This window comes from Mytilus galloprovincialis, chromosome 10 (assembly GCF_965363235.1).
Source record: "Mytilus galloprovincialis chromosome 10, xbMytGall1.hap1.1, whole genome shotgun sequence".
Lineage (NCBI taxonomy): Eukaryota > Metazoa > Mollusca > Bivalvia > Mytilida > Mytilidae > Mytilus > Mytilus galloprovincialis.
Window position 1 is genome coordinate 15,778,768 of NC_134847.1, and position 72,089 is coordinate 15,850,856.

General features: G+C 32.1%; 1 protein-coding gene across 1 annotated transcript; it reads left to right on the plus strand.

Annotated features, from left to right (window-relative positions):
• Nucleotides 1-25,295: 25,295 nt before the first annotated feature.
• Nucleotides 25,296-55,005, plus strand: LOC143049001 (pyrokinin-1 receptor-like). Its single transcript, XM_076222825.1, has 4 exons — nt 25,296-25,885; nt 49,392-49,931; nt 51,200-51,325; nt 54,313-55,005. The coding sequence occupies exons 1-4, from the start codon at nt 25,489-25,491 to the stop codon at nt 54,897-54,899; spliced, it is 1,650 nt and encodes a 549-aa protein (XP_076078940.1). The 5' UTR covers nt 25,296-25,488; the 3' UTR covers nt 54,900-55,005.
• Nucleotides 55,006-72,089: the final 17,084 nt, after the last annotated feature.

Below are 72,089 nucleotides of genomic sequence, written 5' to 3' on the forward strand. Positions count from 1 at the left end.
TACGGATCCTTTTAACAATTGTTTTGATGGTTCTTTAAATAATTACTCTCCATGCATGGATGTTCCTAATTAAAGTGCCTACCAAGTAAGTGTTCCCCTTGAATTGTTTTACATTTTTCATTTCGGGACCTCTACTAGCTGACTTTGTGGAATGAACTTTGCTCACTGGTGAAGGCCGTACGATGATCTTTAATTGTTAATTTCAGTCTCATTAGGTTTATAATTAAGTGTTGTATCATTGGTCGGTCATCATTCTACATCTTCTTACTATTATAATGATATTTATTCAGATGGCTAAACAGGCAAACTGGACCACGACTACTATTTTTTGCCGAACAGGATATCAGGTAACTGTCGTTCACCCTTGCATTTTCCTTTTAAAGCAGTATATTCTGTATTGACTAACATCTATAAAAAAAAATAGAAAAAAAAAAACAATGAAAGAGTAATAAAGCGTTGTAACAAACAATTTCTTGAATATGGTATGACTGCCAATGACACAACTCTCCACAAGAGACCAAATGACATTAACATTGACAGCTATAGGTCAACATGTATAGTGGAGACATATACAGGAATAGCTAGTAAAAAAAACCATACAATACAAATAGTTTAGAATGTTAGTCCAATCCTTATATCAATAAACCAAATTCTTAGCTAGACTAATGTAATGTTACCCTATATTTATACAACTGAAAATAATTTTGTACTTTATCTGAACTTGATCTGCTTTCATTTCAGTTGGTCTACAGGTGATGAATGAACTTTAGGTAAAGTGAATGACGACATCTAAAAGGGTTGTTTATTCTCTACCCGCAACGTATAGATTGGCTTGTAATGTTGTCTTTTAATGTTATATTTAACATTGCCATTATTGCGGTAGGTTTGGCATGCCACTAAAACAAAATTCATCCCACCATTTTTTTTCTTAAAATGTCCTGTATCAAATCAGGAAAATGGATATAAATAATAGTTTGTTTCTGTTTGAGTTACATTTTAATGTTGGGTTTCTGTTGTTTCGTTGTTTTCCTCTTATATTTGATGCGTTTCTCTCAGTTTTAGTTTTGAACCCGGATTTTATTTTCTCAATCGATTTATGAATTTCAAACAGAGGTATACCACTGTTGCCTTTATCAACCTGTATGTGACACAATTTTCCTTATTTTTGTTATGCTTTAAAACTTTGTATTTGATATGCCCTTCAAACAGTTTTGTATTTAGCGCCGCTGATAATTCTAACTATTCTGTATGACTGTCATACAAATGAGAGATAAAACTATAGCTATAAAACCAGGTCATGAATATGACGGTTGTTTTCCATTCGTTTGATTGGTTTGAGCGTTTGAATTTGCCGTATGATAAGGGACTTTCCGATTTCATTTTTTTATTTTTGGATTTCGGTATTTTTTTCTTTTTTTTTTTACGTCTACAAAAACGTACAACATGCATTTCAATGTTATAAATGTGAGTCACCTTTCCAGATGATTAATCTTAATTTTACATTTTAAACATGTTGTTGATTCTATTGATTGCATTGGTAAAATCCATTCATATTCTTACGTTAAGGTTACGATTCACAAACTCATGAAACATAATTTTACACTTTCCTAATGACAGCCAATTATGATGGAAGGGAATAGAGTATTATCTCTAAAAAGTATATTGTTTGTCTATGAATAGCGTCTGCTTCCAAACAGATTACGTTGTAGTTGTCGTTCGGAAGTCGTAATCAAATCTATTATGTATATAATCAGGTTCGACAATCAATTTGCCAACAGTCTATCTAATGACCAGGCACTATCACGATTCATTATCAGGTGCAAAAAGCTTTCATTAAAGTTCGCCTTTCTTTAAGATTCAATTACCCTTTCAAGAATTTTGAAACGTCTATCGTAGCACAAATTATTGTACAAATATATAAACATATCAATACTTATTTGCAAAACTTACTAACTTTTCTAAAGTGGAAACTATGCCACGATTAATATAGTGTCCCGACAAGTACAACTACTGCCTAAAAGATGAAAAACAATCATCCCTGTCTAAAATAAACTTTCATCGTGTTGGCCGTGAAAAAAAAATGCGCAAATAACCACCAGTACGTTAGATTTGTCGTTGCATCAAAATGACTTACTGTTTCAGAAAAGGTAACGGTGATTGCTCAATGTCATTTTTAACCCGCCAGAATCAGCTAGTGACTGTCTCAAGTACGTAACATTTTATTTGGTGTCTATTGCTGAGGTTTGACATGCAAATGGGGCGGTCCTCATATTTACAAAATGGGCTTTGAGCAAACATTTAGACAGTAAACTTTGAACAGAAAAGTAGGTTGAACAAATAAAAAAAATACATCTGCCTTTTTGACTGTCCAAAACTGTTGACATTTTGTATCATACTCGACTTGTTGGCATCCTTTTAAATTGTGGTTAGTTTTGTATGATTCTGTGACAAATTTGGAACAAAAAGGTAATTTGAGCACAAGAAGTCACTTGAACGAATTGTTTGATGTTTGTATTCATCGGTATTGTGACATTTTCTTTTTATCAAACAGCTGTAACTGTACGTTGCTTTGAGTTTTTCAATTTTGCATCATATTGAATTTTATAGTATGAAGATACTAAAACTTTATCAGAATATCATACACTGGCTGTGATAGCTAGAGTAGGCAAACGGCTATTAATAAAATATAGAACTTCAAGGTTAATGCATAAGGTCATTCTACAAAGACTGACAAAATAAACGTCAAATGGCATAAATTGAAAACAACAGCCATGCTCCCGACAGGCATTATAGAGGTCGATGAACGACGATCAGTCTTCCAATTTGGCAAATATAGACAAAAAACAAGAATAGCCTTTATCATTATTAATTCGGCTTTACTGAAAATTGCAGTACTACACCCGAGCTTCTTGTTTCATACATGTAAATTAGATGTTATGTTCATTATTAAGTTCAGTAACGTGTTGCTGCAAATTCCCTGGCCTGTCTTTTGTAGTGAGGCTTCAAATTGAAAAAATAAAAAAAAAAATCCCATTTATTTTACTGGCATAAAACCGCATAGAAACCTTTTTTTTTTTTTTTTGGTTTTTTTTTTTAGCCATATCATTTTCGACTTTAAATGTGCTCATTATGCATGTATATACTCACATGGTTTGATTTTAAAATTACATCAAAACCTATTGCAATATAAATATACTGAAAATTCAAATTTACCGATTTTACATTCAACTTCATGATGTAAAGTAATTTACTAGATGCGTTCCTTGACTTGATTGTCGTGTGTCATCTGTTAAATATTGCATGATGTTTTGATCTGGTAGAATGATTTTTTGAATTGATCACTGAGTGTGTACAGCAAATCATTAATAGTAGCTCAATTGAAAACATATTATCTTTAAAGCCATTAAGAGTGAAATTATAGCTTGGAAATTATAAAATATTCGATAGCCTATCTGAAATGATTGGTTCATGAATTTAAAGTCTATACGTACCAACAATGATTAAGGAATTTTGTGGACGAATAAATACAAATGATTAAAAAAGACAATAAGCAGTTTAAACAACGTTAATATGTAAAGAAAAGTCAAAAGATAGAATTACAAAAAATCGCTTTTATTTTTAAATTGAACAAAACATGTGTCTGGTTAAATCATTGGATATACACAGATGATTTTCTTGTATCCCACTTAAATAAGAATATTATCCCCAGAGAAATTATCCTCATTTTTTTTTAGAAATATATTAATTGCAATAAATATGAAATTGTCAGGAACAGGTCATAACACAATGTGAAAAAAATTAAAACAATAAACTAATAAACGATACTTAATAAAAATCCATGTCCAAAATCAATTTTTTTTATTAACACTATAAACTGTAAACAGTTTTGTATTTTGTTCATGATATGATTTTGTCTTTAAGTTTATACTTTTTTTCTATTGGCACTGCTCTGAAATAATCTTGTTTCAATTTTTTTTTACGTTCATGCCCGTTCAATTTAGTTCAAAATGATTCAATTGTCATTGTGTCAGAATGAAATTGCAGACTCCTTATATTTACATTTGGTAAAATAAATTTTAAGACTTACATTATAGGAGCGATGATATTGGATCAATAAAGTATCAAGAAAAATAGTTTTATCTGCAATGTTTATGTATGAATAAAACATTTTTTGTTCATAATGGTGTTTCTCACATCTTTCGGTATACTGTTGTGCTAACCGTCTTGGGGTTTAAACATTTTAGTTTTGATGTGAATCGGCTTCTTAATATTGTATGTAAAATGTTGTATGTACCAAATATATTGATTAATGCTATGTTTGACAATTACTATTTAAGGAGGTAGACCTAGGTTAAGGAAAATAACTCTAAAAATCATCAGTACGTTTGTGTCAGCCATTTTCATAAATATGTTCTAAGCTTCTTGGATACATAGATTATTTCCAATCTGTTTCAGGTAAATGCTTAAAATTCATTGACGAAACTTGACTTTTACAAACGCATAACTGATTTAAAGAGTTATCTCCCTGAACCAAGGTCTACCCCCTTAAACGTATTTATAAATAGAACACACATACAATGGCCGACACGTTCATGTTCATGTACATGTATATTCATTTTTATAGACATGTTGTAGACATTTGATAAGAGTAGCATCAAGAATCATTACACATATAAATAAAAAAATGAGACGAATTCCCTCCTTTTCGATTGTACAGGAGGTACATAAATAAGGAGAAAACTGACGAAAACATGTTGAGTTAAATACTAGTATAACAAAATTTGAATCAAAAGAGAAGTTGTTTTACTAGTATATCGTAGTCGCCTTCGTCCTGTAATTTTTTATAGACAGATCTAATATACCATACCAAATATCTTCCACAAACCTTGACGGAACTGAAAACATCAACACGAGGAAAAACACTAAGAAGGTTCCTGATTTCAACCAGGATTAATTATAAGACAATAACGTTGGTGGTTTTATTTTAACTTTGTCAACAGCCAACCGTTCCCAGCTCCTAGTTATTTTTTTTAATGTGAACAAATCATTTATGTACTAGTGAAAATGCAGTTCTTGCCTGTGACATCATTGTCTAATATAAGAAGCACGTCCTTTCCATGAAACAATAGTATTCACTTTGTACTTTTGTGTTAACTACTAAAAAGGAAGAGAACTCATTGGAACATTAGAAAGTCCCTTTTCAAATGGCAAAATCATAAGTGCAAATGAATGTAAAACAACTGTAATATTCCGGACTGTAAATGTGCGTTTCCTTGTGTACATAACGTTGGAATAAACATGATTTTATAGCTAGCTTAATCTCTCACTTGTATGAAAGTTGCATAAGATTCCATAATATGAACAACAAAATGTGAACAAAAAAATAAGCAAGCCATCAATCGTAGTGCTATTACGACAGAAAAGGGAACACAATTCATATGTTCACTAATATAACAAGAAAATGTACATTGCCGTTAAAAATTTAGATACTGTGAAAGTACTTTTATTCGTGGGGTACCAATTTTCGTGGTTTTCGTGGATGACTTTATCCACGAATTTAAGTTTCCAACGATATAAAACAACCATTGTCCAAATCAAGACATGGAAAGATCCCCGTCGGTAGGTTTGACTACTGATATAATCTTGAGAATATATTGAATAACGCCAAATCTGAGAATACTTTAATAGCAGTCACAGAACTACAACCACATGCAGGATTATACTCATTTAATCTTTAATAGCCTAAACTGTACAACTTTTGATCTTTTAATTCTCATAAAAAATATTTTTGATCGATGAAAGTCAGATTTCTGGTATTGATATGCTAGTATGATAAAGTATTCATTTCATATCCTCATAGTGCTCGTACATATGGGAAATAATAATTTCATACTGGGCTTGATTTTGATAAGAATTATTTCAAAATTTAAGATACGTTTATATCATTTTTTATGTTACTATTTTCTTTAGGTGACATGTTTATGGCCTAATTTACACCTTTGATGATCACTTTATCATGGGTTCATTAGTGTTATCACTTCAATTTACAGGGGTCAATGCTTACTTTGCAATTTCCACCATTCAAAACATTTGTAACCTTCGTTTCTAAAGGCTTTATTTAATTTTCAATTTAAAAAAAATAAAATAAAATCCACGAATTAAAAAACCCACGAACATGTAAATATTGATCAATCCACGAAAATTGATACCTACGAATTAAAGTACTTTCACAGTAGTTGAAACCTTGCTGCACATTGAATCGTCATGTGGCGAGTTTATCATACAGAAGAACTTTACATCAATACAGTATTATGTATCGTATTAATAGAATCATTGATGATTACTGTAAAGATGTTGTTTCTTTTGTTTTTTGAAGATTATTTCTTTCTACATTTCACTTAAGTTATCCAATGAATGTCTATTGTATTAATAATATCATTAAATTAACGTGCAACTAAGAAATATAGTTTCTCGATAGGGGCTCTCGATAGTTATATTGAATAAATTAGTTTATGATTTTTCATTTTGCTCTAACCCCACGTTGTGTTTCGTTTTATATCTGTCATAGGCTTGTCTTATTAATAACAATAACCCAAACAGTACCAATTTTGAAGCACTTGATGGAGATTTTGACAATGAATGTATTTTCAGTGATGCTCGAGGCCAAAACATCTAAAAATCCAAACCTGATGCATTATTAAAAGGATGAAGAGCTATAAACCAAAAAGGACGAACAAGTACAGCCAAGGACTAATTAATGACAATAAAGATTTGCATTAAAATTTGCATTTGTATTATTGCAGTTTCATAATTCTGTTTGAACATGAGATCCGATAACTGTGTAAGAATTCGTACTGTGATCGTCCAATTGATTATTTGGTGTCGTAATTGAGAGTTGATTGATATAATGTTTTGCAAACTGGTGCATTCATTATTTTTACGTTTCTATACTAGCATTATAAAGAGTTGTTGAAGCATGTATTTTATTTCAATTTTAACACTGATGCTGGTTTGTTTAATTTAAATTATTCATTATTCATATGAGCCAAGTTTTAGCTTCAGAAGAGATGAGACTCCTCTGTTACGAAACAAAAACCTTGACACAAATCAATTAAACTTGCAGAAGTTTCAATAATAAACTAATTAACAGGCCATATAAAACTATGAAGAAGAACGGCTGCACGCCCAGTTTTCGTGCAGAATAATGTTTAAATGTTAAATTCAATCATACTAAAACTAAAGGATGTTTTGTATCACTTATAGTTTCCTAATAGGACGTTAATGTGGCAGTTATACATTCCAAATGTTTTTCAATACCAAAGGACATTTTTTGGCATCATTATAACTGTATGTCTGTTTTTTCATGACAAAGGTTTGTGCTAACACATTCACAGTTGATTAAAACTTGAAATATATTCATACCAGTAACGCTTTAAAGACACACATTCCTCTGTAACTTCCATTTATATGTCATGTATGTCTTCGTTGGTTTATTCGTTAGTTGTTAAAGATGTGGAAACGGGTATAATTCAGTTACGTGTTTAAAAAATTGAAAACAAAACGTTTAATGATTTCCTGCGTCCGATGTGCTTTTCTAACATCCATTATACATATATCTCCTGTACAATTATCATTATTTCTATTCTAAGTAAAATATTAAAGATACTAGGCTTATAAGCGATTTGTTCTTGTATACATCAGACGTATGCTTAGTCTTAATAAGACTGGTTTGATAACAAAAATCCTCAAAGATGATCAAATACATATAAGAAATTCTATACGTTGGATAGAACAACCCATACTGTTTCGAATAAAGTGATAACTAAAACACAGAAATTTACACAAACGTGTTCACTATTGGGCCGTATTGAAATCCACCCATTGGTTAACATGGAGAAAGAATAACATAGATGAACACATTCTATGTGATTTGGTTAAACGACCTTTATTTTTATGTTTTATCTGCATAGAATGCAGCTTTAACTATGATCACAATTTAACTTTAAGATAAAATAGTTGTTAATAAAATAAGTAAGTTAGGTTCCACATCAAGAATCTTATGTTGCAAGCGTATTTATAACTTTACATGTACTTTAAATAATGATTTAAGACTAATCGATACAATGACATCATTCCTAAATATAATTTAACATGCAGCCATTCTATACGTTCAGGTATTTCACATCCAACTTGTTATTGTTATATTCTTTACAAAGCATGAAAATGTCGGCATTCACCTTAAAAAGCTAACAAACCTTTAAACAGACTTATTACGAAGGAATATAGTTACGATACTGTTGCCAAGTCATTAAGGATTGCATATTTGACTTTAATATTGATTCACTAATAGGGTCTTTGCATAAAAAATAAACACATTTATTCCTAAACCAGTAGTTGGAATGCTACAGGTTATGTTCTTCTCATATATTTTATGCTAATATAATACTAAACCGCTAACGGTAGGGATTGTGTTTGATATTCATTCATATGATGAAGTCATTATTTTTCAAACAGGTCTATAGCTGGCATGTAAGTAACTGCTAATAGTCCTATGTTAATGTATGTATCATTGTTATTTTGTTTAGTTTCTTTTGTTACCTATTCTAGCATCGGACTCGGACTTCTTTCATACTGAGTTTTACTGTGCCTATTGTTGTGTGTTTGTTTTTTCTACATTAGCTACAGGTAGGGAGACGGGGGCTCTAAAAACAAGCATCTTTGACCCCGCCGCATTGTTTGAGTCTGTTTCAATGCAGGAGCCTCTGTCCTTTGTTAGTCTTGTTTGATTTTTAATTTTATTCAATTAATGATATTCAACACTTTTTAGTGTTTTGTTTTCCATCTATTTATCGGTATTGTTACACAATCTTTCAGACTCATATATATATATATATATATATATATATATATATATATAAGTACGTCTGAGTCAGTGACAACCCTACAACAGATGTATCCATCGGATCGCCATCAATGATGGTGATACATGGCTGTGTACATAATGTATATACAACTCGTCTAAACATCAACCCAACAATGTTAGATCTGTAAATTTGCTTTCGCAAATTTTTGGTTCTTCCCTCGCCGGGATTCGAACCCATGCTACTGTGATATCGTGACACCAAATCGCCTGCACTGCAGCCGTCCCGCTAGACCACACGACCACCTGGGCTCTCAAAAAAAGAGCTTTCGCTGGCCATGTGTTACCTTTCCACGTCAGTTTTGATCTAGCGGCGTACTACAGTACATGATATATAAGGCATGAAGGTGTTATTGTTATAGATCAGCTAAATTATCTATAGTAAAGGATCCTACAAATTAATGTAAGATACAGTCACAGAAAATAATTATATTCATAAGTACGTCTGAGTCAGTGACAACCCTACAACAGATGTATCCATCGGATGGCGAGCCCAGGTGGTCGTGTGGTCTAGCGGGACGGCTGCAGTGCAGGCGATTTGGTGTCACGATATCACAGTAGCATGGGTTCGAATCCCGGCGAGGGAAGAACCAAAAATTTGCGAAAGCAAATTTACAGATCTAACATTGTTGGGTTGATGTTTAGACGAGTTGTATATATATATATATATATATACACATGGAAAAAAGTATTGCAACACCTTGATTTTTTAAAATTTGAAAAATTAGCCTCTTTTTTTGGATGAAATATAATAAAATATGTGTATAATATTATTGAAACATAGTTTATGATAACTTTGGCATTGAAACGAACAAAAAATGTTTGAAAACAAATAATTTATATAACCACAATTTTAATACCAAAATGGAGTGTTTTTTGTACAAAAAAAATGCATTTTACAACTTTTACTGTAGTCGAACTTTACAATGTCAGACATTTCAAAATTAATCCTTAGATGACTGTTCATATCATGGTTGATCGTTATACGCCAAAGAATTAGTACTTTGTGCGCAGCCTCCATTCAAACGGATAACCGCATCTAAACGTCTTCTGATTCCTGCCATAAATCGACTAATTTGTTGCTAAGGTAGCAGCAACCATTTCTGATGAAGGGCATTGTTTATTTCATGATGTGTTTGAACTGGGGTGTCCTTTCGCTCACTTTCCGCCCAATAGTGTCCCAAATATGCTCGATATGGTTGAAATCCGGGCTACGATCGTGCCAAGGAAGATGAACCGAATTCCATTTGAACATTGAATCTTCCTCCACGATGCTAATTTCCAACTTTGGCGAGCTCTGCACTACATTGGATACGGAAAACTGTGTGTCTGTTCGTTAGCAAAGGTCTCCGAAATGGTCTTATCGCACGATCACCAGTAGCGATGAGTCGATCTCGAACAGTTCTTGTTAAAAAGCTCCTGTATGGCCACCACTCTCTTTTTAGGATTGTCTTGTATGCAATGGGTTTCCTTCTGACCAACCTTCATTATGCTTGATTTTCCTTAGCAAATGGTATAGGGGGTCTTCATTATCTCGGAATGTCTTTAACAGCGTTTATTGCCTGATTTATTCTCAAAACGACTTATAGTGAAATGGTGATGACCAACAATACGTGCAGTTTTTACATCGACATCCCTGCTTCCCTTATCCTGATAATCTGCCATCTGGCTGCAGTTAAGAGTTGTCAAGGACCCATTATAAGGTGTCAATTACATAACTTTAAAAATTTTGTTACTTAAAGGGTTGAAAACAAAGAGGATAAAAACAACTGTTTTGCTGTTTACGGGTACAGTAGCTGCATGTGCAGATAAAAAATTATCGAGTCGATATTTATTGATTAAACTCAGGTGATACTTAAATAATGTTTAACTAGTTCTATTTTACCAAATTATATCCCAAAAAAATGAAAAGTGTTTTTTTAATTTCAATTTCAATTTGGTGTTGCAATACTTTTTTCCATGTGTATATACATATTTCGGAGTTTAGTATGACGTCCATTACAACTGACTTAGTATACATTTATATTTAGTGACCATCTAAAGCACGCCATTGGGTGAGGGATTTTCACGCTGCATTGAAGACCCATTGGTAGCCTTTGGCTGTTATTTGCTCTTTGGTCGGGTTGTTGTCTTTGACACATTTCCCATTTCCATTTCCCTTCTCAATTTTATTTATGTTAATTTTAGGTAATTAAACATGTATTGTATATTTATTTGATAACAATGTATCCAGTGATTCAGTAATAACTACAGTGTGAGATGTGTAATACTAATAAATCGATACTGAGATTTTGTATTCGAGTCCCGCATGTGGAAGGTGTGTTTGACCCAAATCAAATTGACTGGGATTGTCAGTTTTCCAGCCCAAGGTCGACACCACAATTCAATTAATTTTAAGTTCTATTATCTATTAAAAAAGAGTTATTATTTGATTTTAAACGAATAAAAGTAAACGGTATAATGAAACAAGAATATATATCTGGAAATCAAATTACATGTACATTTGTCAACATCTGCCAACAAAGCTATATTTCAAAGTCTTAATTGCGTCAATCATAGTAAAGTATTACATTAATATAACACACAAAGGATCTGTTAGAACTTCGAATTAAAAAAAAAACAATTCATGTCATAAAAAAAATTGGAGTCTACTTTATTATAAAGTTTTTTGGTTTTGTGTGCATTCATTTCGAACAACCAATGGAACCAATAAAAACAATGAGACAAAATGCAATCATTTGATTGGAATACAAATAAATATATCCACAATCATGGTTAAGGCCAGTTTATCAAATGTATATGATTAAAACAATTGCAAACCACACTTGTTCCTGGGTCACCTTCAGCAGGGTCCAGGTAATTGGAAAACAATGCCATACTTGTTTCAGCCAGATCTTTCTACCCGTCTAAGGTCAACATCATTATAAGTACAATTAGATAATCCATAAGATAAAAATTGACGTAATCACGTGTTTAATGAACTATCAATTTAAATACACTTGCACCAATCGATCACCATTTAGTAAATATCATAATGAAACATGTTAAACTTTTGTCCATTATAAGTTATATGGTTCGCTACTGACCCCATACGGATCCATAGAGGGTTAGTAAAATCCATAGGGGGTGAGGCCGGAGGCCGAGTCCCCTATGAATTTTATTCACCCTCTATGGATCCGTAGGGGGTCAGTAGTTAACCGTATAACGAATTTATCGGACGCTGGATTTTTTCTGCGGCGTTTTGTTGAAAAATAAACAATGAAACACAACAACATTAATAGATGACGTCGCCATTAACGCGTCATGAACCCCATATGAAACTTACTAACCCCATACGGTCTCATAGGGGGTCACCACGTGACGGCATTTAACCAATCACAACGTGATAATTCATCTGTGGTCCGATAATATCCTATATTGACCCAAGATGAAACAAACGAGACTCTTACTGAAAATATTTATCAAAACAAAGTTAACAAATAAACTTAAAATGTTATTAGTGATTTCTCTTTCCATTGCATAGCAGACTTCCTGAATCATTATTATAGTTTTATGGTGTTGAATGATTTATCTCTTATTTACGCGTTCTTTTTATTTATTTGTCTTACCATTTCCTTTGATTTTTTTCTAAATCATTTTTCTTTTATTACCAAGTAATTTACAAACAATGTTTTAACTATGAGACAAGACAGTAACACACATTTGCGTTTTGTTATTTGATTTTGCCATGTGATTATGGACTTTCCGAATTGATTTTCCTCTAAGTTCAGTATTTTTGTGATTTTACTTTTTGCATGACAATAATTTGCCGACAAATTGCACAATTACATCCTCATAAAAAAGTATAAACATTGTAATATGAGGACAAGTTGTGTTTACATCAAACTGTAGATTTTTTTTAAAATGCGATCAATTGTATTGTTTAAAACTGGGTATATTGAGTTCAGACGCAACATGTCGCCCAGCTCAATCGAGTCTCGAAAGACCGTAAAACTTGTTGATTTCAGTATATTTTCCTCATATTTTTGCTTCAGCATTTTTTTTTGTTTTTTGTAAAGAGCAACCCCTATTAATGAAGTCAATATAATGTGCAGGACATTCACGTATTGATTGAAAAATGTAAACTTCATACAACCTATGTGACTGCTGCGCAATGTGAAGTTGAAATATGAGATTGGATATCGTCTTATTCTACGTGATGATTGGATGACCGATACGATATTGCCTGTGTCGGAAATTACAAACTACATGTGTGTCGGTCTTAGATCTTTCGACGACATATTTTGCCTTTTGTCCTATTGTCTCATTCTGAATAGGCGAGGATTTGTATGGAGCATTATACATAAATAGCAGGCGACATTAATAGTTATCATAGGTACCAGGACTATAATTTAGTAGGTCAGACGCGCGTTTCGTCTACATAAGACTCATCAGTGACGTTCATATCAAAACAGTTATAAAGCCAAACAAGTACAAAGTTGAAGAGCATTGAGGATTCAAAATTCCAAAAAGTTGTGCCAAATACGGCTAAGGTAATCTATGTCTGGGATAAGAAACTCCTTAATTTTTCGAAAAATTCAAAGTTTTGTAAACAGGAAATTCATACAAATGACCACATCATTGATATTCATGTGTTAACCTAGTCGATAAATGCGGTTTCGATTCGTTAAACATTTTATTTTTCTGTCTTTTTTGTAACCTTGCATTGTATATTGTTAATGAATTGATGAGACTTGAACATCGTAATCTCCTATTACCGTTAATTAGATGGGTAATTATTATTTTACGAATTTGCCCCCGGAAAGCTGGAGAAACAGTACATTAACGGGTGTTACACGGACCCTTTTTAAACGATACGGACTCTTTTTAGTTGTTACACGGACACTTTTTGTGAATAGAATCACTCGTGCATGATCAGTGAGTTCATGGGCACTTTAACTTTCAACTAGATTTGAACTTTTAAGTTCACCGACGTATTTCCTGTCTTTTTTTTAAATAAAATATTTACGTTAGCATCAATATTTTTTTTAAACAATTCAAGTAAAATACTATTCATATTAGTACACCGAGTGATTCGACTTTTAACTTCATAAAGGGGGGTTCTGTTTTTTTCTTAATAAAAAAGATACTTTGATCCTACATTTTATTAGGAAAACTCCAGACCCTTTTGTTGTCAACATAATAAATATTGCCAATAAATAAATCAACAATTTCCGATACCGATACCAATATTATATTCACATGTTACCTTTTACCTTATATGTACGTTCCGCATCTTACACGGGCTAAAAGCACAGGGTTGACACTACTAAATTTAATAATTTTCACATTGTTACCTATTGTAGTATTTCAATCAGTATGACTTTCTATGATGACAATACGAATACTAAAAATCTTGACTTAAATTAAGGCGTTTAGGTATAGTTTTCAATTTGTTAGCCGCCATGACGTAAAACAGCGAATCAAATAATTCAACTTTATAACTAATATAGGACAATGCTGTTGAGTAAAAAATACTCCATTCCAGGCACTTTTGTTTTTCAAAAAAATAATATGAGGCAGGCATTACCTGTAAATGGGGACGAAGTCTGTATGAATTATTTTTTTGTAACTTAAATATTTGTTAAAAAAAAGAAACGGAAATACCGTAACGTTTCCGATTTTGGTTGTTATGGATTTTAGTTGTGACGTTATTTAAGTTATGACGTCATATGCAATGTAAACAAAGAAATGCTATCATCAGGTAACGTTTTTTCATATCAAGGAATTATTAAAAATGAAATTGATATTGCATTCCTTCTTATTTTAAACTAAACTAATAAATATATATTTACTCAAAGTTTCATACAAACGAGACCGTGAAAAGGAAGTACATTGTAGATTTCTGCGCAGATGCGGGAATTCAAAACATGACATCAAAAAAATTGAACGATTTTGAGTTCGTTAGTACAATGAAAATTTCGGGAAAATTAGTTATATACTTTAATAATAGGTCCCCCTTCTCCGCTTTCCGTTTCATCCATAAAAATCAAACGTTAGCTTACTTACCAGACTTTACCATTTAAATATTTCTTTAATATATAACTTTTCACGAAGTTGCATTTTAAAAAGTCTCAAAAGTGATAACATTGATCTTTTACTTGAAATGGTTCTTTTTTTTATTAAAAGATTCCTAATTTTTTTTTTCTAGAAAAAAAAATTCGGTTGAAGGGAAATAAAAAAAATGTGTTTATACTATATTTAACTGCTTTGAGGCCATTTAAGCTTCTGAAATGTTCAGTCTTGCAAAAAGCAATACTTCTTCCTTGAAAAGTCAGATACAAAACAAAGGTAACAAAAAAAAAAATAGGCCGGAAACAACCTGCAGTATAGTTTTTCTGCAGAAAAACTATCCGGCAACGGTTGTTACCCGCCTGTTTCTTTGTTACCCTTGTATTGTATCTTTGCATTTGGTTTAACTGTGTTGCTAGATAAATAACCGACCACTTATTATCCATCTCATAACATATTTTTTCATGAACAGTTATCGTTGCAAAAATTTAGTATTTTTGAACTATTTTAGAAGATAATTAGGTTGACTTCAAGAGAATTACACATGAATTTATCCCGAAGCTATGATACGATTTAAGTTGTTAAATTATTGTGGCTTTTTTATAGTTTAATTATTCAATAACTAAGTCATAGTAAAATTGATATAATTTTACTAATCTTAAAATTATTTGCATTTAAATACAAACAACAAAATCTATACTTGTATTTATTTTCTATAATATTATTTGTTTAAGAACCTTTCAAAGCATATCATTAACAACATGTCCTGATTAATTTCCTTGCCATGGCATTTTTTTGCCTCATTAAATATGTATGTCCTCAATTAAATGGCAGCCTACTTTTTAATTGCTGGAGTCAGTGCGTGACGTTACTGATGCTGAGAAAGGTTGTAACCTGAAGGGATTATTTTACCCTTATTGTTTTCTGCTTTGTTTGTTGTTCTGTCCCATTTTCATCTCCCTCTATGCAATATGTTCCAAGTTTATTGTTTTGTTTCCTCTAAGCATGTTTTCTGTTTGATATATATCAGCGATTTAATGACTTAGTTTGTCAATTGGAATAGCAACAATCGATTCCCTGAGCACCAATAGTGTCTTAAAGAGCAATAAAAATTATATTTTGTAAATAATTGTCTATATATAAAAACCACACATGGTCTTAAAGTACCAGTTACCCTTAATTTGCAGCAGCATATCATTCAATCAAAATATATTACATGTGCATGTTTGCGTACATTTGCATAACGTCGATTTCTATCTGACGTTACTCATATATGGCGTGATTGTTGAAATTATTCACAAATTTTACATATTCTTCTTATGTAGACGAAACGCGTCTGGCGTACCAAATTATAAGCCTGGTTCTTTTGATAACTATTTTAAAAATGTAACAACAGGGTCGAGGCCACTGCTTGTGGACATTTCGTCCACGCGGGTATCACCAGGCCAGTAGTTAGATTTCGGTGTTGACATGAATATCCATTATATTGTCATTTTCAAAAATTCCTGTTTGCAAAATTATGATTACTTCGAAATAATAAGGATTTACTCATCCCAGGCACAGATTACCTTAGCCGTATTTGGCACAACTTTTTTTGAAATTTTTGGGTCTCAATGTCTTTAACATTATACTTGTTTTGCTTTCTAACTATTTTGATCTGAGCATCACTGAGTTCGATGTAGGCAAACCGCTTGTCTGACGTATCAAATTATAAGCCAGGAATCTTTCGTTACTATTAACATCAATGGGTCGATGCCATTGCCCTTGAGGGTATCACCAGCATAGTAGTCAGCACGTCGTTGTTGACATGAATATCAATTGTACAGTATATATGTTTTTATAAATTTATGGTTTGTAAATGTATTAATTATTCGAAATATTAAGGATTTACTTATCCCAGGCATAGATTACCTTAGCCGTATATGGCACAACTTTTTGTTTGGCTTTCTAACTATTTTGATCTTGATTTTGAGTCTTATGAAGGCAAAACGCGCGTTTGGCTTATCAAATTATAAGCCTGGTACCTTTTAAAACTATTTTGACGATAAATAACTTTGTATGTTTTGTTAAACTGTTTGTTGGTCGAGGTGTAATTCAACCAAATTATAGTATGCCACATTCGGTTGCATATGAAAAAGGGTCGAAAAAATATTCTCACACAGCTGTAGGAAATTAATCCTTCATGTCATTGCAGTGCAGTAAAGGATGTCCCAGACTGGTTCCTTGAACATATATCTTAGGTGTTTCATTTTTTTATTTGGTGTTTCTGTAAAATATTTTGGAAAATTAAGGTAAAGCTTGATCACATGCACAAAAGAATGATTTGTTAACTTCAAGTGATTTTAATTTTCTATTATTAATTAACTACACTGTTATTGAACTTAATATGATGAAAACTGCCTATGCAATATAAGGTGTCAATTCTGTCAATACAATCTGTATTGGCCAAATTCTGATCCGGTTAATAGAGGATTTCGGAACGTCTCTAGCTTTTAGATCGGGAGTCACGATAAACACAAACTGAAAGTAAACAGTTGTTTGGAAGACGCAGTTTTCATTTACCCACCATAAACATGCTGAAACGTTCAGTTTGGCATATATTTTATGCTGAAGACCGTCACATTCATTTAATAAGCATTTTGAAAGCAGATGATGGATTTATTTCAGGGTTTGGAAACGAGTAGATTATCACAAAGTTCATTTCTTGAAGACCTCATTATTTCAATATTCACGATGGTACAAATCGTTTTACTGTTTACTTTTGCTTCTCATGTTTTATAAACTGCCACTTATTTTTAAACCCGAACCAGGCATATGCATTCTGAAATTGTGGAAATATTCGTTCTTTGGTCATTTCGCTTATGGATAGCTGTATCATTTTCAACTCGTACATTATTTTTGTTCTAATATATTCATTTTTTCTGCATTACACATGCAATGGCAGTACCTTTCCAATTTCTATTGATGTGTTGCGTCTAAATTTAAGTTTTAACACTTTAAAGTAAATGGAAATTGTAGAAAAATCATCCGATGAGAACATGCCGAAGACACCTGGAAACGGCACCAGATCATTAGATATTGAAACTGAGATTTGAGACCGGATGTCTTATAGTTAAATGTATCGTTATTTTGCTTTCTCGTTGTAATATATTTGTCTTTATTCATACATGCAATGAAAATTGTCAACAAAATGGCAATATATTGACATCTTTGGGTTGTGCTGTATCTACTGAAAAATCAAGGGGAAGTGGGATTCAATGTTCAACAATTCTACTTCAAAAATTATTATAAATTCTGTCGTTTTGGCAGGTATTATACAATATTATATAATTATTTTGTATTAGAGTTGATGAAGCTTGAACTTTATTTCCCTTTTAATCTGCTTGCTCTTTTTGAATTAATTATAGATGAAATACGTAGGCTAATCTGTCAAGAATCTTTAACTCGACATAATTTAAAATTACTTGATGAAACAACCGAAAGAAAATAATTGAATTAAGCAGACATCGTTTGATTAATACCTTAAATTATCCATTCGCTTTTAATTGGTGCAAAAAACTAACAAAACAATAAATGTCGTTTCATTCCCCTAAAATTGTCTTCAAAATGTAGTTTAATTAAGCCTCAATAAGCGTGTAGAGTGGTATCATAATCCAGACTGCTAGCTTGGTTGTAAATTTCCAATTTGTTTTAATAACGAACTTCCGTTAAATCATGCAAAAATGGGTGATGTTCTAAATTCCAATTTTATGGGATCGTGAACTAATTAACGGACAATATATTGAGATGATAATTTTATAACCTGTGCTCTTTTCCTTGAAACGAACCTTATGTGTGTTAGTAGTGCTACCACGATAGACGTCTTTCATTTCAGCTTGCTGAAGATATGCTGTATAAAATGGCAAAATTGTAAAATGTGTTTAATTTATTGGATATGGTTACACAGCTACTTTTGCATAGGTACTATTTCTGTACTAAAAAGATGCAGTACTGGCAATTTACTTTTGATAGTTAGTACTATTTCTTTACTTTTAAACTATTGTAATATTTAGGTACTTGTATTGTAGAGTACTTGATTTGTACTAAATATTTTGGTACAGAAATAATACAATATTCCATGTTTGAAAATCATAACTTTAAGAAATTTGAAATAGAAAAACTTTCAAAATGCTGAAAATATAACGGTAGTAACCAAAAATCTATAGTACCTAAATTTCAAGGAAAACATAAAGTACTGTAAAATACAGGTACTTAAATATTACAATAATCTTTATAATCTCAATAATTTAGTATTTATAGTATGTGACACAACATAACAAAATGAAAATAAAAAATAACAACAAGATCATTCATATTCACAATAAAAGTAAATATTTCAAGAGTCCCCTGTCCTCAGTTCAATAGACTATTTTAGAAAGGATCCTTAGCTAGCTTATTTACCTGAATGTGTCAAATTGGGTTGAGTATATTATGTTATTTTATCTATGTCAGTTAAATTTATAAAGTGGACATTCTCATTTATCAAAAAAATCAAAATAACACTTTTCTATTATTATGGTTTCTGTTACAGTATAAACAGAAATGAATTTCATCTTCAATTTGTTTGCAGTTTTTGCATAATCATTCTTCTCTTAGTATTTCGAGGTATCTTCCCTTTTCTATTAATGAATTATGGTCACTTAATCTAAATTTTGTTATCAGTTTTCTGAATTCAAGTTTTGAGAAAGTTAAATATTTTTCTTCTGTATTATTTATTTTTACATGTTTATAAATAGTGAGTTTGCTGTTATCCTTTATATCTGAAAATTTATCATTTACTAGTTTTTCAGGTTACAAACTAAAACCGCGTCAAACACATCAACTATTAGTTTTAGAGTAAAAACATCTGAACAACAGAAACCTTGACTTAAACATAAGAAAACGCTTACATGCATAGAAACAGACTATAGATTACAACTGCCATATTAATGGATTGAACAGGAAAGTTAAAGAAACAATGGTGGGTTGAACCTCCTTAAATTGCGAGCTAAACTTCCAGTTATTATATGGCAATGTTAAAAGTACCATTAAATGACAACACCACGTGATATGAGTACAGTACAAACAAACACAAGAATACTAAGCACAGAGAAACACATTAATGAATAATTTGATAGAGGGTTGCTGCTCACAAGGAAGCTATTAAACCAAGAGTTCCAAATGGTGAAGTTGAAATCATCCCTTCGTAAATTGTACGGACGCCATCACGAGTTGGTTGACCGTTATGGAATAACCGTTTCACAAATGATATCGGATATGTTCCTTACGTCGTAACTACAATTCCCTTGCCTTTCATGAATGTGACCTACCGAATTAGACCATTTACCGGATTTGTTATCACATGGAGCAGGATCTGCTTACCCTTCCGGAGCACCTGAGATCACCCCTAGTTTTTTGGTGGGGTTCCTATATATATATGTTTTTCTATGTTGTGTCGTGTGTGCTGTTGTTTGTTTGTCTTTTTCATTTTTAGCCATGGCGTTGTCAGTTTGTTTTAGATTTATGAGTTTGACTGTCCCTTTGGTATCTTTCGTCCCTCTTTGATAGTCATTACAACATGTAAATAGAAAATAACAACGGACACCACACACGAAATATAAACTGATCGTCAATGGTTTGCAAAAACCGTACGTTAAACATCATATCTTGAAACCGGTCGATCACTTTTGATGATGCTGACAACTGTTGAATTAAAAACTCACATTGATCGCTTAATGTCCAAATGTTAATATTACATACATATTCACGAAGATTGATAAGCCTTAGTACAAAATGTAATTTATAAAAGAAAACGTTTCATGTGACTAAGTAAGTGTGGTATCAATCTTCGTGATATATTATATATGTTATAACATACGGTGGACAATAAAGTATTTCCTTCGAAAATGATCGAAAACTTCGGCTGCTAATTAAATGTATTGATTTGTTGAATAAAAGTTCATCTAGTGTGGCCTTGGTGAACAATCAAAAACTCGGCACACGCGAAAACCTTATTTTTCTTTACACGGGTATTTGCATTTTCACTCCTCAAGATTTTCCAAATTACTCTTCGGCTGTGCACTGTTCGAATTTCTAGCTCAATGTGTAAGGGTGAGGTCAAAGCATACGAGGTAACTGTTTGTGAATTACATTACGGAAAGACAATAATTGTTAAAATATATTCCATGTGTACGAGTGTTTAAAAATTTAACTGAGTCATTCAAGTACATTAAACATATTCATGTGTTTGGTTGAATTTAAAACATCATATGACATCGACATGCTGGTTGAGCTTTATTACAGACTTGCCCACATTCAATAGGACATGGAAGTAATACCCTACTTGTACATTTGTACACATTATTCTGATTCCTATGTCGTATTTTTCTCTCTAAATGATGCAAGGTAAGTGACAAAACTGCAAATACAAGGTATTTAGGTCGTTAGTTTAACTATGCCGAGATTAAAACAAAATTTACGTGGTTTGTACTCATTGTGAAATTGCTACCACTATACTACATGTATATATACCGAATCCATTTGAAAGAATCATGCTTTGTAACTCATATTTATTTTCTGAATTTACATTTTTTTTTATGAAAAGTACATTGGAATCAGGATTTTCTTGATTCAAACAAGTCTTTGTGAATGATGTTCAGTTGTCGACTGTTTATGTAGTTTATAAGTGTTTCTCGTTTCTTTTTTTATATAGACTAGAACAAACCCGCGAAATCGCGGGCATATACAGCTTGTGAACTGTTGTAGGATGATTTTTTGTAAAAGATATTATGTATGGAGAATTTCATAAAAGGTATCTCCCTTTTTCCATGTCCGATATTTGTTTCATTTCTGTTAAATTCAATTATTTTCGTGTTTCTAGCCTTAGACCACAATTATTCTTCTCCTTTGCTACAATGCTTCTTTTGGTAAAAGTCAAATCAAATTAAAAATTTGCACCGTTTCAAACATGAAATAAATGTAACTGCTTATATATAGACCATTATTATTCTAATAAAATATGCTTCTAGGACAATCCATCAGTGCCTTTTCGTTTGAGAGCCTTATTAACATACCAATGGTAGGATATGAATCATGTATAAATGACTAAGACCGACTTAGGTTAATTTTAGGGGTGGTCGGAGGGGTCCTGATCCCCAAATCCCGGGCTTAAAATCATGAAATCCCGAGATGCAGAATTTAAAAAGAAGTTCCTATCACGAAATCCCGAAATCGAAAATTATATTCCCGGAATCCGTAAGGATCAATCCCCAAATCCCGAGCTTAAAAACACCCGATCCGTCGCCCCGAAAAAGGTTCTGCCTCCTTCTAATCTCTACCTTACTTTCATTTTTGCCAAATCACTATTTTCCCTTTCAACCATAAATTTTTATGCCCCATTTATGGACATTATGTTTTCTAGTCTGTGCATCCGTGCGTGCGTCCGTCCGTCCGTCTGCCCCGCTTTAGGTTAAAGTTTTTGGTCGAGGTAGTTTTAGATGAAGTTGAGCATGTTTTACTTATTAATATATATGCAAGTGGTATGACCCCTTAAATAGTAAACATTTCAAAGAAAACAGTAGACAGAATCAGGGACTTTCTATACTAACATAGAAAGTCCCTCACAGAATACAGAAAGTCTCTATATTTTAAAGTAGTATAATCGTAGTTTACATTTAGATAAACGCCGAAAAAATTCTCCTCTCTAAGGAGGTATAACAATTGTGGTTCTTGCGATCTAAACACCATGATATGAAACGCGAAAAAAATTGTCCTCGCTAAGGAGGTATAATAGTTGTGATTCTTGCGATCTAAACACAATGATATGGAGAACGCTCTGAATGGCTTATTTATTTTTCATTTTTATTTTATCTATCATACAATTGGTTATACTTGTGTCACATGTTTTACTTATTTTAATATATATGCCACTGGTATGATCCCTTAGATAGTAAACGTTAACATTGCAAAGAAAACAGTAGACATAATACAGAGAGTCTCTATATATTAAAGTAGTATAATCGTAGTTTACATGTAGATAAACGCGAGAAATAATTGTCATCTATAAGGAGGTATAATAGTTGTGGTTCTTGCGATCTAAACACCATGATTTTGAGAGCGCTCTGATTGGCTTATTCATTTTTCATTTTTGATATCTATCATACGATTGGTTGTATTTGTGTATGTTTCAAACCGGAAGTCTTATCTATGACTACAATTCAGTCTGATGACGGAATCATATCTGGACTCCTTTTTTGTCGTTTTTCTCCCAAAATAACTCAATCTTAATAATCATAAGAATGGATGACAAATGCGACTATGCATGTTACCTATAGGACACAGAGGCATTATGATTGATTTATTGTGGAAGGAAGAGAAGCGACACACAAAATGAGGTCTTCTCGTTTAATAGTATAGATTAGACCGTTGGTTATCCCATTTGAATGGTTTTACACTATTCATTTTAGGGCCCTTTATCCCTTGCTGTTCGGTGTGAGTCAAGGCTCCGTGTTGAAGGCCGTACCTTGACCTATAATGGTTTATTTGAATAAATTGTTACTTGGATGGAGAGTTGTGTCATTGCCACTCATACCCCATCTTCCTATATCTACTTAGTAAAAGTACATTGGAAACAGTAGGCTAAGCGTGTATTGAATTTGTGTCATAAGAAGCTGGCCATTTTATGGTTTTTACAATAAAAGTCCATCTGTCACTTATTTAGATACAATTAAACTCTAATTAATTTTACTACTAATTAAAAATCAATTGCATCCATTAGACCTCAAAGCTATGCATGTATTTGACTTTACATATGCATGTTGAATGATTGTTTGTACAATTTGTTTTATACTAGTGTAAACATCTATTATTTGATTTTCTAAGTACGTTTTCCTATTAAGTATTGAAAAGATTTTATTTTGTCTATCCTTTTGTTCAACTAAAAAAACATATGTTTAAAACTTATAATTTGGTTCGTAAGATGCGGGCTTCATCTACAAAAGACTCGCCATGGGAGTTTGGAAACAGTAATCATGATTATTAGATGAAAATCATTAAAATCTCAAATTGAAAAATATAAAATTAAAATTGCCAAATCTGATTCAGGCTATATACATGTACTTCTAGGGGCAATGTTACATATAGATAGTGATAAAAACTTTCCGAGTCGAAGAAGTAAAAATCACTTATAGAAGTATTAAGCTTACCAACTAACCTTCAAGCGGTACCGACCCAAATTGTCGACCTGGATACAGAACCATGGTCACCCAATCATTGCTCCCGTTCAAGCAGTTAAACCCTAGCTAAGAGAGTGTCCTGTTGACTGTGAGTGGGATACAAACGGGCAGCCATGTAGACGGAATGCAGACCTCTAATCCGATGTCTCGTGAATAGTTATCCCAATGTCTCCTGTGCATTAAAAGAACCTTGCAACAATACCCCAATGTGGTCTTCTGTGGTCTCCTGCAGGGTGAAATGTCTGCCACAATCTATAATATCAAAACTTTCCATAGGCAATATCCCGCTCTTTGACTCTTCAGACCGAAACTATTGTGTACTATTGTTAATTTGTTCTCGTCCTGTATTTAAATGACATAAACGCCTTAAAAGCTCGAACAAGCAAAACACAATTCATCACATAGCATTATACATATTAGATAGGGCACACAACTTGCAATGTATCTTATCTTTCTTTTTTTTGAGGGGGGGGGGGGGGGGGGAGGGGGCATTTACTTCTAATTGCATACGTAGCCAGGACCTAATTTATTTTAACGTTCACTATTTCGCCCTTCTAGTGCTGTTTTTCTTGCTCATTCGGAAATGTTGCTGAATAAATTTTGAGACTGACAATTGTTATAAATGTTTTTGTTTTGTTTGATAACCTTATTCGTTGATAATGTTTAATTCATAAAATAAAGATATATGTGACATTGATTTTTATGCATTAAATTCGAATAAGTGCTTAATTATAATACTTGTAATAATTATAATCGAATTACAAGTTCTTTGAAGCTTTCATTTTTTGTTTGTGTATTTCTATTTCACTTTTAATCTGTATTACTGTTGCATATTTATTATAAGTCAAACAACCATGAATGTTCTGTCTGAATTCCGTAAGTTTTGTATACTTTGCTAAGCATGGTATCCAGTAAAACAAACCGGATTAACCTTGTCATTGAATAACGAATCGCCTTGAAAGATGAAACCTTCCCGCAATCAATTATCAATGTTCAATAACATATTAAGATCTTATATTGTAGAAAGTTACAGTCAATCCTCATAGAGATTATTATTACAAAGAATCAGCGATCTCCCATCAAGTAGAAAATCAGTAAACTGACGACTTCAATGAATATATCAATTTACGTGTGTTCACGTCGGACCAATCATCGAGTTGAAAATCGTTATTGAAATATGTGAATAAAAGTTCCCGGGATAAACTAGAACGGATATATACATTTTTGTTAAATATGCTATAATGCCTCAAATTATAGGTTCTGAACATGGTAGATCGTTACCCTTTCGAAGGAAATTTAACTCGACTTTTAAGGAATGTTTCAGACAAGTTTAGTACCACTTCTAGTGATTTTCAAAATTCTTATAACAATTCTCCAAAAATTACGGAAAATTGGAATTCATATGGAAATAATTCTACTGGAATAAATGTAAACTTAGTAGAAAATTATACCTCTTTGAATGTTCAAGATTACTTAGGACCACAAAGGAATAAGTTTTTTATTGTGATTTGCTTAACTATTATTTATACAACTATTTTTGTGACTGGATTAATGGGGAACCTATTTACGTGTATTGTTATACTAAAGAATTTCTATATGAGAACAGTGACTAACTATTATCTCGCGTCTTTGGCACTGGCCGATTTACTCACCCTGACTTTCGGTAAGTTAAAACAAGATTATGTATTATGTATTATTTCATATTTAATGTATTATACTATTTTGGCTTTACTATTTTCTTTCATTCTCTGGAAGACTTTAGAGACTAGAAAATGAAGTTTTTAAGATTCTGAAGTTTTTAAGATTCTGCGGCATGTGTTAAATACCGAACGGAAAAAAACAACATATTTAGTAGTTATAAATAAACAGTGTGATGTAACTGTGTGGGACATATAACTACACAGAAACATCCATTCGGAATGATGACGTTATATCGAAGGCCTTATGTAGGGGGAGGTCCATGCATTTTTGCGTTTTTCTTTAGGAAGACTTGTTACAGTTACTAGTATTTGGTTGTTCAGTTAGCCACCTGTTGCAACCCAAAATTAGTTTTCTTAACTTTGAAAAACTTGCAAGAAGTAAATAATGATAATTTTAATATGTCTTTAATTGCATGACATATTTGCAACTGGACGTTTTGCAAAAGAACAACGATAAAGCAATCAATGAGACAATTTACTAGTTATAATCATTATTGTCATTAATGAGCACCAGTCTTGCTGAACTACACATTATATAATTTATTCTTAAGGACGCATACAAATGCAACACAATAAAACTTCCATGATATAAGTATAATAATACATAAATACCAAACAAACGAAGATTTCATAATATTTGAATGAATTTGATATACACTTGATCCAGCATAATCCTATTGTTTCATTTTGGAAACGATCTCTTAAAACAATTGCTCATTGTTGACGGCCGTACGGTGACCTATAGTTGTTAATGTCTGTGTCATTTTGGTCTCTTGTGGAGAGTTGTCTTATTGGCAATCATACCACAACTTCCTTTTTTATATACTAACTATTCGAAAAGTTACAAATGGAACGGTGGACTTATGTAGCTTTGATTTTGTACATGCTTTTGCAAATGGATGTTGTGTGCTAAATATAAAAAAAAGAAGATGTGGTATGATTGCCAATGAACTCCCCATAAGAGACCAAAATGACACAGAAATTAACAACTATAGGTCACCGTATGGCTTTCAACAATGAGCAAAGCCCATACTGCATAGTCAGCTATAAAAGGCCTCGAAATGACAATGTTTTACAATTAAAACGAGAAAACTAACGGCCTTATTTATATAAAAAAAAAAAAAATGAACAAAAAACAAATATGTAACACATTTATTTAAAAACAAACGACAACCACTGAATTACAGGCTCCTGACTTGGGACAGGCACATACATACATACATAATGTTGCGGGATTAAACATCTAAGCGGGATCCCCCCCCCCCCAACCTGGGACAGTGTTCACGATAACAGTACAACATAAGAACGAACTAGCAACATCAGATGGACAAAAATATAAGTGGACGTGGCTAGGTTGAAAATAATTATTCATTAAATCTTTCAAAAAAAAAATATAATTAAGCTTGTTAATTTTTATTTTAATTAAATTTATTCTGTATATTGGTAGAACATGCACTTTGCAGCATACATGTACTTTCCGTATAAATCATGAACATTTAAAATCTGTCGTTGCGCTCAAAGATAGAAGAATATTCAATAGCTTTCTTAAAACATACAAATAATCATATACCGAGAACGCTTACATAAAATGTATACGATACTTCAAATTCTAAAACAAACAAAAAGTCGACCATGTTTAATATGATAGAGTGGCTTAGTTTTACTGTACAAACATGTACATACCATTAGCCTTTCTTATAAAATGAATATTTTATTATATCAAATCTTCAGACATGTGCTGCTCTCCATTTTTCTGTACTATATTTGTCAGCAGCGCTTTTCCAGTTACATTAATCCCTTCGTAAATTTTACGGACGCCATCACGAGTTGGTTGACCGTTATGGAATAACCGTTTCACAAATGATATCGGATATGTTTCTTACGTCGTAACTACAATCCCCTTCCCTTTCATGATTTGACCTACCGAATTAGACTATTTACCGGATTTGTTATGATTTATCACATAAGCAACACGACGGGTGCCACATGTGGAGCAGGATCTGCCTACCATTCCGGAGCACCTGAGATCACCCCTAGTTTTTTGGTGGGGTTCGTATTGTTTATTCTTTAGTTTTCTATGTTGTGTCATATGTGCTGTTGTTTGTTTGTCTTTTTCATTTTTAGCCATGGCGTTGTCAGTTTGTTTTAGATTTATGAGTTTGACTGTCCCTTTGGTATCTTTCGTCCCTCTTTTTTAATCAAGACACCTTCTGTTTGAAATTTGACAACAGCATTGTGCAGCTTATTATTTAAGTGCAAATGAAAAACCATGACGAAGTAAAAAGTAAAGAAGATGTAAAGAAACATTTTGATGTGCAAACTCTTCAGTTATCAATAGGTAACAATCGATACACTTCGACACCAGAATCTGTACGTTAATTAACTGTTACAGTTCGCCATTTACAGTATGAAATATTTCTTGTCGATGATGTGTAATGAATTCGTAACAAATGTCAAAGTTATGACTTTTAGATTGATTGATTAGTGGTAGCTTGGCGTCCAGTGGCAAATATTTATTTCACGGTCAGGACAATGACTTTAAGATAGTAAAAAGAGACTGCTGATATCCCACTCTCGTTTCTACATGAGAAAAATAGATAACTGTACATAGCAATGTTCTCAGGAACAAACTAATTAGAAGTATCTGGGTTGCATTCTTTTATAAATTAAATTCTTAAAAAATTTCCTGAGAACATTTTCTATATTTAAAAAACGGTAAAATCCATGAGGTAAAATAATATAATAAAAATCTTCAATTAGATGAAAATAATTGAAAAAGCCACACAAATTAATTGCATTTCTATATGTTTGCATCAAAATTTGATTGTTTCAGAAAAAATCTATATCGATCATTCGTAAATCAAGAGGGCGGTATACATCCCATAATACTTCTAGTTACAAGACAATAATCTATAAAAGACTTGTAACATGTTTTGTTGAACAATAAACAACATTTGAAGTGTCTCGAGTAATAAAACTGTCAGTGAAAAAAGTTTCTGTAATTTGAACACATCATAGTAAGAGGAGGTAGCAACGATAATTTCTTTATTAAAAAGGCGCGTTACGCCCGCTATGTTGGAAACAATATGGCTTACAAACATACATATATAACAAACAATAACAATTACCAACACAGTGTGTCTTGTATCTGACAATAGTCATGCTTTATCTCTCTATATAGACAGGGAACGACTAATATCTCACAAGGACTCATTCCCCTGGCATCCTTAGTGACTTTAAAGAGCCTATTTTTAGACATTCTGTATTATTTCTGGATTAAGTATTTGTTTTCATTTATTTTCTGTATGGTTTAAGTTATAAGATCTATTTTCAATTAGAAATTTTTTCTTAATTTTTCATTAATTATAAAAAGAAATTGAATTCGGTTTAGTTTGTCACAATTTGTATATAATAGTTTAAAATTTACGGAAACTTTCTTGTATCAACCAGTCTTCTGGGTGGTCACTTATTCGAAATTTACATATCATTTGTCTATTTTTAAAGATTTTGGAAAGAAGATCGATGTTTCAAAGCTATAACTGTTAAATAAACAAATACGAACAGCAAGTACTAGTAGTGGAAACCAATGTTACAGTACTTGAGAACCCAACTCCTCCCTAAAGCTAAATAAATCTCTGTTGGTCTTAAACATAAAGTGGCAAATATTCTAAGAATTTAATGTATATATAAAAGAATTCATACGTACTATAAAAATTATTAATTAAACTTGACTGTACGCCAAGGAGACAACAAACCAACAACGAAACCTCTAAATAAATATACATATAAATGTCAACATAGACAGTCCTCTACAATAGGTGGCGGCACTTATACAAATAAAACTAATCGGAGATTTTTTTCAAGATATTCGCAGAATGATTGCTTTCGTCGCATTAATACGATTTTTTTACACAGAAACAAGTTCATTTTTTTCTACTCCTGATGAATTTCAGCTTGACATATTATACAGACAATTATCTATTATTAAGAACCATCTGAATGTTGACATACACATGTCTTTTGAATGTGTGTGTCATTGTGATTGTTTCCTTAAATTAATAAAAAAAAAACAAAAAAAAAAAAAAAACAGCATTTTTGTATCATAATTATTTTCCTAAGAAGTACGAACTGCACTACACATGTATGTATGATATACATGTACATGTCCAGTATGGTCGTTTTTGACTCATTTATTGGAATCTTTATTGTACTCCATTGACGACTAGTTTGTTGACATTACTGTATCTGTACCTATTTTTTATTGAAGACACATCTGTCGGACAACTTAACTTAGATCAAAGGAAAAAATGTAGGCTAGTTATCATTGAAATACAGTCAAGATACATTAATATCTTTTTAGAATAATGAATGAAATATGAATTCTTTTACATGGAATATGTAATTAAATAAGTATCGGGTTCAAATGAGGGATTTTAAAAGATCGAATTGCAGTTTGGAACTCAAATTGTAATTTTCTATTTCATTTCGATATTCTAATAGAAATATTCAAATGCACAAACAAGCAAAGTCGCATAGTAGTGCACTAAAAAGTGTGTACAATGTATGTGTAAGGGGCAGGACTTTTGAAAGTGACAAGCAAAAATTAATTCAATATAATTTAATAAGTTTATAGACGCAAACTAAATTAGCTTTTCAGTAAGTAGAAACATTTTGTTTCTCAATTTTAAAAACTGAAGACAAAAGTAAATGCATGGTATTATAAAATGAGTAGACTTATATGTCTTTGAAATTCATTTTATATGGATCGATATGATGCAATAATTACAGTAAACATATGTTTCATTATGATAAAGTTATTTTGATTGGTTAACATCTGAAATTAACTTTATTATGTAACGAAGATGACACGAGGACCAACAATAAAGTGCACAGGTATGTTAAAGGAAAACTTGGTAGAAATCGTGTTTTCATGATTCTAGCTAATAAAAATGTAATTATAAGTATTGAATACTTCTTTTTGTAATTTCATAGGGTTGTAAAAGCGTTGAGCGTGCGCACATTTTAGGATGAAGCGCTTCGGCGCTTCACACAAAATGTAATTCGATCAACACTTTTACACCCCCAATGAAGTTATAAAAAGACGCATACAATTCTTAAATGTGAATATAATCAACGTGTACCTTTGTCCTTTTTAAATATATCAATGTGGATTAGAAGGTTCATGTGGCACTTCATGCATCATGGAAAAATGCATGGAAATGTTTGTGATAAATCAATGATCAATTTATGAATATAACAGACATCAACAAGTTTCAACAACTGAAATACATGAGCCTGACTTCTGACAGTCACATACAGAATGTTGCAGAGTTAAATGTAACCATTTTGGTCAGTGGTCAGTATTCCACCAACTGCATGAAGCACCACAAGAAAAAAAAATCGGTCATAAATAACTTAACCTATCAGACTGGCACGAAACACAAAAATTCACAGTAACAACATAAAAACAAAAATGAAATTATAGTGAGCTCTTCTCTGGTGTGCCATATGAGATGCATAGTGTGTTGCATCAATTAGCTTGCGCTACAATTTGACTTTATTGTCTGATACAGTTTCAACGTGATGTAATTACTAAAGCTTCCATGTTGTTCGATTTAGAGAAAACAAGAAAGATAGATTAAATTTAGCTTGAAAAGTGCAAAGACAATCTTCTAACTATTCAATTTGTCACGTAAAGAATAATCGAAAATTGAAGAATTTTTTTTTTTTGCATGTTCGTATATCATTACGTTGATATGGTGCTTAAGCTTAAATCAGTCATACTTGTACTTAGAATTAATAAGAAAATGACCGACTTCATGAATGTTGTACAAAACTAATTTAAAACTACACGTGCGTCTGTTTCGGGGTCCTTTCTTTTTGTATTCTTTAATGTTTTGGGCATTTTTCTCTATTCTATCTATTTTGTCCATTTTAATCATTTCTTTCTATTCTACCACCCATTATTCTCTATTCTTTTAGGCCAATTTTTTTATTAAGAATAAACAAGAAAGATAAATTAAATCTCGTTTGAAAAGTGCAAAGACAATCATCTAACTATTCAATTTGTCACGTAAAGACTAATCGAAAATTGAAGAAAAACTAATTTGAAAACCTTTTTTTTTTTTTTTTTTTGTATTTTCTTATATTATTAGTTCGATAACTTGCCTTTGAAAATCGCATTTGGTTAAAAAAAAAAAATAAAAAAAAGAATGATCGAATTCATGGATTTTGTACAGAACAAAACTACTTATCGGACCACAGATGAATTATCACGTTGTGATTGGTTAAATGCCGTCACGTGGTGACCCCCTATGAGACCGTATGGGGTTAGTAAGTTTCATATGGGGTTCATGACGCGTTAATGGCGACGTCATCTATTAATGTTGTTGTGTTTCATTGTTTATTTTTCAATAAAACGCCGCAGAAAAAGTCCAGCGTCCGATAAATTCGTTATACGGTTAACTACTGACCCCCTACGGATCCATAGAGGGTGAATAAAATTCATAGGGGACTCGGCCTCCGGCCTCACCCCTATGGATTTTACTAACCCTCTATGGTCCGTATGGGGTCAGTAGCGAACCATATAACTTAAAATGTACATGAGTGTCTTGGTGAGGTATTTCAGTATTCTTCAATGTTTGGGGCATTTTTCTCTTTTCTGTTTATTTTTGTCTATCTTTTCTTTGTATTTAAGCACCCATTTTTTCTATTCTTTTTTAGTCAATTTTTCCAAGTTTCTCGATTAAGAATAAACAAGAAAGTCAAATCAAATTTAGCTTGAAAAGTACAAAGACCATCATCTCGCTATTCAATTTGTCACGTAAAGAATAATCGAAAATTGCATGTTGAACTTCGTTTAGCAATACTACGGTACGGTGCCTTTGAAAAATTCATATATATATGTTTTTAAAAAATAAGAAACTGATCGACTTTATGGATGTTGTACTGCAACAGTCACAGAACAAAACTACATGTGTGTGTGTGTGGGGGGGGGGGGGGGGGGGGTGTCCTTCATTTCTGTATTCTTTAATATTTTGGGCAATTTTCTTTATACTATTTATTTTGTCCATTTTAATCATTTCTTTATATTCTAGCACTCATTATTCTCTATTCTATTATGGTCAATTTTTCCAAGTTTCTCGATTAAGAATTAGACAAGAACGATAAATTGAATTTAACTTGAAAAGTGCAAAGACAATAATCTGTAGTGACTGATCAATTTGTCACGTAAAGAATAATCGAAAATCGAAGAATAATAATTTGAAACTTTTTTTTGCATGTTTTTCAATCATTCTGTCGATAAAGTGCCTTTGAAAAAATCATATTTGTTTAAAAAAAGAAATAAGAAAATGACCGACTTCATTCTCCATTATACAAACCTCTCTCAGACCCCCCCTACGTGTACACAAGATAAAATATTTCACGATTTTCCTTCACTGAAATTACGTTTGTTTTTTTCGTTGAATATTCTACTTTCTATAAATTTATAGTTTTCACACTAAGCTGACAGATCAGTACACGGAAGTCATTTATAATCAGCTATCCCTATACACGTTCTTTAATCATCGATAAATCTATTTCATTTTAAATGTAAATTGCAATTGAATTAAATCAACAGCGCATTTAATTATAACATACAGCAGCCGACATCAATTTCAATTAGTAGCGATATTAAATTAAAATCTAAAACAGCCATTCATTATAAATAAGTTTCTATCAAAGATAAGGCTCAAAAATTTGTTTATATTATTTATATAAACAATAACCATAAAAATTGACAACATTGAAAATTAAAGTAATACTTTTAACCAATCAGAAGACAGTAAATACACAAAATTTATTTATTTTATAATAAACTATAGATCTTTACGGATCATTAATCGCCGTAAAACGTAAGAAATTGACGTTACCATTTGAGACGCAATATCGTGCTTAACGTCTCGGTTATATTCCTAATTATATTAATTTTCACAAACGAAGTCTAAGTCTTGTCCAATCAAAATTTTCCAGTACATGCACATTGTTGAAAAATCAAGACATGTGTCATGTGTCATGTGTCATGTGTGCTTGTATTAAACATCAAATCGTTTATCGTATTTTGACTTTTTAGATATAGGAAGATGTGGTGTGAGTGCCAATGAGACAACTCTCAATCCAAATAACAATTTAGTAAACCATTATAGGTCAAGGTACGGCCTTCAACGCCATAAAAATAGTATGTAACAATGTTCGCTACAGTTTCAACATATTAATTCTAAAAGATTGTTATAAATTGATAAGCTGCATGCAAATAAAGAATTAAAAAAGCAGAAAAAAGGGTCCGTGATCTTATTTGGACTAGATTGTTTATAAAGTTAACATTGACATATTTTTTTCTTTCAAAAGCAATGAAAAAAGAACAAGGATTTTATTAGAATTGAAATAAAGCATATAAAACACTATTATAGTTAATAGAAAAATGAAAAGAAAAGTAATGGTTAACGGGCAAAGTTTTCATGGATAAAACCAGAGGATTCCGAATATCCAATAAAAATTGAAAATCAAGAGAAGCAAAGGATACGATTCAATATAATATACAAAAGTAACAGAAATTAGAACTTTCCAGTTGTACAGTGTATATAATATTTTTGTATATATACTTTGTTGCATTATCTGTCACTGCAATTTGAATTTGATTTAGTTTAAGCAATGGTGGCGAAAACTTGATTGAGATTTCAACAGTTTCCTATCTAATCAAATAATAAGAATAGTTTTACATTGACTACAAAAACAGGAGTAACAACATATTATGAAATAAGAATATGAGCAGCGAGGATCTTATAGCAATCGATCTTGAATTAGCAGGTTCATCAACTTATTAAAAAAGAATCATTTCCATATATGGTTCTAACATTGTGGTATCACGTCAGAGTAATGGTTCGTCGATATTTCACAAGTTTGTTCATCGGGAACGTACCATGATTTAGAACAAATATCAAATTATGAATGATATTACGTACTGACTTGTTGTTTTTTTTTTCTTTCGAAACGAAGAAAACTGGTAAAAGGAATAAATTTATATATACATGTTAAAAAGTATTAAAAAATACCCTATCCAAGGTTAATAAAAGAAAAAAAAGGTCCACAAAATCAGACGTTAGACTGTACAAACCATTAGAAAGTATGGCAAACAATTGTCATCATTCCTGACTCGGTCAGGGATTTCCCAAAGAAAACGATCGTGGGTGAAATCTGGTTTCATATACTATCAGATTTGGCATAGGACATATTACAATTTGTGTGCGTGATATATGTATGTTTGCCCTTAATGGATCTAGGACAAAACAGGGAATATAATCTATTAGATTCATTAGATATAAATCAAAATGTTCAGAAACCATCGATCAGTTTTAAAGGACATACCATTAGCACTGAGCACTTCGATAATGAATGCAAAATTAGCTTGTAATAGCGCTACGATATCCTTGATCCGTCAAATAGATAATTCAAAAAGACGAATAAGTTAATTTAGCTAAATCAGGAAAATTAGTCAGATTTTAAAAGTGCTAAACTAAGTGTTTTCAAATGTTGAATTTAATGATTAAATGCTTTATTGATTTAATTAGTCATCACGTATAATAGTACTACATGTAGTATAAAAATTATACATAACACATAGCTGAGAGGGTGATAGAGCAGATTGTTACCCCGAGAAAACATTGTCAACCGCGTCGAAGCCAATCGCACCGGTGTCATCGATAGATACACTTTTCACTATTAATTTATTATTCCCAATTCAACTGCAATTCCGATTCAATATACACAAATAAAATGATCATTAAAACAATTTCCCCTGAATTTATTCCTCACTTTTCCATGAGCCAATTTCTAAAAGTCCTTCATTCTGTTCTAAACTTCACAGCATATCACACATATTAGAATTAAATGTGTACCGCTAGGTTTTAATGAGATTTTTAATGTACTCTCTAATATGAAATAACTTGTAAATCATTTTGAATTTTAGTTCAGTAAAATTGTTGATAATTATGTTATAATACAACATATTAATATAGACTTTTTTTTAGATATTTGAATACTAGTACATGTAGTTTTGTCAATTGCAAATTTGATCATGTGATTGGAACAAATGCAGGTGAAATGCCCCTTAACCCTTTTCCTAATACGTTTATCATGTACAAGTCACCTACTATATTAAAAGGGACGTTCTATAAGCTAGAGAGGGAAAACAATGGAAAATGCTAGTACTATAGTACCTATGCATTTACATAAACCATTTGCAGTTGTATATTAAATTTGAGTATAATATTTACTTTGCTTAACCATTCTCCATGCCACGATAATTGCATAATCTTTCACTGGGATTTGAATTGGATTTTTTTTTTGCAGATTTCAAATCTAAAGTACAAATTTATAGCCCTTTTATTATTTGTTTGTTGGCAATCATGGCGTAAAATTGAGATTTTACAGTTCCCTATAGATTAAAAAGATATTTAATAATTCGCAAAGTAAATCGTGGTGTCGACGTTATCGTCTGCAAGATCTAAATTATAGATTTCATTGACCTAGCTGTAATCACTTTCCAATAATGATTATCTCGAATAAAAAACCTCCCACACAGAAGTCAGAGAGGGGTGAATGTAGTAATTATTAGGTTATCCATATCATTCAGATGGTTGATCACAAGGGCATGATACTAATGACGTTGTATAGTTTATTACTAGATTCCTGAAGCTCGTCGCAATCGAATTCGAAATAAAGCAATTTTGAAAACACTTGCAATAAAAAGCTAAATTTTTAGGAGATGGCGCGGCTTAACAACATTTGGTTTTCGAGGTTATCAAAATGGTTTCGGAAACATTTACACCCATATTATATACTATTGTTACGTAACTTAATAAATTTATGCTTGATATAGAATAAATGGATAAAACAAAAAAGAGGTAATGACTAATTTGAAATATTTCTAAACAAAAGTTAGGCAATAGTTTTCGTATTTTGCCAACTGCTTTTGAGAAATAATTATATCATTCTTGCCTCGAGTGCAGGAGTTCAGGGTTCGATCCGCGGCCGGGCCGGTCCGGAGGAGATGAGCTAATACAAACATTGGTATTTGCTTATTCTCAGCAAAGCTAACGTTGCATTGAGGATCCGGCGTAAGTTTGAATACTTGCTGGCTTAAATCAGGAAAGCGTGTAATGATACACAATAATTATAAGTAAGGGGCTGGAAGAGGCCTTCATTTCTGTATTATTTTATTTTCTAACCATTTTTCTACATTCTTTATACTTTTACCAACTCTTTTGACATAAGTTAACTCAAGTTAAATTTCAATTAATTACTGTGTTATGTCCATGCATGTTTCAAATGATTTTGTTGTGTATATAGATATATGGTTATGTTACTGTCGTATTGTTATATACCATATATCATACTCGATCTTTTAAGTTTATTTCTGTACGAGTAACTTGAATATTTGAAGAATGTATTTAAGATTATTTAAAGTTTAGAAGTAAATACAAAAATAATGGTTGATGCTCAATATTTGTTTTAGCGTAATATGCACACGAATATTATCCCATCGACTGTCGACTTTATCCCATAAAAATACTCATCAAAAGATTTTTGTACGCCAGACACGTGGTTTCGTCTGCACATGACTCATCAGTCGAATGCCAGCATTCAACTCCAAAAGTTTCGACATTTGATGCTAGACAACACTATGGAGACCTATTGTTGGAGGAAGGGTACTAGAATAATTGTAGTATTTAGAGTAATTTAAAATTTAAAACTGCGAATTTACAGAAAATGAACATAATATAAAAGCCTTTTTTGTCAATACAAAAGTACTGACGACTTGGCTGGTGATTAAGATTTTTTTAAATTAGTGTTTTTCAATGTCGACATTGAAATTCATTTTGGAATTATTCTTTGCTTTTACGCGTTGTCAGACTAACACGCAGCTCTCAGTGGACTTTGAAACCTAAATCACACTAAAACTACATGTTAAATGTCTTGTTTCTTTTTCAAACGAAATTAGCTTTTGACGTAAAATCTAATTTGCGACAATCTATTCCTTAATGTTTATACTTTTATGCTCCTTTGTTGATTTTAGCTTTGTTTTACGTTGGTATTATTAACGTGGTGGCGAGAGATGAAACGATAACTTTAACTAATTGACCATGTAATTGATGTTCGGTGTTAACAGAGAACAATGACAGTGGTTTATTGCTCTGTAATTGATTATCAAAGAGAAACAAGACTATTTTGCTGATAAAGTTTGTTGCACTTTAGGATTTTTACGTTTCACATATAAATGATTCGATGCATGCAATAATTACAGTCTAGAAATTCATATAATTTTGAAGAATTTCTGACGTGATGAATTATTTATTTTGAATAATTGACTGTTTCGGAATCTAATGGACTATGGAATTATTGACCGTCTTGGAATCTAAAGGACTAATGGGTAATTTTATTGTTCGTACACCATATTTCATAGTAATCCATGCAGACGTTGATCTTATGAAACGTCTGAATATATGGTTCGAATAATTTAAAACTGTCATACATTTTGTTTGACATACTTATTTCGGGAGTAAAATTGGGTTAAAAGGTTAGTATCAAGAAGATTGATCACGTTCAAGCTTAGTTTAAGACATTATTTTGGCTTTGGAATCCTTTTGCTAATACCATACATGAAATTCCTACTCACTCAAAACACATAAAGTGCTACCTCGTCTTCTATCACATATAATCAGGTAATATATCAATAGTTAATGCCTACTCAAAGAATGCTTTTAATTGATAAGACATAATTATTTGAAAACATAGAAATAACTCTATCAGTGGCGGATGCAGGTATTTTCGAAAGGGGGGGGGGGGTGCTAGCCCAGGGCAAAGGGGGGGGGGTGCAGGGGGGGTGCAAACATATGTCCCGATTCAAATGCATTGATCGGCCAAAATAAAGGGGGGGTGCGGACCCCCGGAACCCCCCCTCTGGATCCGCCACTGTCTATTATTGTGTCAGACAATCTTGAGGTCTGGTTATCCTATCTCGAGCTACAGATAATAAAAAAGATGAGGTTGACATCTTTGTTATAATAAAACATGCAATTATAGCCATCTTAAAATATTATAACGTCGAAATTACATTGTTCAAAATGAAAATAGGAAAGATGTGGTACGATTGCCACTTAGATAACCATATATTCACCATTCAGAGTATATGTCTTCTTGTGGCCTTCGCTAGTGAGCATACCGATTCGTGCTAGATAGTTACAAAGACCACAATGTGAAAAAATGAAGTTATTTTGATAAATTGGTGGTCGTATACTAGTCGAACTACCGATTACTATCCTGGGCCGGTGAGTTCGAATCCAGAATATGGCAAGTGTGCTACCCTCTAATCTTAATTGACTAAAATGGTCAGTTTGCCTATTAAAGGTCGGTGGCTTTCTCCGGGCAATCCGGTTTTTTCCACCAATAGAAATTGACACCCACGAAATGGCATACTAGTAATAGTGCTGAAAGTAGCGTTGAACACCAGTAAATGAATCGGTTAACTAGTAAGTAAGTAAGTAAGTAAGTAAGTAAGTAAGTAAGTAAGTAAGTAATGACTTTATTTAAAGAGGGTGACTCAATTAGCTTTCGCTAATCTACCTTGAGGCCCGTACTACTCAATTATTCAACCTGTTAACGAAGTCCGCATAATAAAACATGCACGTAATTACGCATCACCATCAACAATAAGAAAGCCAAATACCGTAAGATTATATATATAAAAGGTCCCCCGACGAAATGGGTTTTATAACCTGATGATTTTCAGAGATGGTTTCATACTGCGTGGAAGTCGTTTTGATTATATTCAATGATTAAACATAAAAGCAGAAATTACGAAATATTTTGAACAGTTCAAGAGACATCACCAACCATCAACAATTGACTTAGGAAACATAGACGTTCAAACAAAGATAAACAATAAATAACTCATGATCTTGAATAAAATACAAAGTCATTTGAATTTGATTAATGTTGGAAATATAGATATAAATGTCTTAACGCTTTATGACCCTTCTGTACTATATTATCCCATTGTGTTCTTTGTGTTATGGAGGCAATTAGTTTTTATTACTGATCTAGAACATATAAAAAAAGTCGTTTATTAACGATACAAATCTAACAATTGTCTAATATATCATTGGATTTCAAAGAATGCTTTTCTAAGATAAGGAATAATTTTCGAAAGAGGTAGACAGATAGCGATATCGCACAGTTCAATATTAAAAACAATTCCTCAAAGTATACAAGTTAGACTGTTAACTATACATAAGGTTGTCATATCTTAGTTTTTATTGAAAAATAATAGGATAAAGCAATGCTGTTCTTGGTAATTTTCAGTCATACTAAATGCACCCTTTAAATAGCTTTTTTTTCTTTTTAAAACTTTATTCCACGTTTGTGAAGAATCAACGATTCGCCACGTAAGCACTGCAAAGAATAAAAACATAAAAATTCTCCACGTTAGCCATGCAAAGAATGAAAACATAACAATTCACCATGATAGGAAAGCAAAGAATAAAAACTATAACAATTCGCCACGTAAGCAATGCAAAGAATAAAAACATAACAGTTCGCCACGCTAGCAATGTAAAGAATAAAAACATAAGTTCTCCACGTAAGCAATGCAAAGAATAAAACATAACAGTTCGCCACGTTAGCAATACAAAGAATAAAAAAACATAACAGTTTGCCTCGTAAGCAATGCAAAGAATAAAAACATAACAGTTCTCCATGATAGGAAAGCAAAGAATAAAAACTATAACATTTCGCCACGTAAGCAATGCAAAGAATTAAAACATAACAGTTCTCCACGTAAGCAATGCAAAGAATAAAAACATAACAGTTCGCCACGTTAGCAATACAAAGAATAAAAACATAACAGTTCGCCACGTAAGCAATGCAAAGAATAAAAACATAACAGTTCGCCACGTTAGCAATACAAAGAATAAAAACATAACAGTTCGCAACGTAAGCAATGCAAAGAATAAAAACATAACAATTCTCCACGTTAGCCATGCAAAGAATGAAAACATAACAATTCACCATGATAGGAAAGAAAGAATAAAAACTATAACAATTCGCCACGTAAGCAATGCTAAGAATAAAAACATAACAGTTCGCCACGTTAGCAATGCAAAGAATAAAAACATAAGTTCTCCACGTAAGCAATGCAAAGAATAAAAACATAACAGTTCGCCACGTTAGCAATACAAAGAATAAAAAACATAACAGTTCGACACGTAAGCAATGAAAAGAATAAAAACATAACAGTTTGCCACGTTAGCAATGCAAAGAATGAAAACATAACAATTCACCATGATAAGAAAGCAAAGAATAAAAACTATTACAGTTCTCCACGTAAGCAATGCAAAGAATAATAACATAACAGTTCGCAACGTTAGCAATGCAAAGAACAAAAACATAACAGTTCGCAACGTAAGCAATGCAAAGAATAAAAACATAACAGTTCGCAACGTAAACAATGAAAAGAATAAAAACATAACAGTTCGCCACATTAGCAATACAAAGAAAGAAAACATAACAATTAACCACGATAGGAAAGTAAAAAATAAAAACATAACAATTCTCCACGTAAGTAATGCATAGAATAAAAACATAACAGTTCGCCACGTAAGCAATGAAAAGAATAAAAACAGAACAGTTTGCCACGTAAGCAATGCAAAGAATAAAAACATAACAGTTCGCCACGTTAGCAATGCAAAGAATAAAAACATAACAATTCACCATGATAGGAAAGCAAAGAATATAACTATAACATTTTGCCACGTAAGCAATGAAAAGAATAAAAACAGAACAGTTTGCCACGTAAGCAATGCAAAGATTAAAAACATAACAGTTCGCCACGTTAGCAATTCGAAGAATAAAAACATAACAGTTCGCAACGTAAGCAATGCAAAGAATAAAAACATAACAGTTCGCAACGTAAGCAATGAAAAGAATAAAAACATAACAGTTTGCCACATTAGCAATGCAAAGAATGAAAACAGAACAATTAACCACGATAGGAAAGCAAAGAATAAAAACATAACAGTTCGCAACGTAAGCAATGCAAAGAATAAAAACATAACAATTCTCCACGTTAGCCATGCAAAGAATGAAAACATAACAATTCACCATGATAGGAAAGCAAAGAATAAAAACTATAACAATTCGCCACGTAAGCAATGCTAAGAATAAAAACATAACAGTTCGCCACGTTAGCAATGTAAAGAATAAAAACATAAGTTCTCCACGTAAGCAATGCAAAGAATAAAACATAACAGTTCGCCACGTTAGCAATACAAAGAATAAAAAAACATAACAGTTTGCCTCGTAAGCAATGCAAAGAATAAAAACATAACAGTTCTCCATGATAGGAAAGCAAAGAATAAAAACTATAACATTTCGCCACGTAAGCAATGCAAAGAATTAAAACATAACAGTTCTCCACGTAAGCAATGCAAAGAATAAAAACATAACAGTTCGCTACGTTAGCAATACAAAGAATAAAAACATAACAGTTCGCAACGTAAGCAATGCAAAGAATAAAAACATAACAGTTCGCCACGTTAGCAATACAAAGAATAAAAACATAACAGTTCGCAACGTAAGCAATGCAAAGAATAAAAACATAACAATTCTCCACGTTAGCCATGCAAAGAATGAAAACATAACAATTCACCATGATAGGAAAGCAAAGAATAAAAACTATAACAATTCGCCACGTAAGCAATGCTAAGAATAAAAACATAACAGTTCGCCACGTTAGCAATGCAAAGAATAAAAACATAAGTTCTCCACGTAAGCAATGCAAAGAATAAAAACATAACAGTTCGCCACGTTAGCAATACAAAGAATAAAAAACATAACAGTTCGACACGTAAGCAATGAAAAGAATAAAAACATAACAGTTTGCCACGTTAGCAATGCAAAGAATGAAAACATAACAATTCACCATGATAAGAAAGCAAAGAATAAAAACTATTACAGTTCTCCACGTAAGCAATGCAAAGAATAATAACATAACAGTTCGCAACGTTAGCAATGCAAAGAACAAAAACATAACAGTTCGCAACGTAAGCAATGCAAAGAATAAAAACATAACAGTTCGCAACGTAAACAATGAAAAGAATAAAAACATAACAGTTCGCCACATTAGCAATACAAAGAAAGAAAACATAACAATTAACCACGATAGGAAAGTAAAAAATAAAAACATAACAATTCTCCACGTAAGTAATGCATAGAATAAAAACATAACAGTTCGCCACGTAAGCAATGAAAAGAATAAAAACAGAACAGTTTGCCACGTAAGCAATGCAAAGAATAAAAACATAACAGTTCGCCACGTTAGCAATGCAAAGAATAAAAACATAACAATTCACCATGATAGGAAAGCAAAGAATATAACTATAACATTTTGCCACGTAAGCAATGAAAAGAATAAAAACAGAACAGTTTGCCACGTAAGCAATGCAAAGAATAAAAACATAACAGTTCGCCACGTTAGCAATTCGAAGAATAAAAACATAACAGTTCGCAACGTAAGCAATGCAAAGAATAAAAACATAACAGTTCGCAACGTAAGCAATGAAAAGAATAAAAACATAACAGTTTGCCACATTAGCAATGCAAAGAATGAAAACAGAACAATTAACCACGATAGGAAAGCAAAGAATAAAAACATAACAATTCTCCACGTAAGTAATGCATAGAATAAAAACATAACAGTTCGCCACGTAAGCAATGCAAAGAATAAAAACATAACAGTTCGCGACGTAAGGAATGTAAAGAATGAAAACATAACAATTCACCACGATAGGAAAGTAAAGAATAAAAACATAACAGTTCGCGACGTAAGCAATGCAAAGAATTAAAAAATAACAATTCACCAAGTCAGCAATGCAAAGAATAAAAAAAAAAAAAACGTAACAAATCACCAAGTTAGCAATACAAAGAATAAAAACATAACATTGGAAATGGACGTCGCACTCTAAAGCATATAAATGAACCAAAATTTAAAAACATGCAAGACCAACACAGGCTAGAGGCTCCTGATCTTTGACTGGAGCGAAAATACAGCGGGGTTAAACATGTTTTGAGAGATCTCAATCTTCTACCCTATACATTTTGTACCTCAAGCCAATGTAGATTAAAGAAACACATATAGCAATACACACAGTAAATCTCAGCTCAGTTAAAAATAAGTCCGAAAAATGAGTATGACTATCTATTATAGTTTAAGCAATAGGTTTAGATAACCACTACTAACCGTGTATGAAATAAGTCCCGCCTCCTTATTACCTTATATGGAATATAAAGGGACGTAACTCCACTACTAACCGTGTATGAAATAAGCCCCGCCTCCCAACTAACCTAATATCAAATATACACGGATTTCACGGGGACGCTTTTAACCAATCATATTCCTAGAAATGTATAGGAGGTAAGATAAATTTCTTTATTTCTTATGCAGCAAAAATACTTCAATCTGATTGGTTGACTACCCCGGTGTAAATAACACCCCACCCTTGTTCACCCGGGGATAAATAAAATTTTGCCAAAATTTAAAAAAAAAAATGAAATTTTGCCAAAAAAAGATTAAAAAATAAAATTTTCACAAAATAAAGAAAAAAAAAAAAAATAAGAAAAAAATTATTAAGAAGAAAATGCTAAAAAAAAAAAAAATGAAATTTTTAAAAAATATTTTTTTTTTTTTTTTTTTTTTTTTTTTTGTAAACTCAAAAGAACACAAAAATTTTCTGAATTTTTCCAAAAATAAAGTAAAAAAGTGTTTGACAATGTGCAGCAACATGGACATTGAAATAATATTACGCTGGAAATTTTTCATTACCATTTTTACAATTTTACGTCCTGGTTTCAAAATGAGTAAAGGTATTGTTCATAAGAAATAAATTCGTTATCTTGGTGTAATCAGGGGTGTACGGAATTTTACACCGTTGTTGAAATTCATACACCCATTCGGCTGCGCCTCAGGGTGTATGAATTTTCAACAACGGTAAAAAATTCTGTACACCCCTGATTACACCGTTGTTGAAATTCATACACCCATTCGGCTGCGCCTCAGGGTGTATGAATTTTCAACAACGGTGTAAAATTCTGTACACCCCTGATTACACCAAGATAACTAATAATATTACGCTTTATGACACGTCTGTACTATATATTATCCCATTGTGTACTTTCTGTTCTGCAGGCAATTAGTTTGTATTACTCATCTAGAATAACAAAAAAGTCGTTTATTAACGATACAAATCAAACGTTTGTCTAATATATCATTGGTTTCAAAGAATGCCTTTTAGAGATAAGGAATAATTGTTCGAAAGAGGTAGACAGATAGCGATATCACACAGTTTGAACTTAAAAAAACAATTCCTCAAAGTATACAAGTCAGATTGTTCACTATAAATACAGTTGTCATATCTTAGTTTTTATTGAAAAATAATGGGAAATAAAGAAAAGCTATTTTTGGAAGTTTTCAGTTTTCTTTTTGAAACTTTATTCAACGTCAATAGAATAGTGCATCACGTTAGCACTATACAGAATGAAAATATCACTTTATGAATTTCAAACGTATATATATATATGAAGTGCTTTTCTGGATTTATCAAGAATGTTAACTCTGAAATTTAAATTAACTATATATTGATTTTTTATCAATACAATCTCTCTAGTAGTAGTGTTTTAAAACCGGGAAATATAGACAGAGCAGAAGACAACAAGAATAATCCTGAGAATTATCATTTCCTTGATTTAAAAAATTTTAAGAAAATGCCTGAAAAGATGTTTCTTTATTTTATATGAAAAGAACTTAAAGAAATATGAAATTTATGTATAATAGAATTAATAAGCACTTCCGGTAATATCCTAAAACACCAACAGTGAAACAAACACTTTCAATTTTAGCATAGTGTCATACAATTAAAGATGTATTATCTCGAACGATTTAATAGACCACTTTCAAGTTCATCCTTCACCGGAAAAAAGTCGTCAATTATGCGCGCCTTTATGACGTAATTTACAAGATAGAGGGGATCGCCTGTATCCCTGTACTATTAACGTTCATCAAGTGTCTAAATGATTATCTTTGTGCAGGATAAACTAGAAATGAAGTTTGTTCTGAAGGCACAATTCCCTAATGACAGCAGTGCTGATTGTCAAATATAAGAATTTAATTTGCCGAATTATTCGTGCAATATAGTGTTGTAGTTTTCCAACCAATCGCTCAACATTGGAACGGAAGAGACGAACCCCCTAAACGCACGAATGATGTTCACTAAAACCAGAGTTTTTGAAGGAAATGCATCGAACTTGAAAGTTGTCTATTGTTTTTATTCAATTATCTTTCAATTGCTTATTATTCTCTGGATTATTCAATCTTCCCTTTTCCATCTTTCTAATGATTGAGTTAAATGTATCTATATCATAAACTATTAATTGATTTCAGTAACGGAATGGGGGTGTTTGATGCTTGACGATTAAAAATGCGACGATAAAGCAGTACGAAAAGTTGATGTACTTTTTAAACACACATTTATTACTAAAGTATGCAAGTGGGAATTATTTTAATTGATTTATTAGAAGGAAAATCGAAATTTTGCATATTTTTATGTTCGTTCTTCTTAATCAAGTATTATGGTATTCTTAAAAGCTTTACAAATTACCAAAAATACAACGTTGAAATACTTTCAAATACATTTTTAAAGTACTTTGTTAAAAAAAACTTCAAGGTCGATGCAATTGTTTTAGGATACAATCATATGGATTTTCAGAAATTTATAATTACATAACCGCATAGCTGCGTTTTGTTATACATTTACTAAATGATTTAGAGAGAGAGAAATGTATTTATAAGTAAAATGAATTTTAAAAGATCACATATAGTTCATATCAGTGAGGCTTTTTACATCGAAATGTTAACTGTTTAAAAAATCATAACCGCACTGCTGTGTTTTATTTATACATTTAGAGAGAGAAAAATGTATTTATAAGTACATGTAAATAAATTTAAAAAGATCACATATAGTTCAGAGTCGCATTTTGTATCGAAATATTAACTGTTCCAAAATTTCAAATTGCATAACCGTACTGCTGCGCTTTATTTACATATTTAGAGAGAGAGAAATGTTTTAATAAATGAAATAGATTTAAAAAGATCACATTTAGTTCAGAGTCGCGTTTTGCATGGAAATTTTAACTATGCATAATATATTGAATCAAGGTCTTCTGTTGACAACATACAGAAATAAGATATGATTTCAGAAAGCTCTCATTGACATTATAATGTTTATTTCTTTTAATTGATGTGTTAAGTTTTATCTATTGACAGCTTAAGAAAAGATTGAATAACTGTTCTTGTATTGCCTCATGTACTAAAGATAAAATAAATAAAACTTGATATGGAAAGACGTTTATTCATAGTTTCTGAAATCAGTAGCCATAAGAAACTTTATAAGCAATGCAAAAACGTTAAGAAAATATTAAGTTTCTATCTGTGGTATAAATTGGCGAAAGAAATATATTTCTGGCAATAAATAAATTTTTAGCGACCGATTGCAGGAACATTAAATGAAGCTTGAAATACAGAGTATGATATTATATTAAGGTGAAAGTTACAGAAATTACCATAATCTTTATTTTTTCAAACTTTGATGCATATTTCTGACTTGTTTTTAAAGACTTCTTCGTTATCAAACATCTAATTTATATATGTTTTACACATTCAGTCAGAATTTGAATTAAATAAGGTAAGAAAGCTTCATGGTGGGTAAAGAAAATACGCCTTCTTATTTTCAATAGGGAGAAGTAAAAAAAAACAACACAAAAGCAAAAAAAAAACAAAACAAAAACAACCCAAACGCACTAGTGTCCGCAATACCCACAGTATCTTGAATTCCAATGCAAGTCAAAGGAGAAAAAATATATAAAAAGGTTAACTTTATCTCCAGGGTACAATGCGAAAAACCTGTAATTATAATCTTGTTGATAAAACACTTCACAGACAGTTTGTAGTGCTGTTATTTAATTCGGTTACTGCATACTTTACGATGAATGGTGTGAAATACCGTTTTAATCAAATTCTCTACAGGAAGTTTCTATGTTTCTGATGGATCTTGTTTTGACTAATTATGATATGTTGAACAAGTTTTCATATTACAAATGTAATATATAACAGCACAAATATGTTTTTTTTTCTACGTGAAGCGTGACATTTTTGCACTCTTTTTACTATGATGCATGCGATGTTACAGTAGTAAATAAAGCGCGAAAATATAAGACTTGAACGGGTGCCACATGTGGAGCAGGATCTGCTTACCCTTCCGGATCAACTGAGATCACCCCTAGTTTTTGATGGGGTTCGTGTTGTTTATTCTTTAGTTTTTTATGTTGTGTCATGTGTACTATTGTCTGTTTGTTTGTCTTTTTCATTTTTAGCCATGGTGTTGTCAGTTTATTTTCTATTTATTAGTTTGACTGTCCCTTTGGTATCTTTCGTCCGTCTTTTTGAATTGTATATGGCATAACTACTGAATATATAAATACCAAAAGAGTGGTGAACTTTATTAACATCTTAATGTTTTCTCTATAACAAACCATGGACTTATAATATACCGACATTCATTATTGTTTTATAAATAGTTTTCGTTGCTTAATACAGCAGTTTTGCAGAAAATAGACAATTTACAGTTTAAAACTACTACAAAAGGAAGGTGGGCGAGGAGGATATCCGGAAAACGTCTTCGTTTTGTTAAATGATAACATTGTTGCGATGAGATCTGTTACAGTTCGTGTTCCATAGCCATTAATTAAATACTCTCTAACCAGTTATGATACTCTCTAACCATTAATGATACTCTCTAACAACAGTATCACCTGCCATTTTTCCGGATGTACTGTCTGAGTTAAATCAGAATGTGCTACTTCTCCGGATGCTTACATAAATATATACATTTTGTCAACTGTGCTTAAACATAGCTACAGATGCATTGAACTTAGTACGTGTTTGTATTTTGTACTTGCTTTTAGCATTGTCTTATGGTCTTTCTGTTTAATTCCCAATGGCGTTTATCAAAATATGTTCTTAAAAAGTGTAATGTTTTCCTGTTAACAACGTCATTAGCGTAGAATATAGTTAACCAAATTACATGAAAAATTCAGTAGCATAATTTTTTCAGTTAAGGATCACAGCTTTTTACTTTTATATGACAAAAAAAAAAAACAACATCAATAGTCATAACGACCAACAAGAGAAAAGATTTCTTTGTGGTTTTACTCGTTTGTTTAATAGAGATTCTAGTCTATAATGATTAAAATGATTATGAACAATTTTTGTTCACGAGAATACAAAATTGTCATATTTATTAAAAACATCTTTCTTTTTTTCAGCTTTGCCGCCCGAAGTTTACAATATCTGGGAATCGTATCCATGGAGATTTGGAGAGCCTTTCTGTATCTTTAAAGCTTTTCTTTTAGAATCAACTTCTTACGCATCTGTATTGACAATTACCGGATTTACGATAGAGAGGTACATTGCTATCTGTCATCCTATAGTAGGACAAAGGGTATCACGACAATCTCGAGCAATAAAATGTATAATTGTGATCTGGATTATATCCGGAATAGTTGCCTTACCATATCCGATCCACACAAGAACGTTTTACTATTTAAACGATCCACGAACATCTTTACCATTGGAAGATACACTCGTGTGCAATATTCCAATAAAATGGCATGAACGAATGATAATAATGTTTCAAGTGTCTACATTTGCTTTTTTCTTTTTACCAATGACTGTGATTACTGTTATGTACATTTTGATTGGTATAAGACTTAGAAATACTGAAATAGGTTCATCCAATGGGTTTCTTACTTCTAGTGCAAAGAACACCACAACACGTGCACGGAAGGCTGTTTTAAAAATGCTTGGTATGTATATTTAAAAATAAACTCACAATTTTTTAATAAAACAGAACGATTAATGAATAAAAAGAAGATATACAAACATACATGCAGGAGGAATTCAAACCTCATTAGTTGAAGATAATGAACACTGCTATAGCAAAACAATAATAATAATAAAAAAAAAATGGCGAAAAGAGAATCAAGCCTTAGAAACAAAAGACTGAGCATCACGAATACCACAAAAACTAGAGTAACCTTGTTTCGGAAGGTTATCTTATCCAGTTCTACATGTGGCACAAGTCATGTTGATCTTGGAAAGTTCAAATTCGGGAATGAGTCTTATCAAGTGATGTCACAATCGTAGAAAACAAATCATCTGTCATGCGGTTATATATGTACAATTAATTGAGAAAAACGCACAAACAGCATTATAATTTACACAAGTCGTTTCGAGAACAACTACATTTGACATTTACCTACAATATACGCATGCCCATTGTTCTATTTAGTGTGACATTTACGTTTCCTATCTTAACCTTGAGTTTTATTTACACGAAATTGACACGACTTTAAAATGAATCGCGAGGAAAACCCCAAGACTTACAAAGTTAATAAAAATCCGTTGTTTACTATTCCAATAAAGCAGACAATTATTACCCGTTCTTTAAACAATAGCTTACTGATTACAGGGAAAACACATAACTATATAAGAAAGTGAGATATCAATCAATTGGTATCCCGTGAATTGTAGATACTTAGGAGAACTTATTGTTAAGAGTTCAGTCCTTCCAGTTGAAATAGCACGAGGAAGTAAAATGAAATGGAATCAATTATTCAGCAAATGATTATTGTTTGTTATGATGATTTTACTCGGAAATGATGCAGTGCCATTCCGATTAACAAAAAGTTAACACCAACCACTAAAGCTTGCAAAGACGTTTTATATATTAAGCCTATAAATAAAGAAGCCATTAGGACAATACTGTTTGATCAATAGAACACAATAAACAAGCAATTTGTAGATGGTTTTATTCATTGAAAAATATATTAAACTGATACAATATTGTCACTAAACAACGAATGGGATTTCCAGATGTTATTTACAAAATTGCGCACTTATATTCTGTTTGCAACAATACTAGGGCAAACAGTTTCCCAGATATATGAATTTACTTGTAGAGAAAAATGAATAATTAAATGCATGTATAGAAAAATGGAATTTATATAAATAAACAATACTTTATTTAACTTTTGATTTTATATATATGTATATATTGTTTTCTTTAACATAGTTGCAGTTGTAGTGGCGTTTTTCCTGTGTTGGGCGCCTTTCCATGCACAACGTTTAATGACGTTGTATACAAAAAATTGGACTCCTGAAACTATGGAACTTCATAGCCATCTATTCTATATATCAGGTAAGTTATATTTGTAAGATATTCTTTTAAGGATGTACCTAACACTACAGGGAGATCACTTCGTAAAAAACAGCTAAACACGAATGACCGAATAACACCGTTATTATCCAAAAACACCTGTAATGACCGAATACCATATTTAATACGGGTGCCGGTTGGGTACCACCTTAAGTTAAAATTAAGAATAGAAATTAGGGATATATCAAAGATAACACAACCCACATAAAGAGCAGACAACAGCCGAAAGCCACTAATGAGTCTTCGAAGCAGCGAGAAAATCTCGTATTTTGAGGTGGGCATCAGTTGACCTCTAAATAAAAATGTTTTCAGGCGCCAAAAATGCGGCAATATTAAACATGTTTGTTTTTCTATCTCAACCCTCCCCATTACCTCTATCCAATGTAGAATAAACAAACACACAATAAAAGCACAGTAAAATTCAGTTTAAAAGAAGTCTGAGTTCGATGTCAGAATAGGTAACACAAGAAACTTAACTAAATGACAATGATACATAAAATAACTAAGGCAACTAGCAGTTACTGACATGCCAGCTCCAGGACCAATTTAAAATGATTGAAACAGTATGTCTTCATCATATAAAAATTAAGCACAATCCTTCCCGTTTGTGGTTTAGAATCCTACTATCATAAAATATACGAGAAGAACACATTAACTGGTATCATGCCAACAACTGGTTTTAGAATAAAAGTGTTTATTTCCGATGCAAAGACCCTATGAGTGAATTAATATCAATACCAACATATGCCATCATTAATGACCGGACAACAGTATCGTAACGTGTATTCAATTTGTATTTTTAACAAAACGTAATATTTTGAAGATGCACAGCACATCCATCTCTAATGGTGAACAAAACAAAAATAACAAATAAAAAAACCTTAAACAAAACTTTAGTAAAGGTCAGAAAAAGTCAGATCGACAATTCATGCATGTTTATCAAACAGACATTTTAACTCATATTAAAGCAATGAATCCGTACGGAAATAAATGTAGGGACAACAAAACAAAATACTTTAAAATTCTGTCAATTACTCTTCTACAAATATTTGTTTGTGATTGGCTCGTTAGAATTTTTTTCTTCGATTTACACTTCAATTAAACTTGTTACAGGAACCGCATAAAATTATACTTTTGTTACCTAAGTATTATTTAACACACTGTGTCAATTTCAATGGGATAATTCAATATGCGCATGTTTAGAATCCAAAAAGGTGAAAATTTAAGGAAAAAAACTACTAAGTATTGTAACAGGTTGAGAATGATAAGAATCAAATACATATGCTCTCAATATTATTGGTTTCTAAACTAAACTGCTGACTCACAGATTTTACATAAAAGTCGTTTTAACCTTTACTAGGTGTGACACGTGTTGACCTTAAATACGGCGTGTTACGTTTCCTTAAATGGCATTATTTTTCAGGGAAAAAAAGATGACGTTTCTGCAAAAAAACGTCTACGTTTCCGGAAATAAATACCTTACTTTTCCGCGAAAATACAATGTAGTTACGATTCGGAAAAAAAAATTATTACTTTTTCGAGAAAATAATTAAAGAGTACCTTGAACTTTGTCCTAAATGAAACCTGCAACAACCGTTGATTGTAGTAGCATGAAAGTTTTGTAACAGCTGTATGCATCGCATATTGAAAGTCTATATGATCTACTTCAGGCTTGAGATTTAGTTTTCGGGATGTGCACACATCAATAAGCAGATCCCACATTTTGATAAAAAGTGGAAGTAACGCAAACACAAGAGGAATGAAGTTACCTTTTTACACCCATGTATCGAATAATTAACTGTGCCATCTATGAAAACATCAGTTATTTTTATTACATAGACAATCATAGACATTTCAAGTTGGTGAAACATAAAAATATATCGATTCCGACATCATCATCTCTCACTAAGGTAAAACATAAGCATATATCGATCCCGACAGCATCATCTTTCATTAAGTTGAAACTTTCATATTTTTTTTTATTTCTAGAATTTTGTAGATATTGAATCAGAACCTTTTTTGTATAAAAATAGGAAATGAATAATTTATCTAACATATTTATTTAAATATTAACAATTAACTACCAGGTAAGTTTCCGGAAAAGTAAAAATATAATTTCTGGAAACGTATACTTTAAATTTGCGGAAACGTAGTATTGGAACTTTGGAAAATTAGCGGAAATGCAATACGCCTCTTAAATACATGTATGCCATGAAAATAAAGCAGCAAATCAAAAGACATGTTGAGGTCAGTTTATGGACTTTAACGTTATGTTGATAAGGCGTATATAGCATGCAGAAAATTAAACTTTTACACTCGTGAGTACCGGATATAATTTGTGAATTGCGTCTTCTAAGCTTTAGTTTCAGAAGACGAATTAGAAAGCAGAGATCGCATGCTTCTTTCTCTCCCCTTACAAATTACTCGAAGATTGCATCGTAAAAGGATTTGTTTGTCTGTCAATTATCCTAGTATTACAGACAGTGCTTCTTTGCGTGCTCTTCTTCTTTAAATTAACCATCAGAATATGACCTTGACTTATAGTTTGTAATTTTGTAATCGTTGATCGTCTTTAAACAAAGCAAGACATAAAATCACTAAAAAACTCCGAGGAAAATTCAAAACGGCAAGTCCCTAATCAAATGGCAAAATCAAAAGCTCAAACACATCAAACGAAGGGATAACAACTGTCGTATTCCTGGCTTGGTATAGGCAATACTACGTATAAAGCTAATATTGGATCATATGTTTAATGCTTACAATGCTAAAAGTGTATGTTTCATTAAGGCAAGTTTTGATATCATAAGTTTTCTTTATCTAATGCATACAATGGGAGGCAGTTATCATTGTACCTAACCATTGCCTCCCTTTTATTCTTTATCCGGGTTGTTATAAACATGTGGTTTTAAGCAAAAGAGCATGTTCCAGCCACTTTTCATTATGTAATTTTTTTTTCTTTCATTTTTCAGGTGTACTGTATTTCGTCAGCTCCACAGTCAATCCTATTCTGTATAATCTGTTATCAAGAAAGTTCAGATATGCCTTTAAAAGAACGTTTTGTAGATGTTGTATAGACCTTGATAAATTTCCAACTTTTTATAAATTAAAAGCAATATTCAGAAGTAAAAATGATCCCGGAACTACGACACCTAGCGGGATGCGATATATGTTTCCACAGAAACCAGTTAGGATGAACACAGTGTACGGTCCAAAGAATTGCACTTCATCACAACAGCGACTTCTTCCAAATAATAATGTGTCAACAAGAGATTCATTGCTGAAAATATCGAACGGATCCGGATCATCTTCCGACAGTGGTTCGCATGCGCACTCGGATGGACGCCTACATTATTTATGTCGTCATAAAAGTTGTTCAAGTAATAAGACGCGCCCAAGCATTGAAGGTCAAATGTTCTGTAAGCAAAATAATAACGCTTCTTGTCAGGATATAGATAAACTAAGAAAATTGAGTTACGTGAATAAAAATCCGCTGACGACATTTAACTCGATTGCTGTGGTGGCAGACGACATCAGATTGAACAGTAATTGTTTTTGAGGAAGCAATGCTCAAACTTTAAAAATCAATAATATGTGATATAGAAAAAATGGCTATATTGTATGTCTATAATGTTATCTTGTGAAATAAATATCTTATTTTTACAGTAAAATGTCACAATTGAATGTGTTAAGCAATTTGCCGTATCATAATGCTCAAGAAATATGGTCAATTACCTACCGAATTAGACTATTTACCGGCTTTGTTATCACATAAGCCACACGACGGGTGCCGCATGTGGAGCAGGATCTGCTTACCCTTCCGGAGCACCTGAGATCACCCCTAATTTTTTGGTGGGGTTCGTGTTGTTTATTCTTTAGTTTTCTATGTTGTGTCGTGTGTGCTGTTGTTTGTTTGTCTTTTTCATTTTTAGCCATGACGTTGTCAGTTTGTTTTAGATTTATGAGTTTGACTGTCCCTTTGGTATCTTTCGTCCCTCTTTTACGGAGTATGACTTTATAATTATAACAAAAACAATTTCACCTGTATGATATTTAAAATAAAAAAATAAGGAGATGGGATAGACTGTCCCTTTGGTATCTTTCGTCCCTCTTTTACGGAGTATGACTTTATAATTATAACAAAAACAATTTCACCTGTATGACATTTAAAATAAAAAATAAGGAGATGGGATATTATTGACAATATGTCAAGTATCCACTAATATTCAGAAGAAGTGGACGGAAACAATTATAGACAAACGCACGGTCTTCAGCAATGAGAAAAACACAAACCTTATAGTCAGCCAAAAAAGGCTCAATCATGAAAAATATGAAATAATTCAATTAAGAAAAAAATAACGGCCTAATTAGATTAAGAAAAAAACTAACGGCCTTAATCATAAAAACGGTCTAAACACCAATGATACATTCGATGCCTCGTGTAGGGCAAATGACACACGTTGTGAACGTTGAAAGACCATTCCAACAACATTTTATTTGGTTTAAAAGGTGCTATCTAATTTTGTTTGCTCTATCCACTGCAATATTCAATCATACATTTTCATAAATTAACCTTTAATTAAGACAGAAATCTAATTTGAATCATATAATAAAACTGAACGGAAAAAGTCATTCGAAAAAATATTTGAATGAGAATATAAAACGGTAGCGTTGTCACTATAAAATAGCAATATTTAATCAAAGAGAAAATTTGAAGACTGGTTTTCCAACAACAGTGTTACCGACCCGGTGACAGTAACAAAGCAAAGTTTGATTTCCAGTTTCGTAGTAAAAGATTGTGGTAAACTATGATTGCTTATGAGACAGCTATCGACAAATAACCAAAAAATTAGACAATATACGTATAGTGTCTTGAAATATGACATTTATTTGTATGAGGCTTAGAAACGGGGAAAATGCGAGGTTGTACCGAGCATTTTCCCGTTTCGTGCCGAATACAAATAAATTTCATATTTCAAGACACTATACGTATATTGTTTTTATACTGAAATCGATAAAAAAAAATTAAAAAAATAAAAAATATGTAACAAATATTGTTAAAAAAAAGTGTTTTGGAATTTTCCTCTTGGGGGTACCATTTTGGGGTATTTCCCTATGAGCGTAATCCAGGCGGTAAGACATTGAAATTTTAAGAAATAAGAAAAGGAAAATGAACTTAATTAATAACATTTGATACACATGGTATATAAATTAACAATTTGAAGATATAACAAGTTTAAGTATATAAAAGTTTGACCATTGTTACTACACGTTGTTATGGTTGTGACGTGACGTTGTTGATGAAATACAGTAGTTCCGGTTCGGAGGCAGGGCTTATAGGTTAGTTGAGGTCATTGACGTATAAAGCTAACGTTTATACGTATATAGCTTTATCTGTATAGTAGAATAGCTGATTGCAGTATAAACAAGATTAAAACAACAATAGGACACTGTTCACAGTTAGCAAAAGCCATACAGTTAACTTTTAAAAGTATGGACATGTCCAAAAAAGAAAACCAATGGCCGTATCTAAACTGAAAATTGACGGATAAGGTAGACAACAACCAACGACAACCATTGAATTGCAGGCTGCTTGAACTGTATATACTTCATCCGTTTTTGAGATTGGAACATAGGTAAATTTGTACTGTTACCTAAATTTTGAGCTGTCCCAATAAAAATAAAGCTGAATCAGATGCTTGTGAGCGCCCAAAACGTCCTCTAAACATTAACAGTACAACATTAAAGCAAACTTTAAAAGCCATACAGTTCGAAAAGACTTCACTTATCAGATCTGCACGTAGCATTACATATGAAGCATGAAAAACGGAAGCATGCATATACATTTAGCTGGCGGAAGTGATTTGATATGGACTTTAATCACAGCAATTTCATATACATCAAGATGCATGATTAACATGTCTTGTAATAAAACGCATCAGTATCGTCCCTCCTGCCATTCAAAATACATTACCGATTTATATTTGTCTAAGATGTGTGATAATATGACCATATAAACAACAGAAGACGAAAACACATTCCAACATTGAAACATTGACAATACGACTCTTATCAGATCTTATAATAATGCATGGGCGGCATTACATATTCTAATATGTGCAGTCACGACAAATTGTTGAATTGTTGATCATTGCGTTTCTCGTTGACCCAATTGTACTTCAACAGATATGTTTATAATTTAGTATCCCACAGGTGATTTTTCTTTAATCTAGTTTTCTTGTCGTTGTTTGCTTTACTTGGCTAGTCACGGCTGGCTAGTTACAACTAGCCGTTTCCGAATCTAAAGGACAGTTGATAATCCATGATGTGTACCTCAAAATGAAAATAGCACCACAAACGGTATTACCCGGTTGAATTTCTACATTCTTGGACGTTTTCATTCACTCTACGCTTTTGGAAGTATCAAAATCAACAATACATTAGAATTTTTAATGAAATCCAATTTGTAATTGTTAATGGGTAGGAGGTGAAAATGGCAGAATATATGAGGATACATGTACTTTTCTTTTTAGTTTTTGTTTTTATGCTTGAGCGCCATGCATGAAGTAATCTAGATAGATTCCTGATATATCGAGTACATTTTGTTTCTATTCATATAACTACGTACGCCAAACGTGCGTTTCGTCCATAAAAAGTAAAATCACAAAAATACTGAACTTAGAGGAAAATCTATTCGGAAAGTCCATAATCACATGGCAAAATCAAATAACAAAACGCATAAAAAACGAATGGACAAGAACTGTAGTATTCCTGACATAAAAGACTCATCAGTAAACCTCAAATGAAAAATATACCCCCTCCAAAGTACGAAGTTGAAGTGCATTAAGGACACTAAATACATAGTTACAACTAATTATATATATGATAACATATATCTGGGTGATAAAATCCTTAGAATTTCGAACATATCACTTTCAAATAAAATTTTTCAATTTTTCGGATATTATCATTGTGGAATAGGGTAGCCTATATTCAGCTGCAGTGAATAAACATAGTTCTGGTTTTTTTTTTTTTTGCATTTAATTCTGATCAGTATTTATGGCTTTACAATTATAGGCACAATAGAGACAAGTCTAAAAAAGTTGTTAACCACAGGAAATTCGTGTCAACATTACTGAATTAATCATAGTGGTTACTTATAACAACTGACTGATTAAATAAATTGTTCAGTCAATGCAGAGATAAAACGACTGCGCATTATATTATATACTGATAAAATCACAATGGTTGTAAAATTGGAAGATATATAATGATCCATAAAAGCCAGAGCAAATCAAGATATACAATATTGATCAACAGATTGATTGTTGTTTGTGAAACGTCCAGTGACAAACATTTCATGCGTTAGAATTGACAATTATATATCCATTATGTAGGTTCTGTAAAATCAATCAACTTAGATGAAGGATGCAATTTCTGAAATGTGTTAGATAATGGACATGTATGGATGGACAGTGTGTCATGAAACCGTGACAGGTCATCTAAAGAATTCCGATAGGGCTGTTTCAATCTATTTGAATACTTTCGGAGAGCTTGGCACTCTCTCTATCAGATTCATTTGATTTAGCTTCCTCGTAAAACATCTTCCGAATGGCTAACGGGCATTAATTCCAATATATATTAGACGAATGATTATTACCACTATCTAAGTAAGGTTTGCGTAAACAGGGAGATAACTCGAATTCAAATAATTGAAAAAAGGAGGGACCCGCCATTTTGAATTGCTTTGATTAACCAATGTTCGATAACTACAGTATTATCGAAAATAAAACAACACCTATATGTATACCTCAAAATCGCCGTTTTGATGTAATTTTATCAAAATTTGAATCGTACAAAAAACGTTATGACCTTCAGTTTGTTAGTTTTCATTTATATGACGTCATGTTTAGCCATAACGTCTTTGTGCAAAAACCATTCATGAAGTTTCGCCGAATTTTATTTTATTTCATAAATGTACATTTTGATGCCCCCGCCGTAGCAAAGGGGGCATTGAGTTTTATCCTTGTCTGTTTGTACGTCCATCCGAATGTACGTACCATAGTGTACATCTGTGTTTACAAAATTGGTTTCCGTTCTCTAACTTTAGTTAGCATCAACAAACTGATATAAAACTTATGCGCAATGCTTTTTCCACAAAACACAGAATAAATTTGAATTTTGATTTCGTCACTTTTACAGTTCTAGGTTTATGAGGGGTCGGACAGGGGATACATTTCTCCTGTCTTCCGTCCCCTTTCTCTTGTCTCCCGCCGTAAAACATTAAAAAAACAAATGTATGGGAAGCTCATTTCAACAGAAATTGATCTCCTTTTACAAGATAGAAGTGTTGTTTATTCTGCTTCAAGAACCCCTATAACTTTTCACTGACTGTTAGGCTGTCTCTTTCATTGAATTTGTAAGTCTGATGCACGCGTTTCCGATTTTTTATAAAGTATAAATACAAATTATTAAAACGCAGAATTGAGTGAAAAACGTCACTTTGTTGTGACACTTTTAGTCAATTTCATTTAAAATGGTTGGAATTTACATAATGCATCATGTGTTTTACTTACAGAGGATGCATATATATATTCTCAGTTATTTTTATTGCATAATTTTTACGAATAACAGAATGTTGAACTTGGTCTTTTCAAGTGTACAGTTAGCAAATTTGTCCCCAAATACGCACACAACCCACACGTTTACATCATTTGAAATATTGTTATTTTATCAATCACTTTTACAACTGACGGAATGTTTCTTATAGTATTTTTTTATGGATGCATTAACAATGTGTCTTTTAGACACTATTGTATCGTGTCGTCCTGAACATGCCTGATCTATTTGCCACCGGACATTTTACAACCTCTTATCAAACAAACGTCTATGTATATCAGTCAACTTTGAATCAACTTTATCTAAAAACAAGGATGGACACATGTGTATGCACTATAAATTCCAGGAAATTGTTAGTTTTTAGTCTTTCTCTGTATATATGAGATCATAATGAAGTAGTGACGACGCTCAGCCTGAGTATTTTTTGAGGTCTTTTTCTGAATTTTTCGTTCCTGTTCTCTACCTTTAGTTTGCTTCAACCAAATGTAATAAAATGTATACGTAATGCTTTATAATGTGTTATGTTTATGCAAAAGGGAGCATCATCAGTGTCCCATAGACACATTCCCCATTTATTCTAAGCTCTAACATATTATTTTACATTACTGTGGTTGAAGAGTAGCCACAATCAATTTTGATAAGATGGTCGCAAGTTTCCGTTTTACTGGCTCCCCAACGCGTCGACAGTAAAACGGCATTTGCGAACATCAAATCGCAAACTGACGGTGGGGACTCCCCAACTACAGTGCCATTACTCCTGTGAACTTCATTGAAGTGATTTTAATTTATTGAAAGTATGTGGAAGATTTTCATATTACAGGTCTACATAACTACATTTCTTATTTTAAATATGAACAATACATATACGACTGGTTATTTGTATTCCCAGGCCATCATCTGTTTCGTCTTTCATCATGTATAGGAGCATGTAGTTTGTTTGTTTGGTCAAAGACCCCAAATATGAACATCATGTGTAACAATTGGAAAAATCATACCAGTAATCTATCTTTCTCCTGCAATGCTTTCCATGCTAAGTCATACATATTTGATCATATTTGAATAACATTTGTAGATGTCTAGATTTAAATGAATGGAATAAACATGGCTTCTGTAAATGACTTTACTATAGTCAACACTGATGTCTTTTCATCCATTTACTGCATACAAACAATTTACCAGACATGGGCAATAAAGCAATTTTAATTACTTTTAATGGCAATTTGAATGCTTTCCTAGATTCAAAATATTACAGTTTGAAGCACTGAAAGATTATAAGTGTTTCCTTCAATACCAGTGTCTTGTTCATTTTGTACATGTATTAATACACAAGTATGACCAAAGTTAAACACCTCCCCTTCCGACTGATAGGTGGGCATAAAAGTTAAGGGACGACATCAAAAGTTCAATGCAGGATAAAAAAAATCACATAGCTTGTTCACTGACACCCCCCCTTTTCCAACCCCTTCCCCCTCTTAACTTAATTTGGGAAAAATTTATTGACCAATATGGATATATGTAAAATCCATGTCCAATTAACAAAACTTGCAGCAACTTTTATCCCCCCACCCCCAAACTATTTGAATTAATTTTTTTATCCTACATTGATCTTTTGATGTCATCCCTAAAATAATCACTGCTTTCTCTCATTGATTATGGTCAATCCCAAAAAGTTACAAGACAAAAAATTCCTTTGTTAAAAGATGCTTTAGAGCTGACTTTCTTCTTTGCAAATCAACAAAAAATATATTTTTGTGTTTTACAGAAATGACAAGATGAACGCATAACGCCCATTACCGTAAAAACGAGTTCGGGGACATATCAATTTTATTAGCTCATTATAATTCAAATAGTTAAATCGTTATGTTCACAGTTTTTTACAAAAACGGTGGACCCGGAAAAGGGCTATTTTTGGCTTTTTGTTGCCATGGCAACGGGTTTTTTTTAACCCAAAAATGAAAAATTAAAAAATCTTGTTTTTAGGAACTTTTATATAATTTTTTTATTTGAAAATTATTATTAAGGAATGGACCACAATTATTTATACATGTTTTATTCAGTTTTATTTTTTCATAATCACTCGCATACATTATTATTTCAGAAGAATTAAAATACAATTTTCCCTAAAAATCGTCAAAATTCGGATTTTTGAGCTTTTCACCTGAAAAAACGGGACGGGCGATCTTCGATATTTTTTCATTAAATGAATCAGTACTCCTCCCTGAACAAAATGATGTATCATATTGGTACAATATCACTAAGAAAAAAATCCAGGTTTCATGCAAACCTTACCTTAACTTGTCTGAACATCTTGTCTTCCCGATCTTCTTCCTGTTTACAAAAATGTAAAATCACAAAAATACTGAAATCCGAGGAAAATTTACTACGGAAATTCCCTAATCAAATGGCAAAATCAAATGCTGAAGATGTGAATGTGATTTATCAGTGGCGGATCTAGAACTTTGCCTAAGAGGGGTCCGCTGACTGACCTAAGGGGGGGGGGGGGGGGGGGGGGGGGGGGGGGGGGGCGCTCCAGTCATGCTTCAGTGATTCCCTATATAATCAACCAAATTTTTCCCACGAAAGGGGGCTCGGGCCCCCCAGCCCCCCTCTGGATCCGCCTATGTTTATTTGAATCAACACTTATATATCCATTATGTAGGTTCTGTCAAGTTGATCGACTTAGATGAAGAATGTGCACATTTTTTAAAAGAAGTTGGATGATATACTTGGATAGACAGTGTGTCATGCAACCATGACAGGTCATCTAACAGATACTTCATAGACCTGTTTAAATATATTTGAATATTTGAAATATCGGAGAGCTTGGCACTCTCTCTATCTGATGCATCGAGTTTAGCGTCCTCATATCAACGTACGTGGTTACATACGTAAAACAACTTCCAAACGGCCAAAGGGCATTAATTCCAATATGCATGAGACGAATGATTAGTTGTTTTCAAGTATCTTTATCTTCTACATTTTTGGGACAAACGAAAATAAATATGATATAAATCATCGATGAATAGCAGTGTACTTCCCCAGACCTGAGAGGAATCAACCTTAATTAGGTCGCATTATTTTGCATCAACTTTTTTCATCTTGTTAAAGCTCTTATAAAAAAATAAGTCAATGGGTAAATATCGTCATTGTTAAAGAACTAAAGTTGCTTTAATCCTCACCATTTGGTAATTTGGGTAGACAGTTGTCTCATCGGCTATCATACCAGGTCATCTCCTTTTTTTATACTGAAGGGCAATCACTCATATAAGGAATCGCTGTTGAACAATCACCATGCAATTGCCTTAGAAAACTAGAAAAACAACTCTGAGATCGTGTATTGCTGTTTGTAGTGTCGGTCTTTGTTATATCATTGTCAAGATTACAGGTAAAAATGTTCAATGATAATAATCACTTTTTTTTACAATTTAAGATAAAATCTGGTTTGTAGATCAGTACATTATGCATGTTATGAGCAAATCTATGACCCTCCGTTGGTCATGTTTTGTCTCGTCAATACTAATGGTCATAGAAGAGTTAATTTTGAAAACATTGTCTTACGATAGGACAGCCGAAGCTACGATATGACAATATATCACATGACCCAATGTGAAAAGTAAATTAAAAATAAAACCAGACAATAGACAGTGATTTACTCAATAATTCAAAGGAATCTACAACACTCATAAAAATGTCAGCGGGATGGGTTTAAGTGGTCTGGAATTACTAGTATAAGATAAGTGTCAATACAGAAAATACGTTTAGACAACAGATGTGGAATTCATCCGTGTTATTTAATAGTCAAACAGTTATTTGATTTATGCCATTATTTCTGTCGTTTTCCAACATTTTTTGTTCGTTATAACTGTGTTATTTTTTGCTGGCACCTTCACTTACTCAAGCTCCAATTCGAATTTGTTGAGAAATATTTTACCGTCTGGTCCGAGTTAAAAGTTATGGACAATTTTAAAGGGGTTTTGAAATCTTTTGACTGCTTCCGAAGTGCTTATTTTTAACCTTTTTCAGCTGAACCAAATCACTACTTAAATTATTTTAAAATTCATGACCCAATTTTTGTTTTATACATTTTCATTTCACCCCCCTACTTGCTATTTGAGGTATAAAACATGAAGAAATACATTTAGAAGAAATATACACACTGTCCACACTAGGGACTTATGTGTTAATGTTTTTGGTATGTGTAGCTTAGTGGTAAGATAAATTTTCGAACACTTCATGTACACATAAGTTTAAAAAAGAAAGTAAAATCACAAAAATACCGAGTCCCTAATCAAAAGGAACAATCAAAAGATTAAACAAATCAAACGAATGGATGACAACTGTGACATTTCTGAATTAGTACAGGCATTTTCTTATGTAGAAAATAGCGAATTATTACTGGATTTAAATTCCTGTTGAATTTCATATTTCAAAGCTGGAGATGACATAGATAATCCGACCTTAATAAATTTGACCCATTCAATTTAATCTCGCTTATCGTTAAACGCATTAAAAAAATTGTTGAAAACGTCAGAATTATGTAAATGTATAGACATCATCTTAGAACATTTCTAGCATGCATTAATCATCTTTATCAATTATACTGTCCAAATTATTTTGTGTCACATGTGTTTTCTTCTTCTAAATTTGAAAGCTGAATTGCACCAGTTGACAAATTATGATTGATTTCAACTGCATGCGGCAGTTCCTATCGCTACATATACATTTCTTCAGCTTTCAGGTCGTTAGATTTTAAATACGTGTGATTAAAACATGTCACTTTAAAGTTATTTACAGAAAATTGCAAGGTTATTATAGTAGTTTTTAAGTTGAAATATTTGTTCTTTGACATTTTTACTGTGCTTTTAGCGCAAAATGTGTAACATGAAGAGAACTATTTTGGAAACAGACATATTATGATTACTATGTAAGCCAAGTCATGAGACATAGAGCTTCTTCATTCACATACATACCGATTAAAAAAAAGGTCATATCAATTTATTTAAATCAAATTCAAGCTGAAAGTATAATGTATTCCAGCAGCCACTGCATACGGAGTATATGTCTCCAAATTGATACGCTATTCTGCGGCGTGTATTTTCTATCATGGTTTCCAAGGGTTCCAAATGGTGAAGTTGAAATCGTCCATTTGTACATTTTTCACGGACGCAATCACGAGTTGGTTGACCGTTATGGAATATCAGTTCAACTTAATAACGGATATTTTCCTAATGTGGTAACTGCAATCCCGTCCCTTTTCACAAATATGACAGACCGAAATAGACCTGTTTATGATTTTGTTTTAACATGATCATCACGACGTACCACATATGGAGCAGGATGTGCTCATCCGTCCGAAACACCTTGTTGATGTTCGTGTCGCTTATTCTGTAGTTTTCTATGTTGTGTTTCGTGTACAATTGTTTGTCTGTTTGTCTATTTCTGTTTTAGGTATAACGATGTCAGTTTATGTTCGATTTATGAGACTGAATGTTCCTCTGATATATGTTGCCCCTCTTTTGTATCTATTACGATTAACAGTCAGTAGAAACTTTTTTAAAGTATTATTTTATGTTGTGGCAAATGGTTACGGTTAAAATCTTAGTTTAATATATGAACATTGACTTAAAAGGAAAAGTATATGAAAATAAGATGATGTGACAAGATTGACAAAGGGACATGTCAGAAACCTGGCACCAAAAAGGAAGTGGAGTGAGCAAACATACATCGCAGGTCACCGTTAGCATTCAACACTGTGCAAAAGACATACCGTACAATGAGCTGCATCCCGTCAAGTCAAAATATAAAACAATATAAACGAGAAACCAAAAGTGTGTACGTTGGTATCGTAATTTAGTCGTATATTTGGAAAGATTTCTTTGTATGATATAACATTATTCTAAGTAAACATTTCATGACTATCTGTTACGTTATTAGTGTGTTTAGTTTGGCGGCAAGTTAAATGTCAGTACAGTTTATTTACACATACGTTTAAAGGGGAGATTTGTGGCATTGCAACTATCGAAAACGATAAAACTGAAAACGACATAGGCAAACCGACCTAAATTAATAGCACCCACCCACACCAATCTAAACAACTCGTTGAAAGCGTTTACAAATTTTATAAAAAAATATCCCAATTATGTAAATAAATGCTTTATCTAAGAACATCTCTAGCAGGAGTTAATCCTATTTTCAATTATATTGTCAGAATCATTTTCTGTCATTTGTTTTTTCAGCTTTCAACGCTGAACTTATCGAGTGCACAATTTTAATTCTGACAAACAATGGTTGATTTCATTTTCAATCGGCTGTTAATATTGCTGCAGATACATTACTTTTGCGAATTTTCATGTCTTTGGGGTTAAAAGACAAGGATGAAATGTCAATTTGATATAATTTACAGGAAATTGCGAAGTATATTAAATTCGTATTAAGTTGACATCTTTGTTCTATGACATTCCTACTGTGCTTTTGGTGATGTATGTGTAACAGAAAAAAAAATAGATTCCCGAAAACAGACAAATTATGATTCATATTTATGCAAATTAAGTGGATCACGTAGCTGCCTTATTGAACATTTGTCACATACATACAGGTTTTAATGTTTGCTATGCAAAATTATGTAAATCTAAACATTCAAGCTAGAAATCAATATTTTTATTATTTTTTAATGAGCAAAGCTAGAGTTTATTGAATTAATATAAAAAATATTGGCTTTTCCTTATTCCTATATGGACTCAGTGTTCCTTTTTTATATTATTTTTTTGTAATGTGTTTATTGGCAAATAACTATGTATATAATAATAATAATATTATAGTAAGTAAGTAAGATCATAGAACACCAACAAAATCGAGACAAGTGCATAAAGTTTATAATTTGAATCATTCTATAAACGTTTAATATAAATAATAATTTAAAAAAAAAAAGAACAGAACATCTTTATCTGATAGAAATTAATAAATGATGAAGATTCATATTATGTATTTAACGGGTTAACTGTCAGTTCAAAGTTGTTAAAGTACCAATATTTGTCTATCTTGTTGCAAATGGTCAAGACTTAAAATTTACACTAAGATGTCAACAATATAAATAAAACATGAAAATAAAGCAATATGGTATGATTGCCAAAGAGACAACTATTTATCAAATCCAAATGAACTAAGAGTAAGCAGATATACATTGTCACCTACGACCTGAAATGTTGAGAAAAACCCATACAGTAACGTAGGCTATAAATCGAACCGTCATGTCAAAATATAAACGCTACATTATAAATCTTTGAGTAAATGTTGAGTTTGGTGGTAAGTTAATTGGATATAAGAAGATGTGGTGTGAGTGCCAATGAGACAACTATCCATCCAAATAACAATTTAAAAAAGTAAACCATTATAGGTTAATGTACGGCCTTCAACACGGAGCCTTGGCTCACACCGAACACCAAGCTATAAAGGGCCCAAAATTACTAGTGTAAAACCATTCAAACGGGAAAACCAACGGCCTTATCTATATAAAATTAAAAAAAAAAAAAAAAAAACAAGTAAAGAGAAACACGTATAAATTACGTAAACAAACGACAACTACTGTACATCAGATTCCTGACTTAGGACAGGTGCAAATTTGTCTGTACAATTCATTTACAAGTAAATACTTGATAGAGAGTTGCTGTTGAATATCGAAAGATTTACTGCTTTGGACTAAATATTACTGCAAATTACAAAAACAATTATCATACACATTTTTTTATTTTTCATAACTATACTAAGGAACACGGTATTCAGAAAATAAAAGCAAATTTTACATTTAACGAGTTACCATTGCAACAAACAATTGCGAAATTTCTATAATGTGTAAAAAGATTTGTTATTCCTTTTTCGTCAAATTTTGAATATAACAGAGTATACACAAGAAACAACTTTATTTGGTGTGATTATGTCAGTCTTTGTATTTTTTTTTTAAATAATGTTGTTATTTCTTTGCTGCACTGGACGTTTGCACTATGACAATAATGATAGAAGACTGCATAAATTCTATATTTGTATTTCATGAAACGGTACATATTAAGACACAGTTGTGACGTCATCAGATAAAATTTCTAATATTTTTTTTATTTATTTGTTAATTTTTTCATTTTCTTGGACCTGGCCTTAATAGCCCTACTTCTATAAAGCTGATATAACCGACGAAGACATACATGTATATACAGTGACCTAAATAAAGTAACACTATTTACACCAACCTCCTCGCTTTTCATTATGTAACCGTTTATTAAATTTGCTAAAAGTATCTCAATTATGTAAATTAATACATTGTAAAAAGACATTTCTAACATGCATTTATCAACTTTTCTAATTATATTGTTAAAATCATGTAATGTATCTGTCATTTAAAAGCTAATATTACCAAAGATAACATATATACACTGACCTAAATAAATAAGCCCTATTTACCACAGCCTCACTTTTCATTTTAAAACCATTTAAAAAATTGCTAAAAATATCTCAATTATGTAAATTAATACATTGTATCAAGACATTTCTAACATGCATTTATCAACTTTTCTAATTATATTGTTAAAATCATTAATGTATTTGTCTTTTCTTTTAATTTTCAACGCTAAACTAATCGAGTGCACACTTTAATTGTTGACAAACTTTAATTATTGCAATTGTATTTGGCTGTTTAAATCGTTACATGTAAGGGAATGACTGTAATATTTTTTCTCTCTATGAAGAAATAACATAAAAAATGTGGTGCACACTGAATAGCGCGCGTAGCGGGTTATTTAACAGTGTGCACGACATTTTTTTTAATGTTATTTCGAAAAGACTGACAAAATATTACAGTCACTTCTTGTAATTTAATTCTAAATTTCATTTTAAACCGGCGTAAATCATGAAAAGACGTTGATGACGTCATGGTCAAATGACAAATTGTGTCTATGATATGATAAACAAAACGACGTCAGCCAATAAGAAGATGCGTAACATCCAAAATTAAATTATATACAGATAAATTGCTATTGAGAGTGTTCATGTCATTCTGGTTTAAAACAGGAAAAAATGTCACTTTGATATAATTCTAATTTTTAAGTTGACATTTTAGTTACATGCAATTTAAACTGTGCTTTTTGTAAAATGTATGTAATAGGAAAAGAACGATGCATGAAAATTGAAAAAAAAAATATAATTAATTAGCCAATCCAGTGAACCCTGTAGCTTCTTTAATCACGTTCATTCCGATTTTCATGTTTGTCGTGTAAAATTATGTAAATTGAGATATTCAAGCTGAAACTATTTTCGCATATAGTCCAGACCTGTCGGTTTTTTTCTTTTTTATTTTTTTTTTCGATATGTGAGTTTGAATGTCTCTCTCAAATCTTTTGCTCCTCTTTATATGTATAAGAAAATGTGGGCGGTTAGCGGTTGTTAATCAACTTTTGAGCTGAACCAATCGAGTGTACACTTTTGATTCTGACAAATTATTATCAATCACACATATCCTAAGCAATTTTGTAACAACGATCTACAAAAAGAAACTGTTAAACCCAGTTAGAAAGTCCATGTTTTGTCTTGTTATGACGGAATGGGTTTTGCACATTGTCGAAGGACTATATTTAGACTCTGCTTCTAATTACTCGACATCTCCATATTTTACATCAGATCTGCACGAGGAACAAAAAGACAAATGAAAAGAAACTGTAGTGAATGAAATAATTAAGAGGAACTTCATCATATAAAATATCTACGAGTACCTGTAGTAAATAAAAGCTACATTATCGAATAAGGAAACCATTTTTTTACAAATCTCTTCCGTCCAAAAGGCCTCATTGAAATCACACAAAGAGGCACTTTTCTCTCTAGTAATCAAGATGTCCGATTAGGACTTTGTTTAAAGACATACTGTCTTTTTGTTCGAATCTTGTTGATACTTACCATGATCTTTAAAAGTTGCTCATTTCGTATGGTCCCATTTGTTATGCTTAGAAATTGACGCAATTTGTTCAACATGATAAAGTGACAATCATTGCATGTCAAAGCAACACTTCACGATGTTTTGTACTGACAAAATCCCCATTCCTTTAATGGTAAAAAGAAACGTAGGATGTACCACAACAGGTACTTCTGATCTGATAAACAGTCAAAATGTACCCTCTTTTAAAAATTGATGCACATTTCCTTTGTTTTCAAAATTATACGTCAAAAAGTGTTTTACAATAAGCACTAGTCATTCAGTTTTCATTTGATACCAAAGTGACCTAAATATTGTTGCATTCATGCATACGAACTTTTTTGGTTAAAATATGGACTACTTTATAGTATGTGCTTTCTGACAAGGCCCGAATTATCCGTGTTACACCTTCATTCTCATGATTCGACAGCTTTTATTGTTTTCCAATAAAGAATAATTGCAAACGAATGTGACACAAATCTTGAAATATAAACTGAATTAATGCACAAAATCTCTCAGTTATTTCTAAATCGGATTTCTTGTGGTTATAATAATACAAAAGTACAACGATATTATGGTTTTAGGTGGGTTATATAATAATTGCAAACCGTCATATGTCTGCCAAGAGCTAGATAACAGTGCTATAAACTGCGATTGACAGGATAGAAATCTGTGTCATAATTCAATTACACGGATCAACAGTATCGACAGAATCTTTGATGACTCTAATTAAACTATCATGATAGCTTAATTACTGTTAGGTATAACAAAACAAAAGATAGTAAACAATAATGTAATGGACATTAATTAGAATAAATAATCACAGAATGCTTATGAAGCAACCACAAATTTGTTGTCAAGCTATACATGCTTTACTAAGTAAAACAGTTTCGCCAACTATTATTACTTAACAATTGTTTTGATGCTATAAATTCTCTGTTCTGTATTAATATCGGACCACTAACGTTGATTTTAACTAACTGAACAGTTTATTCTTTTGTTGTGAGATGAATACACATTTTTTGGAAATGAAGATGGGGTAAAAGCGATCCTCAAAACGTTTAAACCCGCCATAGTCTTGTTGAATCTGTCTTAAGTCAGACTTCTGTTGTTGTTAGTTGCGGTATGCTATATCTGGTTTGTCTTAGATCAAACGCTTGTTTTTCTTGTGTGATTTATTTTCACAGTTTTTCATGTCTGAGCGTTTTCAAACGACTTTACGGCATGGGATTTTCTCATTTATGAAAGCTGCGCTGTTGTCATCTTTGTTATCGTTTTATAAAGCTTTGATTTTCTGATATATTGGTCCCAGTATAACTGAAGAGACATGTTTTGTCGAAATACGTCTGTGGTGCAGAAAATCAGTACCGTAAATGTTCTTTAAAATTATTTGGACACCGATTGATAATTGTTTCAGAAGAATCCATGCACACTATATTTGTTTATATGGAATTTTGTTAAGCAGCAGTCGATTTAATAACAATGTATCCTGCACATGTTTATGTTGTTTAAAACAAAATGCTTATCCCAGATAAACCGAAGCGTGATCTGTATTTCTATTCGTATGTAAAAGTAAATATAATTAATCATCCAGTTCGTTTATAAGATTTTAGTTTAAAGCAATTAAACGTACACGATTTATTAGTTTTACAGTTCAATTTATAAGAAATACCGACATAGCTAGATAATACTTTAAAACAATAAATGGTTACACAATTCTATATTAGTATTCTTGTAATTGTTAAATAAAATACATCAAATAATATTATTATAAACCTGATCTTGATGTATATCAGTTTTTTTAGAACTTTACCTGTGACGTCTTTTGTGGCGTCGATCTAGTTGTGACAGACAATGCGGGGTTCTGTTTTGCTGTTTTTATGTGTAGTCCTAAGTTGTTTTACGTGTTCGTTTTTATTCTGTGCTTAGCATGTCGAAATGTACTATTGTATTGTTTATTTGTGTATTTTCTGTCCTGAATGTTTTTGCAATTATTTGTACTGTATTTCTAAAATGTAATTATGTCATTTTAGTTTAATATTCAACAACGCCACAAAAGCGCGATGTTTGGCTAGTTACAAAACCAGGTTCAACCCACCATTCTATCTTAAAATGTCTTGTAACAAGTCAGGAAAATGACAGTTGGTTTCTTATAGTTTGTTTCTCTGTTTGTTGCATTGT

Bases quoted from the DNA above. Each gene is read 5' to 3' on its own strand.
- LOC143049001 (XM_076222825.1), top strand. From the start codon at position 25,489: ATGGTAGATCGTTACCCTTTCGAAGGAAATTTAACTCGACTTTTAAGG. The intron at 25,886-49,391 runs GTAAGTTAAAAC...TCTTTTTTTCAG, and splicing joins TTTACTCACCCTGACTTTCG to CTTTGCCGCCCGAAGTTTAC. The intron at 51,326-54,312 runs GTAAGTTATATT...TTCATTTTTCAG, and splicing joins CCATCTATTCTATATATCAG to GTGTACTGTATTTCGTCAGC.